Raw genomic sequence first — 72,089 nt, forward strand, 5'->3', positions numbered from 1 at the left:
AATTTTCTGAAATATGAGGAAAAGTCCATGCTAAACAGAAGAGAGAAACAGGAAAAAGGGTAAATCACATCCTTTTGGTGGCCAAGAGTTTAGTCCGGGCATATTGAGAGGGATGGAAACTGGGACACTTCCTTTGTGTGGCTGATACATGAAGGATTGCAGCAGCCACTTCTTAAATGAAAACATCTTTGGTTTTGTTCATGAGCTGCAGTAGATACAACCAGAGTTTCCTGCTATGCAGAAATCTTTTTTACTGTCTGGCTCTAGTCAGTAAATCCTAGCTTCTGACTAATAAGCTGTAACGATGCCAGGCAGGTCATTTTACTTCCCTCCTTTATAATAGGCACAGAACTTATGCATCAAAATCTCAGGGGTATCTTACAACTTAATTACATAAGATGTATAAGGAACAGAACTAAGAAAACTGAATGCTTGTCCCATGAGAAATTCCAACATTTCAGTAGTTGACTGCTTTTTACTAGGGCTCTAAAACACTGTTTAGAAAATGTGAAATGTTAAAATTTCAATATTTTAGGTAAAAAATGGTGCATTCTTGAGGCAATATAGTTTGTTCTGTGTATTAAATTTGTCCAGTCTTAAGCTGCCTTCCCCCTGCAGTACACTGCTTTGCATAAATTATTCATTGGGCTTCTTGATGTCCATAATCTCCATCAGACCAGCTCACTGCCTAGATAATCCCCCTTACATTCTCCTTCCACCCAGCTTCTGGATAACATGGCATCAACACTGTGCTGCACCACAGGAGCCATGGGCAGGAAGCGCAGCTCCTGGCAGAGTATGGTCACAGCTCCACTGAATCAGCATGTCACAGCAAAGAAAATTAAATGTTGTATGACAGTTCTTTTCACAGAAGTATTTCAGTTCAGGTCAAATTCCATGCAATTGAGACACAACAGGTCCAACAGGCAGATGTATTGCTGCTGTTATCCTTTCAAAACACTTACCTGTGAAAACTCCATTTCTCTCCCTTAATTAATTGCAGTGATGAAAACTCACAACTGTCTGAATCTGTTAATGACACGTAAAGATTGTTGTTTTCATTCTGCAGTTCTTGATGACCAGAGTAAAACCAAGTTGCATTCAAATTTATGTTTGCACACAGTGGTAAATTGCTACTGACTCCAGCTCTCAGGCCTCAGGCAGGAAAAGTGCTTTCAAAGAAAGAACAGAATACACGGTGGGAGTTCATATTTACAGCAAAAATTTCACTGTGACTGACTGAAGTCCACTGAAGTTTTCCCAAACACTGAGTAATTCTTTCAGTGTTTCAGCTGCAGATAAGGATCAAGGAAAACATCTCAAAAAACAGGAGTTTCAAGGCTACTTAAAGCTTTTCTATTTTCAACCTCACCCATGTGCCAAGATGGCTCCTCACCTGTTTTTTTCTGCTTTTTTTTCCAATTGGTAGCCACTCAGTTTCTTCCCAAAAAGGAGCATCTGCTACACTAACACTAAAGTGGTTCAAAATGGAAAAATTCTGAGAGGGTCTGTTGGCTTTTTTTTTTTTTTTTTGACTGTACCGTAGCATAAAGTATTACCAGGAAGAAATTATTTCTCTGCTCTTTAGGAGCATGCAAGTACAAAACAAGAAACAGATTATGAATTCTGATATAGGGGTACGCCAATTGTTGAGTTCCTTGATGAAGACTTTTTTTTTTTTCAGAAATGTGAAAAAAACCCTAGCAATTATAAAAAAAAGATCACTGACTGCCTTTCCAAGAGAAGAGAATGGGGAGGAGTAAGGAATTGCTCATGCTTCCTTGTAATTTTCCTGACATATTCCATCAATATAAAAACACCTGGGTCACACATGACACAGTACTGCCATATAAGGGATGTGTTTACTGGATCTTACAAATTTTTTCTGAAGTGACTGGTAAGAATTATTCAAGACTGTAATCCTGATCTATAAGACAAAGCCCAGTGCAGTCAAAACAAAACAGCAACAAAAACCCCTCTGCAATGAAGTTGACAAGCCAACCAAAGCCACTGATTCCGACGTTCCCATACATGGCCCCTTTTGTACATGATGAAGGGGACAACGGGAAGCCACAGAAAGTCCAAGGAGGTACCAGCCGCTGCTCTTGTCTGCAAAGCATCTCATTAAGTGCACCAAATCAACAGCTGGCAGCTCTATTCACGTCTCATGCATTTCCCTTCTGACTGCTATGCAATAGATGCTATTTTTGTATAATAAAGTAACAGGTTGACACCATACAAAAACTTGAGAATGGAGCCTTGGCAGGCTACAGATGATATTTCTCAGACCTTGCTAACATATCTGATGAATTCTGTGTACCCTAATGAAAATCAAGTGTTTCCTACTTTTCTCAATCTTTCAGAGAGTATCTGCATCATGCCACAGAATTCCCAGCAGAAAAGAATTCCAAACTAGTAAAAAAAAATTCAGTTTTTCTCAAAGAAAACAGCAGATATTGGTAAGATCTAAGTAGGCAGTACAACCTTTGACCCTTTTCTATATTTACTAGTTCAGGAATGTGAAAAAAAAAACCTGACAGGGATGTTCAGGTGTAACCATTAACTGGCACTAATCGTACAGCAGAACTCAGATTGTTTTTTTAGAAACTCAATCTCAGTTGTCCATCAGAGTACTTCTAGTATTAAACCTTCTTAATGTATAAGAAAGAAATCCTTGCCATGCTATCATTTCCTGATTGAGACGACCTAAAAGACATCTGTTGCTGATCCATGCCTTGGGTACAGAGCAGTGCAGGTAAAAGCTTCCCTGCTGACATGCCCAACCCGGTTCATAAGGATATTCTTTGAAGGTGAGCAATGAATTTCTTCTTCATGCTCTGTGCAATTGCTTCTTTATCACTGTCAAATAGCCTTAGCCAATTTGTGGTTTTGTGGTAGGGGCACTTTTCTATTAAAAGGAATTAGATGAACCACAGCCTGCACCTCAGGCTGAATAATTGTAAAATAATTGCACTTTCTGTGAACATGGGGATGATTTAAAATGGTATTTTAGAGGTACCAAATTTTACCAGCAGTCTGTAGTGGACTACATATGATGTTTCCTTCCTCAGCCCAAACAAGCTTCATTTGAGCACAGAGCAGCAGCCCTACACATTTACTTGAACCCCTCTGAGGAGCAGCAGAGGTTCTCGTATGCTGTTTGCTGATAGCAGTTTTGCACTGTAAATTTATAACGTAAGAGGAAGGAAATTTGGGCTATTCTGGTAAATGCACTGTACTTCAGGGTTATTGAAAAGCTAGTCTCTACCTCTGGCCTTTCAGAAAGTGCACAGGTTGAACCTATCAAGAAATGCAGATCAGTTGCTACCCTACCAGAATTCTTTTCATTAAGGGAATGATCAGTCATCACCACTTGGTACTCCATGAGCAACAAAAAGAAATCTAATTAACATTTCAAAAAACCTAACCAATGTGAAAAAAGAGGAAAAACGTATTTGTAGAAACTTTCACTCCAACTCCATTTATCCATTCGTTGAAGAAGTGTCAAGTGTCACCACATCACTGTATCTATAGCACGTGTACGGTATCTTTACACATCAACTTTTCTCTTTAACCAGAAAAATAGGAGAGAAAGAAAAAGAGAAATGTAATATTAGTGCTGGATTTATGTGCTGCAGAAGAAATAAGATGAATACACAACTATTGGGCTTGTCAAAGACATATTTGTGTAGCAGCAAACACTATCGCACTTCAGAAAATGGGCTACGTTCTCTTTTCTGTCAGATGCAGTGCAGATACAAGTTCAACATTAAAACAAAACAAAACAAAAAAAAACAGAAATCTAAGATGAAAGAAGAAATGTGAAAAAAAATATCTAAAACTCCAAACACTTTCAGAGAAATTCGTCACTTTCTAAAAAGAACAATCAGCTCCAAGCTCTGGTGTCTATCTTGCAGCACATTCAGACAGAACTAGTCTAGCAATAACATGCTACAAATACTCCCAGAGGTTCATGAGCTCAGTGCTTGGTCTGTCTCAGTTTTATTTTTTCCTTTTTTGAACATGCAAGTTTAAGGTTGCTTCAGTTGTCCTCTGCAAACCCCTTTATTTTCAAAGGTTGTATAGCTGGATTTACTGTGGCTGGTTATTGCAAGGAGAAGGAGAGGGAGGAGGGTATAATCCTACAAGCCTAGGAAAATTGCAAGAATAAATCATGATGGAGACTTTTTCTTTTATTACATTTACTTTTGGAAAAACAGTATAAATAAAAGACTGCAAACAAGAATGAACCAGAAATCAGAAAACACGAATAATCCTTTCTTCTATTCCTCTCTTAGTCCTGCTAAAGCTTTTCCTGTCTTTATTCTAGAGACATAGCAGTCTAAAAATCTATTAATATTCTTCATTTTCCCCAGCTAACTGTCATTATTACAGAAAGTGAGAAATGGCTGTCAAGCTCAAAAGCAAAACCAAGCATGTTCTAAATCCCCTACAGCCACACTTGTTCCATATAAGGACATTACTGCTATTATAGCAGTGAGCAGAGTAAATAATTTAAAAAAAAATTAAAAATGTTAATAATTAACAATCCCAAAGCTCCTTATTTTTTTTTCCACACAGTTTATTCTCTAAACAGAAGCAGGGCTCTTTTATTCCACATAGCACTTACCAATGCCCAAACCACCAGAGACCAAGAAACACAGATCACATAGCATGTACTGTATTAGTGGAAATATACATTTAAACAAGGCAGACATCTATACCCCCAAAGAAGGATCAGCATGGATTCATCAGAATGGAAGGTTGCACCCTGGAAGATATCTATGTGCATCCTTCCAAAGCACTCAGAGGACAAAGCACTCAGAGGACAGCCCATCAAGTCTCAAGAACTTCAGCCTTCCTGGCTCCAGAGACCAACTGGGGGAAAAGAAATATGAACGTCTTCTCCTGGGAAGTAGGCTTAAATACAGTCTGGAATTAATTAATTAGGTCATATTCCAACATTAGGGTCAGACTGTAATGACAAAGCCCAGTAACTTCCAGTCATAATCACAGACTCAGTGCCACGCAGACGTAGCTAGAAATAAAACAGGCTGTTTCACTACTCTCAGCTTTCTGGGAAATGTACTTCTAATCTGCCCAGCAGAAAGTCATTTCAAGCCACTTAGGGTTGACAGTCCTCAGCGTGGCTCAGATTTACATCTGCACAGACTTTAAAATGCTGCAAACACAAAATGGGTGATAGACCTCCAGCGATACTATTGTTTCACCTTCTTGATAGTTTTTCAGAATGGACTGGTAAGCAAAATACAGAACACTTCTGAATACTTAGCCCTTCCTTGCTGCCCATCATGCTGAAGTTAAACCATCCCAAGCCAAGAAACTTGGAAGAAGATCCCTCGTGCTTCATCTTGCCCTGTGCTCTTACTCAAGGCAGGATCTCCTTTGCCTTCGCTGGGAAACGGCTTTCCTAAACGTCATGACTTTGGCTAGACTGTTGAGTCATCCTGCAATAATTGTTTTAATGACAATTAAAAAGCCTTATTTCTGATCAATTAAAAGTACATTAAATTTCTGCCCTAAGGCAATGAACTACTGGCAAAAGAGGAGCAGTTTCAATGAATTCTAGGATTTCCTTCTCTCTCTCTCATTTTTGCCAGCTAACATCAGACAAACAGGGCTTGCAGGGAGAGGTAATATAGTTCATTAAACCAAATGATGCTGCTAGGAGAAGCAGACAAGCTTTCAGACACATAGTTCCTTCAGGTCAAACATCAGGTCAATAATTTTGAAAATATTGCAAAAGCATGCTTATCTTCAGTCATAGCAAATGCACTTTTGAGCTTTACCAATGCTTATTAAACCGTTAACATTTTGGTTGGGGAATGGATGCAAGCTCTGCGCAGCGCTGGAGCAGAAGACTTCTCCATTAGAGTTTACAGATGAAAGAAAGCAAAATCTAAAAAAAACTCCAGGGTCTGTGCAGCAAATGCTCATTCTGTACAGTGCAATGCAAATATTTTCCCTTGCAGGATTTCAGAATACTTTATTTGAAGTCACTGGATTACTCAAAGGATATTTTAATTTTTATTTTTCTTAATGCCTGAAGAAATGGTATATGGAAACATCTTCCTTCCTGCTAATCCTTCACCTTTCCATTACTGTCACAGTAATTCCAGTCCATTTTCAAGACTGTTTGGAAAATCCTACATTGCACCTTACCTCTCTCATCTTTCTGGAGCTGCTTTATTATTCTCTATCATAATGAAACATAGGTGAAGAAATTACAAGTCTTTGGTCTCTTTTTGGCACTTTCATTTGAAAAAGGAGAAAGAGAAGTTCAGGTGTTCACTTCAAGGACAACATGAGGTCTGATCACACTCCCCTTTCTCCTGCCAGGTTTCATCACACTTTGAGAGTATTTTGGAAGGCAGAGAGTGTCTTACTGTGCTTTGTGACATTGGGTGCAGCATTTCAACAGCTGTTCCAGTTTGCTTTAGAGAGAACAAAGATGCTACTAAATTCTGATTTTCTCAACTCCCTGAGGCTCTGTTATGAAGTATTTAGTAAGTGACAACGATCCCATTTGTGACATTCTTATTTCTAAGTTAGTACTGATAATCCCACAGGTTTTTAAAAGGGACCCTGGCATACCAAAGGCTCTGCCTTTTAGATGAAATATAGAAACACAATCCTTTTGTTCTCAGCAATTGCAAGCTCCTACACAAACCAGTTGTTAAGATTGGTGTCCTGGCCAAATTCCAGCCTGTCATTCTGACTTCTCACTCCTCTCCCACCCTTCCTTCTTCTAGCCAAGGGCAGATGTGGCAGAAAAAGAAACAGCACACAAATGCAAACTGTCTCAAAGGTGTGCAGTGCAGCACTGGGCTTGGAAAGCCCCACGGCATTTACGCCATACTGAATGCAGGAAAATAAAAGGTGATTTACACAAGGCATTAAATCCTTATTTGGAAGCTTTATAGGACAAAAAATACCATATATACATACATTGTACAATGAAATATAAATACACAACACTGAACATAAACTGTATATAAATACTGTAGTTCACTATGAAAAAATACCTGTGAATTAAGCACCTGACTTCCAGAGCATCTTAATATACAGCAACTGAACTGCTGCAGGCTGGCTCAACTTTCATACGTGCAAATACTTTTTGTATATATGTTAATGTTCATATAGCAAAGTAATGCATGGCTTATAAGTAGTAAAAAAGACAGAATACCCTATAAAAAGCTATTTTAACAGCAAAATGCAAAGAATTTAAAAATAGCTAGTACACTGATTTAAAGAATTGTTACAAATTATTGTGAGAAACTTAAAAAAAATAATCTGACCAACGATTTGAAACTGTGCAGTTCTAACAGGTTATTTTGGGTTCCAGCTCTTTAATATTAATGAGAGAATCAACATAAACGTAAAAATAGCACAAGCAGTAGCCTACTGACCTGGTAATGCACTGTAGCAAAGAACTAAGTAGAGAATCTTGCCATCAGCATAACTGCCCAAAGGATAGCAGCAATCAACCAAACACCACATCATGGGAATAATCATGAACATCTGAAATTTTCACTGTCTTCCACACTGGGGTATGTTTTAAGCTGTGAAGCTCTGCAATCCTCTTCACGTGTACACAAACAAACAAGTACCAAAACCCCAGACAAACTTGTCTGTCCCAAACCTTTGTACATTTAGGGTGCAGGGAAGGAAGAGGGAGTGGAGTGCAATTCCTACATATTCTGTAGGAACTCCACTGAAACGCCAGGCGAGAAGCATTTATATTCCTGCAGAAACCTCGCAGCATAACCGAGTGAATCACAAATAGGTTTAAAGCCCGTTTTGCTGACTTGCGGAGCCCTCTGAAGACAGGAGGCTGAAACTGTGCGTGTGCAATCAGTAACCTGGAACAGGAGTCGCTGTGTAGCAGTGGCTTCAGATGTGGAAGGTGGCAGCGGTGTGACAGCGTGCAGCAACATACTCATTTAATTAGCATTAGGCTTGGTGCTGCCCTCTGATAAATGTACTGCAGTTGATGAAAGGTCTTTGCTTGCACCCTCCTAACACAGTCACTTCAGTCTAGCACAAACTCGTGGCAGCCAAAAGCAGCCAAAATTGCTCAGCCCCACTGGCTGTCCTTGGCCAGCAAGAGCATTTCTGCTCAGTGTGGGAACCTGGATTAGGCAACTGAACTAGTTGAAAACAACTCTCCCGTTTCCTCTGTTGGGCCAGTTTCCAGAGGTATCTGAAGCCAGCTCAACCTACAACATACTCTACATGATGGAAGCCAGCTTAGTATCAGGACAAGGGAAGTGGCAGGGGTGAGAAGGCAAGGACACCACTAGCCCTTGGGGAAGGTGCTCAGGATCTTGCCAAAGAGCTGAGTTAAAGACCTCAACCTAAGAAGAGCTTTGCTGACATCACGAGGTAAGTCACTTTGCATGTCCTTTTGCTTTTCTGCAAGCTTGTTACAGTTTGCCATGTCTTCTCTCAACGAAGGTTTGCTGACTAGTCAAAAGAACCCACTGTTGGCTCACCCACAGGCACATTTATCACAGCAGTACAACTAGCTTGTATTGCTTTGCCACAGAGACCTCAGTCTTAATTCAAGGAACTGATGAATGTCTTCTTTACTAGAATTCTATTCCTTCTTAAGTACATGAACTTGTACAACAGAATTGTACCTTATTTTTATTACTCCACACCTCAAAGTCATTAAATTCACCTCATATAATGCTCTAATCTTAGTCTGTATAGACTATACCATCTAAAATTCTGTAAATGGCAAATTTCATTAGTAGACATAATTTTTCACAAAGTTGCACAGTTTAAACACTAAATATGATCAGGCTTCAGTAGGAGCTGTTGGATACTCTAGATGCAATCTCCCCCATTGTTTTAAATCTGAAACTTGAGACTAAACCAAATCTAATGTACTAAAGCACAAGTAATCTACTCAAATAATCTATAAACTGTACTTTATACACAGAACCAAACTGTAAGGAAGGAAAAAGCAAATGTGAATTTGCTTCATGCTCCATTTCCCCCCCCCCCCCCCCCCACCCCAGTAAATAAGTGTAGGCTCCCAACAAGCTGATAGGCCTTTTCTTATATTTAGAGTGCTCACCTAGAGGGCATAGATATTGTCCACTGATTGTTCACACTTGGTGCTGGCTTGAACTGATCACCTCTTTAATTAACCACATCAAGCTAGCTCCCTAAAGGTTATGATGTTTTGCCCCTCACTTGTAGGGTTCCTCTTCACTGAGGAGTTAATCCATTAAGTCTATAGTGAGAAGAAACCAACAGTGGAAATGATGACAGATATCTCTGTGCTCCATTTGAAAGAACTGTTGCAAAAAACTTCACAACAAAAAAGATTTCAATAAAATAATATTTTTTTTCTTTGATGCCTAGGGAGAAGAAAACAGAACATATTTATTTTCACTATATTTAAAATGTCTTTTGTAATAGAAAAATGAAAATTACAAGGCAATGGCACACTACCACAGAGGACATAGCGTATTCACCAGTAGTAATATTGTAGTCTTCTGATCTGCCGTATCCATGGTTTCATCTTTGAAAATGTGAACATAAATATCATGCGGATGGGAAAAAGTCAGAAACAAATAAAGGTTTACTTGGATTGTAGGTGGATGGGCTATATCCTTATAGAAACAGTGTAGATTTATTACCCAAAAATACCTTCTGAAAAATCTCACCTATATATTAAGAATGCAGAGGCCACTGTGGAGATCTGCAAAGTTTTGTTAGATCAGTACTTGTGGCATCACCATTATCTCCTTTAATGAGTCCTGTAAAGGATGAAGTGTCAAACAATTAACACATTTCCCCCCAGTCTTGCACTTTGGATAACACATACTCCCCACAAGTGGGAAAGAATTTATTTGGCTTACTTTCAATTTGTGCAACAAGGGCACAAATCCAGCCTCAAGAGCAGTGAGTCTGATATATCATTACTGTTTTCTGCAGGTACACACATTCAAAAGACAGGAAGGCTTTGGCCTGAGCTCACAAAATTACTAATGATGAAACAAAAATTACTGTTGGCAAATAGGCAATTTGCACAATGAGTAAAATAATTTAGCACTTTTAAAAAGTCAAGTGATAGGAAAATATTCTTCCTCCTTGCCTTTGTCTGAAGAAGAACAAAAATGAGAAATCTTAATAGTACTAGATGAATTTATGCATTCTCTAGTGTTTAACTTCAGATGCAGTCATCATCGTTTTTGGCAAGTGGTACAGGACAAGCAATATATGGGTGATTTAAGGGCTGGAATGGATAGATATAAGCAGAGACCTCTAAAAATTCAATGCAACTGATCTGAAGCGACGTTCTCATTCTGTGTGTACAACTCCTCTGGGCAACTCAGAAAGTAATTCAGCTCCTTCTAATAAAGTTTTCTTTTGTGAAACACAACTTGAAGCAAGGCACAACATCCCAGTTTCTCTCATTGAAAAAGAAAGCTTGGCCTGCCAGCAAATGCAAACTCAAATGCAATGTGCCAGATCTGAACAGCTGTATGTATCCCACTTCTCCCGAGGCTCCATCACATGCCACATGCCAGTCACCATAATTAGTGAGAGTTAGAAGGAAAACTCACAGTACAGTTAGGAAATGTACAGCATTATACATAAATAAAAGATTAGTACTCCCCAGTGCTCTTGTCTCTTCTCTTTCCTCCCCACAGACCAATAACTGTTGAATTCTGATGAAGCAAAGTGTGGTTCAACCTCAGGCATTTTGTGAGGCAGAGAGCAATTAATCGGCATTAAAGCAATACATAACAACACACTTTTTTTCTGGTGGGGAAATGGCCAACTAAATAGTTAACTTCAGTGCTATGAACACATTTTAACCAGAAATTTACATGCTTACTTCATTTATCATTCGCCACTGTAAAGAAACTTCTACCGGATTCATCTAAGCATTTAAAGATGGTTTTAACTCTAACCTGCCTAAACAGTCTATGGAAGCTGAAAAAACAGACCTAATATTAAATGCATGCTTAAATGTTTGCTGAAATGAGCTTGGATTAGATTCCAATTGAGTGATAAATTGCAGTGGGAGAAAAGACAGTAGATGTTTTCACCCATGACTCTCCAGTCAACAGCATGAAACAAAGAATATCACATTGCACCTCCTGTAAGAGCTAATGAACCCTAATTCAGTTGCTCATTTGTTTTTTGTTTGTTCGTTTGTTTCCTGGAAGCATAGACAGATGCAGGGAAGGAGAGAGATAAAGGGGAAATACTGATCCAAAATGGTATCCTTACAAGATGTTTTTGTTTCAGTTTTGTAAAACATGTGCCTTCTGATGTAGATGGCAGGTTTGGGCATACATAGCAAGAAAATATCAAAGAAATTCAACAATTTTCTGGCTTGATTATCGAAAAAGCAGTGTTGAAAGAACCTATGAGGTGAGGCACAGTGAGATGGACAACGTGCTTACATCTTTCAAGTTTACAACTGTCAAATTTGCTAAACTACGCTATTTTTAGTGAAATTACAATTTGGAACTGGCACATTGATTCCACACAGTTGGAGCCTGCTTCAGTGCCAGTGAATTTACTTTGATTTATTGCTCTTTTATTCAGGTCAGGAACCATAACCTCGAGTGCAGTCAACTCATTGGTCTCTGTGCTTGAGACAAGAGGAGAATATGGCCTTTAGAATTAAAACAGTTTATGCTATGAGGGAGAAGACGACCTGAAAAAAAAATTCTGTAATTAGCCATAACTAAATTTGGCTGCATCCTAATGGAACAGACAACAAGGTAGAAAAAGAGAGTTGTTTATTATTAAGGAAAATGAAATCTGGAAATTGAGAACGAGCTTGAGTAAGAAACAAAAGAAAACAGCATGCAAGAGAATCATTTCTTAGATAAATGCGGACTAGAAGAATTTTAAAGAGGTGACACTAGAAACACCATAAGTATCTTGAAATAGAACCAAAGAACAATAAGCATCTGACAAGGTTTAATTTCTCTCATCCAACCTCGTATGTGAAGAACAAGCAACATCATCCGTACTCAAACGAAGAAAAGAAAACGCAAATAAAGTTGAGGGAGGTACTAAGAAGTCAACTGGGGAAGATAAATGGTCCTTGAAATGCCCTTTCTTAAAATTAGAGAAAGGAAGATCGCAGTTACACAAGAGAAATTAGAAACATAAGCATCCATTGCTTCCTAAAAAACCAACAGATTTCATTCGAATCTTCTGAAGACCTGTGTAATAGGAGGCATTTACTACACTGTGCTGAGCACAAGAATTGTCTCCATTAGTGCTACAATGAAAATGAAATGACAATGAAAGGAAATTTGGCCTTTTTCACAACCTGACAAACCACTAACAATCCCTCTCAGCCTGATGGTGGCTAAGTTTGAAAAGCCTAATGTTATGACAGATGTCAAGGAGAAGCATATAAAAAAAAGGCTATCTTAAAACAAAATCCATGAAAATACGTGACTTGTAAACCTGGCTCTATTCCTTTAAAGTGAAAACAATTAAGCACCATTTTAAGCAAAGTAGCCAGGGGGAATGACAGAAATCAAACATTTTTATTTCCAGATTAAGTAACATTAAGAGAAGAAAAACACAAAACACAAAGAATAAAAAGGATTGGTTCTGCATTGCTAAACCATAAGGGACAAAAAACAGTGTTGGCATAACATTTTTCATTAACTACAGTAAAAGCAAAATGTACATATCAGTGTTACACATCCTCTTCTTGCCTAAGGCTCTGATTAAGTTCCCCAAACTTTCTTTGCTCTACAGCTTTTAATGCACCACCACATATTTTTCTGCTATCATTGAACATGTCAGAGAAATATCTCTGCAGCACACTAAATCTAGGTTAAGAATCATGGAAACAACAATTTTTTTTCTTACTTGAGATATAAAAGCGGCCATGGTAAGGGATTTTTTTCTAGTTAACTACATTCGTATCTGAGAAATAACAGCCTTGGTTTTGTTACAGCCACAAGTACACAGGTCACCCAAAGTAATTGGTTGGTAATGGCCACTGGAGAATTTATTTTGCATAAGAAACAATCCTGATATGAATTGGTGCAAGTGGCATGGCCTCTTCACATACAAATTCCTTTCAATTTCTGATATATGCTATATGTGCTTAAGAGAATACAGCAGAGGAATATGCAGTCTCTGGGAATTTACTGAACCACAATAAGAAAGAATAGTTCCTTAATTTTTCACCTCACTGCATCTCTGAACCGTAGAACACTTCCTTGACAGAATTCCCTTTCCTTTACAAAAGGCCATAACATTTACAGTCCACAATAACTGCTGGATTGTGACATCAGTCTTTCTGAAGGCAAGAAAACAGTACTCTTGACAGAAGCATCCAGACTGGTGAGGACTGAACAGATACTGGTACACCTATTTGGATAACAACATATACGCATACATTCAGGTACTCATAACTTCTCCCTCCTCTTGTTTCTTGAAAAGGATTTTTTTCCTCCATGCTGTTTAGGAGCCACAGAAGGGAAAGGAAAGCCATATAACGACATACAGAATAGTGCACATAGAAATAATATAGAGTATATAGAAATACAGGTGCAGTAAGAGAATAAAAACTGCTAACAAACTTCCCTTTGCAAGCATGATTTTCACTGTGCAACACACAAATAGAATGGTGCTTACTTCATTCTCTCCATCCTCATGAGCTTTTGGGAAGTGGGATAATATTTCAGTATCAATAAAACAAGATCAGCCATTAAACTGATACAGAAATCATCTTTGGGCACTAGAAAGCCAAATTTCTCTTGCAACATGGTGGAAGAAATCTTCATCAGTTTCAAAATGATGTTTTGAGTATCTGACTTGCACAGATACTCCCTTCACAAAGACACATGCTTCCTAACAGAGGAGCAAACTGCATCTAAATTGTTCTCCTCCTCCCCCACAGGACATTACAGAGCAGCTGCAAAATCTGGGTTTACCAAATTCACATACAAATAGCTACCTGGGAGGAAAGATGGCACACGGATCTCCTCCTCAGCTCTGTACTCCCAGAGGTTGCCTGCAGTACTGGGACCGCTGCTGATAGGTGGGCATCTGATGAATGACACATGCTTAGAGGGGAAATTCATGGAAAGATAGCAATGATCTGAATTTTTCACCAAATTAAAAGTAAGGGGAAAAAAAAGACACATCAACTACCAAATGCTGAAATCTAACTGAATTGCTGTGCTGAATTGCTGAATTGCTTTAAGTGGTATTTCTTCAAACAGCTTGGAAAGCCAGTAAGGCACATGAGAAAATTTATTATTGTTTTAGACTTTTGCAGACAACCTTGTTCTGAAGGGATTGCATTTATATAGGTGTGAAGATTGATATAAGAATACTGAGCCATGCACTTTGCTTTCTATTTCAAACCTTGACTGACTTTTTCAGGCACCTTTTATACCTCATTTATGCACCGAGGTTTGCGTGAAGCAAATGTACAATTTGTGTGCATTGTCAGACTGAAAACCATTGAGATAATGCCTTGGGAGAGAGGCCCACAAATAAGCGGTCTTGTCACTCCTACCAGCAATAAGCTTTATGTTCAAGTGAGGTTCCTACACAGCACCCCTCCCTGCAGAAGTAGAGGACCAAACACAATTGTGCTTGCAGTGATCAAAAAGGAGTACAGGTGTTTTCAGCATTATGCAAGCAACCCAGTTAGCACTTGAATGAATGAACCCAAGCAATTCATATGTGGTACAAGGAGCTCCATCATCTGACAACTGCATTGATATTCAGGTTAGAACTCCAGAACTAAATATTTGCATTGTATCTGTGATATCAGATCCCCATCAAGCCTCCTGGAAGCTGAAAATTATTATGTTGTTGTATCTACTCCTATCTCTGCATTGCCAAAATCTGCCTAGAAACAATGCGGAGACCCAATGTAACAAAAAAATTCTGCAGTTCCAAAGTCAAAATAGTAATAACAGCTTTTTTCAGCAGGTAAACATCAGGGATTTTTCAATAAATGGAGTACTAAGGAGCTTCAGACTGCCTGAAAAGAGTAAGTCAAACCAAAATACCAACATTTTTGTTGTACCATGTATCACAATTACTGTTAATATACTGCATTTGATTTAGTTCCAGTTTCACATTTCCACTGACAGTCTCCATAAAGTCAGTGAAAATTTAGTTACTGGACTTCTCATGCCAATCTCCTGAGTGTGGAAAAACTTTTAGGCTATGTGTAGAAAAAGATCATTTAATATTGCCAGTAAAACATCTCATGCAGAGGCTAGTAAATAAAACAGTTTCTCTTATCTAATTCTAATGTAGTACATAATGTGTGAAATCATTCCTTGGCAGAAAAGATGAAGGAATTAGGGGGTTGTTTTCTGTCTTCCTTACTCTGTCTCCTTCCTTCAGCAGTTTCTCAATTCTGTATTTGCCAAGAAGCACAGAAATGACTCAACTGTTTCACCTGATAAAACCAGATTTTTAGCTATTTAAATCCAAAGAAATTCAAAACCAGTTGTTTCCTATAACATCACTTAAAGAATGATCTAGCTTGAACAGCTATACTTCACAAAAACATTTTCAGTCATCTTCTATCAGTGAGAATGGACCATTATTTGCACTGTGAAGAATATTGTGACAACCCTTTAGCAGCTGGAAGTAGCTGAGAAGGGTTAGGAACTCCATGGTGAGCTTCATCATAAGGCATTATGTGACACCATTGTGTGAGGGTGGAAACAGCAAATGTAACCTTCAGGAAATGTCCTCATTTGTAATATCTGGAAACTGGATGTAATTCTCATCACTTGTGTTTCAGAGAGATGAATTTGCTGTGGAACAGGCAAAGAGCAAACCTACTGGGATGGTGAAAATGGGGAGTCTGTCTGAGCCTGATTTGTTTAGCTTTCCAAAATGAAAGCTGCAAGTTCTTATGATTGCTATCCATAAATGCACCTGGAAAAAATATATTCAGTCTGAAAAATAACACTGAATTGGGAATAAGAGTATATGAAGTGGCCATGATTAAGTTGCAGCTGAAAAGTCGCAGGATGGAGTACTGCCTGTGGTGCATCAGGATTCTGAAACTCTCTCCCATTACCAATTGGACAAAATGTTTGACTCATTTGAGGAGAGAGCTTTATTAAATCATCTAGTCACTTGTACAATATAGAAGTCTGGATTCATTAACCTTGAAGTGGCAACTTCTATCTGGCCTAACACACATCTGTTTGTGCAGCACGTACCAGACCAAGCATTTCATGTTCTCAGTTTGAGAATGATTTTTACTTACAAGCCACACATTTTTCTTTTTAATTGAATTAAGGCACTACGGGGACACAAGGGCTTAATATTACAGGGAACTATGAATGGTGAATTATACTTCAGGCTGCCAATACAAAACCTCTGGAAGAAAACTGCTTTTCAACTTGAAGCCTTGCAGAACGTCCCAAGTTTTTCCCCCTTCAATTTCCTTAAGTCTCCTTTCCATCTCGATTCCCTTTTAACTAGCTCTAACGTACCAGTCACAGACAGTCCACGTGTCTACAACTCACTGGTAGACATTATATTCTCAATATTTTATTGCAGCTATTAAAAGCCATCACAGGATTGGTTTGTTTCTAAGTTTCCATCATTTCCTATTTTAATTATGGATTGTTTAGCTGAACAAAGCCATATTAAATGAAAAGCACGGTGCAGGAGTAGAGGAAGAACTTTACAATCACAGTTGACAGCTTAGCTATTTATGCTGTAAATGCATCATAAATAATTTCTGAGGACTTCATACATTTTTGTACATGGTCTGTAGCAGGCTCATAAATAGATTGATAAACGTATATTAACCAGTGATATCCAAACCTCAAAGTAAAGCACTGGCACAGCCTTCTCTCAAAAGCATCATGCTTGTTATAACCTCCATAGACTTGCTCTTTGTAAGCAGACATAATGAATATAGGAAACATTTTCAAAATGAGATCAGATCAACTTCTCTTACTAAGGATCTCAAACACCTGAAAAGAATCAAATTTCCAGAGACCCTCAGCTCAGCCAAAAGTACACAACATGCCAGCCTTCATAATAAACCTAAAAGCAGTGTACAGCACAGCACGTGTGTCAGCAACATAACTGCATTCTCTCCCTACATTAAAAAGAAAATTGCAAAAACTAATAAATTCTGTTTTCCAAAATGATATTTTGCTGAACAAATCTTAACTAGCCCCATGTAAATACATTCGCTGTTTTAGTTTCTATATTCTAAAACATCTTGTTCATTAAATTTCTCATGCCCCATGACCTCCTGATCTGCCTTGTGTCTCCAATAGGACATGCTTAACTTCTCTACAGACATGATATTGCACTACGAATAAAGGAATAATAAAAACTTAGAATTTACAAATTTAGAATTTTTTCCAGAAATAAAGTTAGTGACATAATGCAACAATGCACAAGGATTAAAAGAGACCAGACATTTATAGAAGAAAAAAACTGTCTTGAATTAGCTCTGTCCCTTTACCCACCTTGCCTTTCCTCTTGCACCCTCCTCTTCCTCACCTTCCTGCTCCCCAAGCCAGCCTGGAGCAAGGACATGCAAACCAGCACAGCAGATGACATAGATTCCTTAAGGCTTGATCAGTGTGAGTAAAAAAAGTCACAACTTTGTTTGTTTGTTTGTTTTTTAATTGCTCTTGAGGATGGCCCAGCCTAAAGAGGTACCTGGACAGCTGCGCCATAGCCTAACAACAGCAAGCACTGAACACGAAAGGTAAAAGTAAAAGCACTTATTACAAAAATTCTCCAAGTATTCAGTACTTTCCAGGCCCAGATTTCATTCAGCTGCTCAGAAATGATCATTTAAGTGTGCTGCTGAATCCTCACTGCCCCCCTCTGTACACACGCTGCCTAACTGAACTGCTTAGCAACACACTGAATGCTGCCAGATTGGGCTGGGAGCTGGAGCACAGTTCTCCAGCAGAGAAGTGACAAGTCTGGGGTTTCTCTGCTGTGTCCCCTCTGCAAAAAGATGGAGACAAGTCCCTCTAGAACTCCATGATATTCACCTCACAGCTTATGGCTGAAGCAGGGGAGAGTGGCAACAGATTCAGCAATACAGTCGTCCTCAGCTAAAACATTTCTAAGGATGCAAATTTCTTAGGGCAAATTAGTAAACCATCCATCCAGATGTCTTCAGCGCTATCCAAAATAAACTTTAAAAGGTGAAATATGCAAAATAAATGACCAAATAACATCATTACCATATGCAATATCTAATTTTTCTTCTGGCCCCTGAGGAGTTAAGAAACTATAAAACATACGGCTCCTAATTCTGTCTGGCAAAATCCATGCAAGAGAAAGACAAGCAAAATTTATACACACTTAAAGTTTTCTAAATTCTTCAACAAACACTCACCAACTGGCACCTTGCTAGTGAAACTGTAGGAAAAAAGCCAAACAAACATAAAAATAAGGAGAGCTGTGAAAAAGACGTGTCCTGTTTTTCACTTCTTTAGAGGTTACAGAAGGATAGAAGGTGCCAAGAAGTGAAGGAACACTGGAAAAGACAGGAAGGAATCCAGAGATGATAATGATGATGTAGTCTGATGTGCTGCAGGACCTGAGTGCTGTTAAATGGGAAAAAAAAATCTGTATTAAAAAAAGTCTTGGGAGACTAAATGAGTACAGCTTCATACAGAATGCAATTCAAAGATAACCACAACATGAAGGAATGAAAAATGTAAGCGTATCACATGTATTAAAAGACACAATGATAGCAGGGTACCTTGGTATGGTAAGGCTGGGAAAAAAATAGGGAAAGAGCGGGAATGACACTGCAAAATCTTCTGTTATCAAATCATTTTAGTGAAATACAGTAAAAGAATATTAAGCTCCATTAAAGATCTCCACAACTGAACTTGGATTAAACCAAAGGTCTCAGTGTTAGAGAAATTCTGTCAAAAAAGTTCTCAACTTCCTGAAGCAGAGGAAAAAATGGCAGGAGGCAGATGCCACGTGGCAGCAATTACTGCATTTCAGGGATTCAGAATAAACAAAAGCAGGAATCTCCCACTTCAGTCATCCTCCCAGTACAATCTCATCACAGAACATCTCCATGAGATATTCTTTTTGACAGATGTATTATTAAGATAATGCTATAGGAGACTTGCAATAACATCTAATTATGTAGAAACACAGAGGAAAAGATTTGGATCAAATGTCCAGCCACAGAAGTATTACAAGCCTGCAGTACCCTACAGCTGTGAAAAATTAAACTAGGAGAGGTATTCGAACAGTACTAGTGAGGCCTCATCTGGATAATGTATGCAGTTCCACCCAAGGAAAATAAATTCTATCTACATTCATAGTATGCATGAGGGAATTACTGTTTATTTTAAAAGGAGATTCTTAGTTTGTATAACCTCACAAAATGAAAGTTGAGAAGGTTTTTATCTATTTTCCACTCTTTCTTGCCATAGATCTAACCAGCAGCAAGGAAGAACTTCAGCTAAGGGTTGATGTTGGCACTAGAACAAATTATTCAAATTGGCCATAAACACACTTGGGTGAGAAATTACAGTATTTCTAAATACCTAGTAAGCAAAGAAAAAAAAAATGAATAGAAACAACAGCCTCAAAAAACAAAACTGGTTTGGATAATCAATATACAAAAATGATAATGTAAAAGTGGCTGCATGAAAAGGATTTGATCAACTAAGAGATTTTTCTGTTTGCCTACGTTCTTGTTTTCCAGTTCCATTAGTCAGCTCAGGTCCATACTTCAGTGGATGAGTCCATCTGCCATGTGCCCACAGTGCTGGGAAGCCAAGGAAGTGCACAGCTACCCTGACACTGAGCCTTGCTTATTGGCACTGTCAGTAGGATTCACTGCAAGTTATTGAGTCATGTGAAGTAAGGAGTGAAAAACCCCCACAAAACCAGGCTTGCCAGATGTGCTTTTTTCACATATTTTGACAATTATAGTTGGGCTTAATCATTTATGATAATACTTCATAATGCTCTAGCAAATGCTCTGGAGTATACTCTGTAAAAAATAATGAAGTCTTAAGTAACATGGCAACTCACTCAGCTTTTAAATTTTTGCTCAGAAGCAGAAGGAAACAGCTTGTATTTTCTGCAGATTATGGAGAACTACCACAGGAAAATTAGGAACATTTCCATTATTGCTTCTCTATCTCTTTCTTAAGCATTAACTATGTAACATTACCATTGTTATGCAGCAACAAGACACCCACAAACGATATCTTCACAGCATTAAAAGAAGAAATGCTATCAAATAGTAATATGGGGTTACACAAAAGAAACCATAGGAAAAGAAAGGATTAATAATTTGTGCCTAAATAAAAGTCAGCACTCTATTTCTCATTGAAAGCCAGCTGTCAAGTCCTGCATAACTTAACCATCTACTCCCTTGCTTATTGTGGCTTTGCTCAGCAATTCATCTGGCTGCAAGCTATCATAAAAAAAGCTTCCTTCACTTAAAAAAAAAAAAACAAAACACCAAACCACGTCATTCCAATAGAAATTTTCCATCTGACTCCTTTATCACAACTTCTGGACAGGGTTGGATAAGCACCAAGCACAGCCACGTGATCTGGCATAGCTCGTTTATGAAACGTACAATGTTGATATGTAAGCAGTTAAACATCTTGTGTCAGTAACACTGACACTATCTCAGCTTTGAAAAATGTCATCAATTGAACAGTGCCTGCACTTAATTTCAAGGAAATTAAGGAAGTCTGTGGCATTCAAATAAATTTGCTATTTCCATACTTTCTTGTTTTGCTGATTGGCAGCAGTTGCCACTGTAACATAAGGTGGAAAATAGGAACAACTTGCACAGATCTATCATATGTTTCACATTCTGTAAGTGTTTAGGTGGGAAGGAGTTATTGTTCCAAAGCTCAAAAAGAGGTAACAGAGTATTCACTGCAGATGCAAGTCTGAGGCACTCACCATTTCATAAAAGCAGAATCCTTCCAAATGTTGTGCCAATGGAGACAGTAAACTGACAAGAAATGTAGATCAATGTTCTTTAAACATTTCAGCTTTTCTGATAAGCAAACATTTCAGTCTGTGTAATATTGTCAAACTACAGCTGCAGAGAATTTTGAAGAGGCTCCTATGCATGCTTTAAATATTCCTATTCCTTTCTACCAGAAAATGTTCTCAAGAGAGCATAACGCCAACACAATTCTGTTCATATTGCAGTCAGCTCCCTGTATCAACTCTGGGAGAGAGAATGGGCAAAAGCTCAATCAAAACTTGGAATTCGATGCCATTGCCTGACTGAGGTACTTCACATGTTGCACCAGAGGAAATAGGAAGATAATTTGCCTCTGGATTTGAGCATTAAAAACATAACTGACGTTGCAGAGAGAAAGGATTTGGCAAAGCCGGCAGAAGGCTACAGGCATTGCACTGCCTTTAAATTAGCATTTAATCTTTCCTGTACACGATGCAGCATTTTCCTGAGAAAAAGCGATCTTTGCAAGATTGCAGACTCTGAGATCTGTCAAATAATCAAAAAGCTGATTTCTTGGCACAGAAATAAGACTTTTTGAATGACACATATAGAAATGACAGGAAGGAAGGGAGAACTTCTTGGTTCACAGGAAGAAATTTTTATGAGCTCATGCCAGGAGGCAAAAATAATCTTTAATATTTAAGAGATTTTATAGATATGTGGAAGGATCTATATAAAATTTAGATTGTGTCATTAAAACTGAGCCTAAAATGTGCAAGGAAATAAACAGAGTAATGCACCTAAGGCAACAAATAGCCTCTGGAGCCTTAGGCCTGTGTCATGATTGAGGAACAGCACTTGGTATACATAGATCTGTATAAAGATCTGTATTGATCTGTACAAAGACTAACACACAAAAATTTGAAAGGCAGGGAGGAACTGTTATCTTTGTGAATGATTTGTATTTAATAGTTTTTTTTTCCCTTTATGAATCAGTAAAGCTTTCAAACTGCTGTCCTTCCATTGCTCACCATTGGGAAAAACAGAAAATATTCTGTAGAAATACATGATAATTCAATATCCACTTAAATTATTTTCTTTACAACTTTATTCCTTCTTTTTATATTTTAAGAGCCCGTACCAAGAGGTAAAAATAGTATGTAACCATCTAAGTCCAGTAAGAAAACAAATTAAGCTGACAGTTTTGAATGCACTAGCAATGACTGTTTACTTTCCAATATATACTATTTAATAAATTGGTTATGATGACAGGAGTCATAACCTATGCTTGTGAAACACCAGGTAGAGATGTTTTCCAGATGGCAGAAACCACCTATATCTAGGTGATAAAACACAGAAGACGTGTAACAATAATACTGCTAAACTTGCCAGAAGCAAGAAAACAAGCTGGCTTGCAGATCATTTTACAATGCCTTATCAATATCTTGGCAATGGCTTTCCCAGTGAAAAAATTTACCCTGATAATTCCTTCTTACTATTTACAGTAGCCAAGATCCACCACTAAAAGCAAAAACAGGAATAGCAACAGCATCTAGAAAACTCAACTCTCACAGCATATATTAAAGAGATTGAGATTTTCAGGTTTCATGAGGACTTCAAGGGAATTTGTGTTACAGTATTTGAGCTCATTACAACAGCTCAAAATCGAAGATCAGAAATGCCAAAAGAAAACAAAAGATGTGTCTAGCATTTTCCTCAAAATCAGCTTGTGCCTATGATTTTACATCAACATAGAAAATGATAGTAACAACAGAGTCAAACACCTTTGCATCAAGATGGTTCTAAAAAATGACATTAAAGATTATGTCTGTGCAGCTTTAGGAACAGTAAAGCCTCCATATTAATAAAAAGGTTCAGCTATGCACCCTCCCAGCCTTATGGAAAAACAAATTCAATTAAATTGCTTTAAAGAAACCTGATGTCTGTAAATTTTAATGATATTTTAATGTCCCTATTTTAATGACTTTTCACCTGACCATCTCATCCCTTTTTATACACTGCACAACTTTTTTGAACTTCTCATGTTGCCTCCTCTCTGACTGTTGGTTTCAAAGGAAACCTGAGTTTCCCCCCCATTATTCAGCTGATTTATGCCAGAGGAGCATCAAGAATGAATGGGTACTCTTACAAATTCCCAGTTTCAATTTTACAGTGAAAAGTATATGTCCCTGTAGATGAGCTGTAACAAACCTAATTCCAGAAATCAACCTCCTGGCACTTCATGCACATGCCTGTTTAATGTTACTCACACCTGAAAAGTAATATTTCAGAGATACGTGCAGTGAACATCAGTGTACAACTAAATCGACACCAAAGCCTATTAATAAAAGGAGCATTTAGTAAGTTGATAACTATTGCCTGTTCACTTTGTTGTGTATGTAACCAGAGTTTCTTGGAAGTCTTAATACTCAAGTAAACCTCCAGGTTGCCATGGAAAGCAGCAGAAGACAGTGTGGATACCAAGGTGTAAAGTGATATAGGGTTATCCAATAGTTCAACATAAGAAAAAAGAGGCCTCTGTGGACTTATCTGGTATTGATTCACCTTTTCATACATCACCTCTCTTACTTTCTGGACAAAAAAAAAAAAAAAAAAATCATGCAATTTACAGCATAGAAAAGGTGGGGGTTTTTTGTTTGTTTTTGTGCAAGACAATGTTTACTTATCTCTATAGGATTAAGCAGGCACTTATTTGCAGAGAACAGAGAATAACCTGGATTAAGTTTCTTGCTTCTTCTAGGGAGAAATAACTTGTTTGCACAATTTTTTTGAAGCAACTGAGCCATCCAGAAAGATTACATGAATTTGGAAAGAAGAGAAAAATGGTAGTAAAGGAAAATACTCAGAAAACAAAGATAAGATCAAGAAAAATAATGTACTGAAATGAACATATGGCAAGTACTTATTGGCATATACCTGTTAAACTTCCCCTGGAGAAACATACCACGTAACCAGAAGGTAAAACAAGATGTGACAGAACAATAAGAGATATTGAAAGTAGAACACAATAAAAACAGTTATAAACGCTTAGCAAGCTAGTGACAACTGCTTTCATGAAATGTAGCTCCTAGATCAGCAATAGGAAACATTCCAATCAATGTGAAATCTATAAACTACTTATCCATGATATTACAATTCCTTAATTTTATCCTAGGATGCTCATTATTAAATGTTTGAGCGTCTTCCACCTACCAAAAAAAAAAAAAAAACAAAAAAAAACAACCAAACAAATCCAAAACAAAAAGCCAACAACAAAATAACTCCTCTAACTGGGAACAGAAGGTCTTTACACATCTTGAGCTGGTAAAGTAAGAAACGAAGACATATGTCCTTCAGATATTGTGGTGACAGCACTGAGATGGAACAAATGTTTTCAGAAGGCCAGTGCAGGATGGACAAGCTGTAAACTTGTTATGGTTATGCAGAGAACCACTCAAGGTAACACAGAATGAAGAAGTCAAGTCCTTTAGAAAGCATTTATGTCACTGGAAGAACCAGAGGTTCTGTGTGCTGTGCAGGTGGCATCAAAAACTTGCTAAAAAGAGATAGATGCAGCCCATTGCTTGTTCAGTACACATCTTGTATACTATAAGGTCTTTTTCATAAAAACAAGATCAAAATGTTCAGAAAAATATTACTTATGAGAATATCCTAACGGGACACACATTGAGATCTTTTAGGATGAAATGGCTGCTGAAGATGTGTCCTGTTCTCCAGGAAAGCACCTCACATTCACAGTCAGATGCCTGCAAACCTATAGCAACGCGTTCTTCTCACTGATTCACAAAAGGGTGAACTATACGAATAATAAAATATCATCTTGCATTTCTTCCAGGATGAAAAGATGAAAATGACCATTAAGCCTATATATAAGAAGTCATAAAATTGTTCTTCTCTTGTCTGTAATGGTCAGAAAGATTACAGTTGTATTTGAATCAAGACAGCACTTTAGTAATGTGACATACTCAAAGGTAATAAAAACTGACCCTGTCCCTTCCAGCAGATGGACAAATCTGTGCTACCAGAACACCTGTGTTCTTCCAATAGATAAGCAAACTAGACATAGCGGCAGATAGCACTGCAATAGCATGAGCAGCACTCTCTAACTTCCTCACTGCTGAGCATACTTGAGAAATTATTAATTAGACAGAAAGTTTAAATAGGCACCTTCCACTGGTTTCTTTATGAAACCATGTTATTCATCTCACTTAAGTGGAACTCCAAAAAATGACTGTGTGGAGTTCAGAATAATACCTTCTTTTTTTCAGAAGAATTTTTTTCATTCCACTGTTTTCTTTTTTTAATTGCCTAGATCCACCATTTTCTTCACTGAACACCCCTTGGGAAGTGAAGACCACTTAGCTATTTATTCACAGGAGCAAAGTGGCTTTGAAAAAAATTGTGTTTTCATTTTCAGACATCTGACAAATGAGACTGACTCATTAGTAATTAAAAAGTACAGTTCTTTACAGCACAGCTCATCCTACTGGCATACTGAAAGGCAGAGGGAAGGAAACAGAATAGCTCTGGAGAACGAGTTTGTCAAATGTGTGTATGTTCTCACATGAGAAAGGTGAAGTTCTCACATAGTTTATTTTTCCCAATTCTCTGTCCTGCCATCTTCATCTGTAATGATTGATTAAATATCTTAAAGCACTCTCATGGGACTAGCAGTTCACGTTTCATGACAGAAGAATAATTCTGGATCTGCTACCACTTCTGGAAAGCCATAGCACCTAGGAGTTTGTCATCTAAACATTACCCTTGTGACTATAAAAAGAGATGTAGGTGCAGGTTACATTGTCAGTATAAGTTTTTGGATAGAAAACAAGCACTTTCTTATTTTAACATAGTACTCGCATTCTAAATTTAATTTAAAAAACTATCTCAAAACTACACTTCAACAAGAAAAATACTGTTACAAGATACCCTACCCTATTCATTTACACTAACATCTTCTGCTACTGCCTCTGAAATAATACTCTTCATTTCCATTATTTCCTGTCAAGAAGAAATACAGTCACATTTGTTTAGAGATGTTGCAGAATTGCATAACCTTAGTACAACACTGTCAGCAGTTAGTAATACTTTTAAAGCCCCAGATGTTTTAGGTCTATTTCTTTTTAATAATCACTTCTTTCACATCTGCAAAACAAGGTTAGTGAGGTTTTAACTCTAGCAACGCCTACAAATTTGAAATAGATTTCTATTAAACAAAACAAATCATTTATCTTTTTATTTGCATTTGACAATTCTGCATCTAATTGGATTTGGATTCAAAATAGTTGACTTCACCTCTAGCCCTTCTCATACTCAGTCTTGTTTTCCTACAACTGTACGTCTTACAGTGTTGTTTAATTTCCAGTGCTGGATTTCTAATATTCCACTAATATTATTCGTCAAACTTCCTAATTTAATGTAACACTTGTGTATTTACTGACTGTAGCAAGAATTAAAATATATCAGTTTTCCGAAGGAAGAACAATTAGAAAAGCTTCATTCTTAACCAGAAACAAAGGTGTTCTACAGTCAAAATAATTCTTTTCTCAAACCACTATTTAAAATTTATCAAAAGAAAGTATTTTGAAATAAATAAATCTTCAACCTTTGGAATATTACACTCAGAAATCCTTGCTTAAACAACAACTTAAGTTAGCTAAGCTAAGCATTTACAGTAACCAAATTCCAGTTTATTAGCCTTGCAAAGATTCAGGATTCTGTATTCATAGTTACATTTCTTTCACTTTCTGAAATTCTGTCAGCTGTTCTCAGCTAATAAATACCACCTCCAAATATTTAAATAAATAACATGTAGATTACTTTAACCTGATATTTTCAGAGCTGGACAGGTGCCCAAATGACAGAGAGGCACCCAGCCAGCCCAGCAGTATCTATGCCTTTTATCTCTCACTCTTACACATTGCTCATCCCTCTTAGAGCTACCCTGGGACCTTGCTGACCACAATAGCTTTGGGTTCTCTCACCCAGAGACTTATTTAATCACTCATCCATCAATGCATCTGATTAAGAGCAATGGTCTTTTAATAATCTTCTACTACACAAATTCATACCCTTGCGTTACAGGCCAGAGCAACAAGAGGTATTTCATCAACTTCAAAAGTATAAGTCAGGTTGAGGTTCATTAAAAATATATATTCTGCTGTGCTTTGTGTTTGAAACTGCTGTCTCTAAAATGTGTCAACAAATGAAAGCCAACAAAAATTGTACAGCTGATCTGGTTGTGATTGATTCCCATGTTTAGGACTGACTTCACTGGACATAAATGCCTAACAATATATTTTGTAATATTTTCTGATATTCCTTATTAAAAAAAAACAGATCATAAAAAGTCTTTAAGAAATACTATAACTGATGTTGTAAATAATAGCATAAGATATATTGAGTCAGTGTGAGTTGGCACTCTGTGTTTTTATTGGAGGATTCATCCATCATCAAAAGCTTTCCTTTCCATATCCCACTCAAAACTCTTAAGAACTGCTTAGGCCTCACACAGTTATTACCTTTTATAGCTTATAAAACCCTAGTCTGCTTAGGCAGGACTAATTACCCTCATTTCATTAAAATTGTAAGCAGACCTGGCTATACTCAAACTTGGTGAGCACCCTGATGGCTATTCAGCTGCAGGTCACCACACTGAAACCTAATTACCTAAAAAATGTAGATATGCCACTCTGTGAGATACATGTTCGAACTTAAATGCTTTTTGTGAGATCAGGTCTTGAAAATGGTTAATAATATTCATGTCATTACAGTGTCCAAGTTCAACCACAAGCAATATAAGTTCCAGCAATAATTTAGAAAGGACCTATCGAACAGAAATGAGTAATTTAAAAAGGATAAGGAAACATTTATATTTAATCACAAGCAGCAACTAGAAGGAGACCTACATCGTAATATTAACTCTGGCTGGGATTACTGAAAATTTTGCCAGTAACACACAAATAGAACACACTTTGAATATGGTGTTAAATTTGTTATTAACCACTCAAATCTAAACTGAACAATACTCTGTTTTTTAAATGATTAATGAGTATGAGGTCTAATCCAAAAGTAATATCTTTTTTATTATGTTGGCCCACGACATCAGAGGCAGATGTTGGTGGTATGGCAGTAAAGGATGAATCTTCCCACCAATACTTCCTTAAATTTTGTTGCTGTGAGACAGATGGCAGCAAAGGGGCAGTCTGACAAAATGGCGTCTGACATGGAAGCGCAGATGAATCAAAGGTGTGGGACTGAATTCCTCCATGCAGAAAAAATGGCACCCATTGACACTTGTCGAACATTCATGGAAACCAAGGAGTGGATGTCAGCACAGTTAGGTGGGGAGTGATGTGTATCATCAGTGGCTGAAGTGTCCTGAAACTGACTTAATTTCTTAAGGAGATAGGCAGAATGGGGTCAGTTGGTTCCACTTATTTGTGTACTTAAAGAGTGTGTATTGAGAACACTATCAAAATGCAACTGATCAGTTTGCAATAAACTGCTGCGTTGTTGGCCTTGGAGACTTAAAAATTTCTCTTTAAAAAAATCTCACCAGAGAAATGGTGATGGCGCTGCACGCTGAACAGCAATCACATTCACCAAAGAACAATCGCCTGAAAATTCTGTGTAAGCACAGAATCACTAAAAAGTGCTTTATTAGAAACAACACTGGTTTGGCTGCTCTGAGTCAGGGTTACGACCTGTGTGTCAGGACAAGTCGAGAGGAATTTACGTTGTAAAATCACTTCCTTCAACACGGTCTGGAGCATCTTAGAAGAAAATCATTTCCTGATTCAGAAAAACCCCTACATAAATCTGGATAATGTATCCATCCCTCTGTTGCCATATTTGCCCAGGAAAGCAAAACCTTGTCAGTAACATGGGAGCTGTCTCACACAGGTGCAAAATGGAGACGTGATTATGAAATAACAGTGAGGCCATGTCAGCTATTGCAATCTTTATGAAAATAAAATGAGCAGGGAAGACACTGTGCAAAAAGTGACGGAACTCTGTAGAAGAGTCAGAGAATAAAATCAGAATTCAAATGCAATTTCCTCAACCTACCCTGAAATTATTTAAAATGTCTCACTGAATTCCAACAAAGGAAATTAAAAACTTCTAAATGCCTTGTCCAGGTTCCAAAGGAGTCAGGAAAACAATTCCAAATGAATTGTTAATAGGAGAAAGACGTTTTACACTGTAATAATGGCATAAATAAAATAATTGAAGTCACAAATGGCAACAGGATCTTCCTGGGGAAAAGTTTGTACCTTTGGAGTACACTTCCCTTCAAAACAACACAAGCCTAGATGTGGCACCTTCAAACACAATGCATGATTTCAGGGCAAATCGCAAAGTTACTCATTATTTTCTAGTTTTTTGTCACCTGTATACAAAAACATTTCTTCACTTTGACCTCAAATTTCTTGTGCTTACTGCATATTCTTCTGGATGATGTTTTGAGTACTTTGAGTAATTGTGTGCTGACAGTTTTCATAATCACTAATTGCACTAGATGACTCCTGTGATCAGAAACAAAGCATTTGGGAGGGATTAAGTGAATGAAACCATCCTCAGAATCAATAATCATGCTGAAGTCCTCTAACGTACAGATACATTTTTCTTCTGCACAGAATAATTTATTCAATATTCTTTACTTTCATTGCTAATGCAAAAGCTTTGTTAAATATAAAAAAGTTGCAATTTTTGTCCTTTCTGTAATAGAACATTGTTTCAGATTTCTTAATGTTTCAATTAGTATAGATTGCAAGGTTGTTGATTTGCTAAAGAGTGCTCTCCAGGCCACAGAAACGTTTATAAAATGACTGGGACAGCAAATGAAATTCACAGAAAAAATCATTTAAAACTGAAATGTTATTAGGTTTTAATGTATAAGTTGGAAACATCAGAAGAATCCCATAGAGACATTTCCAGCAGAACAAAAAAAAAAAATACAACCCGAATCAGCCTGAGCCTTCCTTGATTATAATATCCCAATTCCAAGCTAATATTCTCATGTATTATTGCTGCACACACTACACAGTTCTGCTTTAAAAATCCTGACTCCTACTACTCTTAATTCAGTTCCTAGACTCAGCTACCTGGGCATTCATGGCTGCAGACACCCGTCAAAATTTTTAATTTTCATTTTGGTATTCTCCAGCTTCTAATACAGGGGTTCAAGGTTAATCTTGTCATTGCTGTTCCACTAACAGAACAATGCAAATGAAAGAATTATTAGAAATACAGGTATTTTATCACAAATTCGATGTTCTTTCAGATTTAACTGGCTACACATTGACAGACAGATGCTCCTGAACATGACCTAGAGTCACTAATGACAACAAAGGAATATGGACTTTTTTTTCCCTCATGCTTAACATGGACTCCTATAATCTTTGTAGACAATGTTGTGTACAGAGCGATAATTACTACTTTGCTTCAGACAAGTTGCTTTGTTTAACAGTAGTCACAAGCAGTGAAGAGAAATCTGATGAAGAGGTGAGAACTTCCAGAGAACCTGTAGCAAAGGAGTATGAACCAAATTTTTTGATAAATCACGAGTATCCATCTTAAAGGAAAAAGAAATACAAACTAATTACTTAAATTGCACACGCTAACAGACTGAACAGTGGGGAAATCCAAGTAGAACAGAAGAACAGCACCGAGACCAAATTCCGTGAACAGTACAGCACAACTGCTGTCAAAGCCAACATCCTGGGGAGCAGTAATCTCCAGTAACTCCAACAACACAACTTCCTTCTCTTGAAAGAAGAAAATATCCACTGCCACTTGATCTGTACAACCTAACAAGAGCTAAGAAGTGAATGTTGGCGCAAAATGCTAGAAGTTTTATTAAATTACAAACAGAATTATTCCTTAAGAAATAAACGTGACCTCAATTTGCCTTTCAAAGGAGTGTTCTAGTCCCTGTACCTATGTGATGACTTATATTCTCTTACACTTTTATCAAATGTAGTAGTCAACGGTCTTGCTAACAAATCATAATGAATCATTATTTAACAAAATCTTATTTCTAAGCTGCCAGTGTCATTACCTCACTCAACAGTAGCTATAAAAGAAACTTTGCAGCACAGCAAAATAGAGGTAGATCTACTGAACGGCAAAGTTAGTACTGAGGGCCCAATGGCCACAATAATTACATTGGTGGAAACAGAGCTACTTGGTACTAGGAGCAGTCTGTGCTGGGACAGCACCAGAACACTACTGGCACCAGTACGTGCTCTCCTGGAAAGCATTTACTCAGCTGGCAAGTTCAAAGATTGCTCCATGAGGCATAAGAAAACGTAATTACCTGGAGGCAACCAGGACAATTACTTCACATACACGCTCCTGATCCAAATCAAAATGCTAATCCAAACTCACTCATTGTAACATGCAGAACTAGAGACATCCACAGATTTCGGTAATGGTCTAGAATGAAAAAATGACAGCTAATAACTTCCTGCTTTCTAATCATTAGCGAGTTTCATGTCCTTAAGATCTACATACTTAATTCTTCAAGTGTCACTAAACATAATAAATACAAAAATATATATTTATTATGAAAAAAATAAGATTTAAATATATATACACAATGAGTTGCTTCTCCTACATATAAAAAATACATGACAAGTTTCCACATGTATTCAACACCTAATAGGTTCTATTTGGGCACTATATCTACTGCAAATAAATAAGTGAGCAATTTCCAAAGAGTTTCTCTTATATGGAGCTCTTCTAGAGATCTGGCCATGACTGCAATTAGCATGTTCTTCTGACATGTTTAGCATCAGCCATCCAACCTAACAATTTCTTCTGTAGATGTCTAGGAATTACACCACATATAGAAGGAGATAATGAAAACAAAAATTAACTCAAAACCTTTCAGAGGATTAAGTTGAGACAGGCAAGAATTTATAAGTAAATCACAAGAAATGATTAAATGATGGAGCTTGACTTTAAATGCTGTGAAATCACTCCAGTACTGGAGGAACTTCATTACTTTTTCTGCTTGCATATAATGGATTTTTTGGAGTATAATTTTCTCTCCTGAAAAGCTTTGAGATATTAAAATATGTTTGATTAACTAGTCAAGAAGCAAAGTAAACAACAGTAATTTTTGTGTACTAGTATCCAAATAACTCAGGAGAATATCTGTGAGCACAGTGAAAACTAAACAGAGCCAGAAATGCCTTGTAAATATTACAGTAGTTGCTTCTGCCAAAATACTGTCAGCCAGCACAGATTACAGTGCCATAATTACAGTAGATGACCTAAAATGATTATAAATTAACAGTCTGTAGTACAGAGTTAAACATTATATATTTTTACTAGGTAGCCGCACAAAGTACAAACAAAGGACTCTGAAATATTGTAAAAGAGAAATCACCAGGAAACCTTTTTCTGTTTTGACTCAAACTCAATATTTTTCCATGAAGGTGCTCACATTTTTCTAGATTCTTTTCTCAGTCAAGTAATAAGTTAAAATTGTTTCAAAAAAAAAAAAAAAAACCTAAATCTCTTAATTTTTGCCCAGAAGTTCCACAAAATAGGAAGGCAGTACATACACATGTACTCAACTATCTGTGATTTAGTCCTTTGCTACCAAAAGGTACTCATGCTGACATAATAGGAGTTCTTAATAAATGAGGAAATATGGAATCTGGTTTCTATGTTGCCTATTCAAAAAACACCTCGATTTCTGTATTGTAATTGCTCACCTTCAGATCCTTCTCATCTGGAGTTCTGGGAAAAACATAGAGGGTCTCATTTTCCTTGAGATGAAATTTTCTAGGACATGTTTTAGGGAGGAAACCTGAGATTTAGATGATTTACTCTGCCCACACTGCTCAGTAATTTTGAAAGCAGCACGATTATTACTGTCATTTAACTTCTCTGAACCAAATCAGAAACTTTACATCTGCAAAATGTCAAGTAGAAAGGGGGAAAGAGAAACAATCCACACTAAATCAGTGGTGGTTTCTGTGTGATAGTTCAGTGATGGCAGGTGAGATACTGGAAACAATCCTATGCAATGATCACCAAAAACATGAGAAGCTGACATGATACTAAGTGCTATGGGTGAAGAAAAATGTTACTGCTTTCTTTTAATGAGATTTTTCTTAATATTTGATTTATTTTCTGATAACTTATAAAGCACATTGACACCTTTTCGTTTCCACATCATCACAAGTTCTCTGAAGGCTTACATTTAAATCTCTCTGCTATAATCACAGTGGTTTCAAATTAGCATCTTAATGAATTCTCTATGGACTTGTGTCCTTACGCATTTTCCATTTTCTAATCTCATATCATAATGGTGCCATAACTGGGTCCCTTCTGATTCCAGCTGAAATCATTATGGAACAGTTAACAGCAAAGATACACTAGATTAAACAGAAGAGAAATTCAGTAGCATTGTAAAAGAGCAGATTATGATTTCTAACTTTTTTTTAGCATTCTCAAAGAAGTCAGTCCCTGTGCACAAAAGATACCTGCAGTCTGAAAAATTCTTAATATGAATTCAAAAATTTCTAGCTGAGCATTTTTTGTTTGGTACAAAACTACACTAACTGTTAACAAAACTACCCTTTAAAAGTCAAATAAGTGAAAAACTGCAACTTAGAGCCCAACCTGGTGATACATACTATCGTATCAAGAAGTTTAGATAAGAATGACAAAAGAAAACAACAAAACATTAAATGATATTTTTGTAGCTGATGTCTAATAAGAGACACAGAAGTATTTGGTATCTACATCAGACTTGCTGAACACTATTACTTATTTATTTCCTTGAAAGGTGACTGTAAGTAGAACTCTGAAAAAGCTCACCCTTCTTTAGAGGGTCAACTCTACGCTGGCCTTAGTTCAAACCTAAAGAAACACATTTGCTTCTCCAAATTATATAGAATATTTGGAATGAATGGAAAAAAACTGATTCACTTAAAATATATTAAATGAGGAAAAGACACTTAGTTGTACATTTTTTTCTGAGGATCATGATTACTAAATCATTGATGTCAGTAACATGCTAGACCATAAAATGTTGTGCTAAATAAAATGCAGGTAAAGCTCTGTAATGGTAAGAAACAGCTCTCTAAAACTCCATCTTACTGCAAAATATTTTTTAGCATGGATAACTATTTAAAGATACCGGAGTGAACTGTATTCTAAGGACAAACCAGCTAGAAAGGTCTGCCCAAAATAACATACCAACTGAACACTAAATGTACGAATGGAATTGTAGATCGTGTAACTTCCAATAAGGAGTGCACAACTGTCAACTGCAAATTGCTGAAGATAAGATTCATTCTGTCTCTGGGGAGAAAATAGACTGAAACTTCTTTCAGTCTTTAGTTCTGATTCCTATTTGAAATATTTGTTCATTTTTACTTCCCAGTAGAGATATGTCACAGAGAGAACTGGAGAGAAGATGTACATTTTCCCAATAACATAGCAAAATATGAGAGGAATTCCAGGAGAACTGATGAAATCATTTTCACAGAAAGTAGGAAGACCAGTAAGTTGCAGTTCCATAAACTCTAAGGAGAACATTATACCTCTCCATCTGAATTGACAGTGCATTAATTGCTTAAGTCTACTGTCTTTTAACAATCTGAAAGAAAAAAAAAGACAAAACTTTGATGCTACTTTTAATAGGAAGAGAACAGAGGATAATTAAAAGCAAATGGCAAACTTGATCATGGCAGAATATTACTCAAGGAAACAGTCACTAAAATGTAGGTTAATACATTTCTCAAATACCACATGAATTATAGTATAGTATATGGATAGAACTAGTGACAGGTTGCCATTAGGTAGAAAAGTATTTTTACAATCAAGACTCATTGCAAATGTATTTTGCAAATACTTTTTAAACACCTATTGACACTGAGGGCTTAGCTAGCAAGCTAAGAATTGACAGAAAAGGAAGAGATATACTGCTTAAATCTGGAGAATGCAGTCCTAAAGCAGCTAGTACTGGAAGGATGAAAGGATGAAATAAGTTCAGGCAGATAATAATGTTCTGCCCTCATTTTGTAAGTACCATGCAAAACACTCAGACCACTCTGCAAGATCACTCTTCACATAATCAGGAAGCAAACTGCTCTTAAAGGTCAGAAGAACAATCATGTTCGCAGTAATGATGCAAAATCAAAACTGTTCCCTGCACTCTCTTGAAACATCTTTAGACATCTTCAAAAAAAGGGATATTGAACTTCCTCAAGCCTTCTGATCTTACTGCTTTCACATAGCTGTTGTAGAATGAATTTGAGAGAAAGAATGAATTTTGAGATCTACGTTGCCTTGAAAAACAGTCAGTAAAAATTACGGCATCTATATACTGATCATTTCTAGTACTTCTCTTTGCTAAAAATACAACAATATCTTTCCAGTTTCTTCAGTATGAAATACAACAGACCAAGCTTTCCAAGCTGTTGCATTTTGAAAATAAAATAAAATAAAGGTAGACATTTCAAAGATTTCTGGCTGAACACACAATTGATCTACAGTGATTTCTGCCCAGTTTGCCATGAGACATCACTTAAGATTCTCTATGGCAAAAATACTTCACAAATAACAGCAGCATTGTTACACAAGGAACCTTGAAGTAGTATGACTTCTAAGTGCAACAAAACCTTTTGATACATTCACTTTCTCCTCCAAAAGCATCTAACAGAAACACTTTGATACAGATGTCATCAAGTTATACATTTAAAGCAACCTTCATAAATGGGTTAATAGCTTTAGTTTTGTAAAAAGAAAAAGCTAAAACACATGAATGTGAATTTATATTTGTGATTTATTTATTTTTATCAAGTTGGAGCCTGAATATATTTGCACAGTCTCACAGTAACAATTTTAATCTTAGCCTTACTATGACAAGAAGAACAAAACATAAAAGGAAACAAGTCATAACGACAGAGGAGGATACGTCAGGACCCTACTTGGAAACCTAATTGACAACTCAATTAACACTGGCAGTAAACTGACTGAAATAGTTTTGCTGTTGGTTTCATACCATGGAATACATTAACCGATGGGAGAAAACCTAAAACTGCCTTCAGCATTGAAAACCCCATTTTTTATAAGTAATCTATTAAAGATATTAAATAATAATGATTTAAAAATTAACAAAAAACCGCTGGCCTTACCAGCAGTGCCCCCCTTTAAGGCAGAGATTACTACTGCTTTCTTATATCGCTTGGTGAAAACATTCCTTCTAAAAGTATGTGACAATTATTTGTTACAGAACTTCTACTTCAGTTCTACTTTAGCACGTGGCTTACTTAGTCCCGACATCACAAGTACTCACGTAGAAAACATACCATGTAAAAACAAACAAAAACAGTGCAAGGATGTAAACGTATAAGCACCAGCTTACAGAAAAAGCAGCACTGCAGTACTCATGCAGATTTTTACCAGTGCACTGGAGCTGAACGCACTTTTTCTGGGGCTGTCATCTTACCCGTGGGCTTTGCTCTCACAAGCAACACAGGGAAGAAAGCCAGCAATGTTTCTGTTTACTAACATATCTAAACAGGAAGAAACTGCACAGCTTTGACATTCCTTCATGATATACTATCTGGGATGCAAACTCAGTTAATTTTTCACTAAGTTCAGTAGAGATTCTTCAGAATTGGAAGGATTGCTGGGATCAGATGTTCTATAATCTTCTTTGTCTACCAACAACTAAATGGGCTGTAAAGACATTTCAAAATAACATACAGGGTAGCTCTGAGAAGAGCCTGCTTCAGTGTTATCAGGAAGTTGTAAAACATTTTGCAAATATTTCATATAAATTTAAACATTTATATATAGCTCCCACTACTGCCTTCTAAGTATTCATCTTAAATTCTCTCATGTAAAAAATTGTGAAACTGGGAATATATTTTAAGAAAATATAGTAGCATGTACCTAAGCAGGCAAAGAGAAAAACACACCACCAAACCATTTGTGAATACAGAGTTACTGAATGGAGCTTTACGTCCTGAAACATGAAGACCTATTAGCTTTTTACACCTCTAAAATATGGAAATATTTAAAGTGCTGTGAAGATGTACATGTGAATAAGAAATAACCTCCCTTCTTTGATACGCATCCCTCCACACATGAGCTCACAAACACTTCCCTCATATATATCCAGGAATCATGATTTAAGAAAATAATAACAATAAAAATTGGCTCGCTCCCCTCTAAACAGTTTTTCAAGAAAAGGAAATATATAAAGCAGTCCACATGCAGACCACAGCAGTTCTACAGAATGGCAAACATTATTATGCACTGATACGCAGAAGATCTTACTGACAATTCCCAGAGTGCTCCTCTTTTCATAAACAGATTGTTGATGGCTGATGCATAATCCATCTGAGCAATGCAATAAAAGGAAAAATATAATAAAATGTACACAGGGCAGTCAAATAACTATATGCCAAAAACTGCAAGATAGTAGACAGTACAATATATTTTTTTTACTACATTCTGTTCTCATAGTCGGTGGTATTAACGATGAAGAAAGTAAGTTCATATACTTTGCCATTAGCTTTGTATCCACAGACACTTGCTAAGCATCACTGTAAACAGTATTTCACTTAATACAGTATTAAAACTACAAAAACAATACTAATATGATACTGTGACCCTAAATTTTCACATTCAAACTTGCTGAGATGCAAAAATGCTGAAAAAATACTTCCTTGCATTATAAACCTTTGGAACCCTCCTGACTATACAGTCCAAGCCCAAACACACCAAATCCGATGGAACAATAATGCAAGAGCAAATCATAACATGGGATAATGCCTTTTGGCCCCAACAATTATTTGTAGAGAAATTCTTCATATAAATATTTTATTTTATTACCTATGCAAACAGCTTCTAGCATACTGGTTGTCTTAATGTCAGCAGAGGCCTCTAGGTGCTTTTGTAATACAAAGCACAGATATAATGAGAGATGGAAAACTATACATTATGAATAATTCGCGGCAAGTTTCAGGATTTGTTTTGAAACCAACTGTTCGCAGACAAAGACTCACAATTCCAAACAGTTTCACAAACAGCTAAATAACATCCACGAATAAATCACTAGGCATAATCGTGGTGTTCGCCAGCAGCCAGAGTTCTCCCCAAGCACCCTGTGGTCAATGAAGCTGGCTACACTAGTTGAAAAGCTGGAGCAGTGGGATGAAGCCCAGGCAAACCCCAGCAGCTTTTTAAGGCCTTTTTCCCACCTCATTCTCTTTCACAGCAGGCAAGCCTCCATTTGGGCACCAAGAAGAGGCCCAATTCTGACAAGGGCTCCAGGTGGGTATCATGGCTTTACATTTTCTCTACAAAGACTGAAAACATTCCTGGGGATGCTGAGAGTGAGGGTCTGGCAAGGCAAAGCAGAGAGAGAGCAGAACTGCAGTCAGTGAGCTGGCCAAAGAGAGCTGAGCAGCTGGCACTGCCACACAGGCAGCCTGGCGAGAGCACAGCGAGCAAGAACCACTGATGCTGAACCCAGTTAGGAAGTGGTTGGCACAAACAGCTAACACTGAACAGATCCAGTAGGAGCAGCTGGTAACATGCACAGCAGGGACACCTGCTTCTGGCCACCAAAGCTACAAAGATCAGCAATGTAGAGAACAGTCTCTAGCAAGATTTCATTTTCTTGCAGAGGAGCAGTGACTACAGGGGTATTGCTTAGAGCTCAGGAAACTCAGCAATAACCCATGCAGTTGTACAGCTTTTGGCTGACTCAACAACAACCTTTCCTAACAGCTCTCATGCTTTACCAGATGTTCAGACGGAAAGGGCATGGAAACTGAGATGACGGACTGTTGGAAAACAGGGACATCTGCCTCAAGATCCTCAACTCTTCACACTTCCCAAAGGCATCTTCAACAATAGTATTAGGTGCAACAGAAATCTATGCTGCCAGGAAGGCTTTAGGCTGGCCTGGCTCTCATTGTTCTGCTGCACCAGGAGATGTAACAGCCTGGAACCCTGATCTGTGACACTGACATATATTTAACTGCTATGCTCAGAGCTGATGCTAGTTTGTCTCCTTTAATCGTGAATGACAAATTGTAGGTGGGATCTGGTAAAAGAGCACAGGAGTTAGCTCAACTCAGTTCTCAATATCAGGAAGAGCATATAATTGGGATGACAGCCAACTTGGAAAGTGGTGGGACAGAAGACAGGTGGGGAAACCAATTCTGCCTGCTGCTGGTGCCATAGATCTCTCAAGATGACCTGCATGTTTACTTTCTCCTTCCCTTTTTTCACCTTTGTTTCCTTAAAAAAAAAGAAATAATAATAATAACGAAATCTTTTTTTGTTCTCTTCCACCGTGTCTTTATAATGTAAGCACAACCCTTTAACGTGACAGTCCTTTAAACCTCTCACATCAAAGCCAATGCAAGAGTTAAAAGAGCTAAGAGTTCATTCACCTTTAACTTCACAAATTAAGAGATCTTGTTGCAACAGATAACAATGTTTGATCTCAAACTTACTTGTGCTCTATATTTCCTTTATTATAAAGGACTTGTACTGAAAATAAGGTAATATTCAAATATCTTGACACCTTTTGCTCCTCAAATACAAATTCTAGATCTTGTTTGTGACACACCAACTAGTATTGTGCAGCCACAACAGCATGAGTGGGAGGTGATTAGGATGTCACTGAGACAATTTTACCGTTGAGGTGAAGGATAAACAAAGATAATCATAGAATACAGATAGGAAGTTCTTCTGTAATGTTATCATTTTACAGAATTTTCATTTTATATTTATTTTTTATTTTTAAAAAAGTTTGAGAACATTATGATCCACAGGCTTACCGATATGCAAAACTTCCCTCTTTAATATTTCTTGTCCTACCATAGTAAACGAGCTATGTCGAAAAATACACAACATACTGTCATTACTGATAAAACATCTGAATTGAATCAGAAGATGTGCAACTGGAAAAGAGAGAACATGTATTTACAGTCTTGAAACTTGCTATGCCATCACTATGATAATGCTGCCCATATCCTCTTTATAAAGTAAAAAATGCATCTCTTCTTTTTTGAGAAGGTATGGGAATTCAATTGTAACAAGGTTGGTACACAAATAAATAAAATACAAAATGTGTTAAATATGTAGCATAGAGCATATTCAGTTTCAGCCTTTAAAGTTCTGCATATAATACACCAGATAAATTTGTATCCCATCTCTAAAATCAGACACACGCACCACAATTTATTCTAATCAAGATACATAAAGGTTACAGCCATCTGTTTCCCAGACTGTTATCCTAAGTTACAAGAAAACTGAAGTTTTGAATTTTCACTGAAGAGGATGTTTTACTGATATTTGGACAACAATAACAAAAAACCCTCAAAAACAAAGGTCAAGTCAATAATTAAGAACAGTTTTAACATTACTTTGTGCTGGGTGGACACTGTAAGTGAAAACATGACTAATACAGTTATAAAGTTTAGTACCTGAATATGCTTGTTTCACCTGTATTTTTGTAAAGGCCATAATCTTTGCCATACTACGTAAATGCCACAGCTGCATTCTTGAACTTCCTGAGGAATACAGGAAATCAAAGGAAAGAAAAAAGCAGAAGTGAAAAGATTAAAATACCAGCTCTTCTCTGAAAGAAGTACAAATTGATGAAAATAAAAACCCAAGGGTCATTCAGCACCAGCTTTCTTGATAAAAACTTGTAATTAAGATAGAAAATGTCACAAGAATGCCTAACTACATTTTTCTCTTTGAAATGTGTTTCCATTATATATATTTTTAAGAATAATGACTGTACAATCAATAGGTGTACAATTGTGCAATCAGTAGTTGTACAGTTGTACAATCAATAGGCGTACAATCAAGAGGTTAGGCTTAGTAAGATTATCACAGCAGAAAGATAATCAAAATAAATGAAAATGCTCACCAGTGTCATAGGCTCGCAGTAAACTCCACCAGGAGCCATCTCCAGAGAGATATCCTTCCTCAGTGGCAGTCAGCACATAAATGGGAGCTAGGAGAGGTTCAGCCAAGCTCCACCCCTTCTGGTAGCATGGATGAATTGCCTTCACCTGTGCTCCCCTGGCTGACTCATTGCTTGCCTCAGGTGGTCAATCAGAGGTTCAGGCCGTGATCAACAGTTCCCATACAGTGACATAACTAGATCATAAGCTATATGGAATGCACTTGGATCTTGTACATAGTTTGGGTTCCTGACTGCTAGCATAGTTAACTGGTAGCCTCAGTGGTTAAAATATTCTTGACTCAGACATACATGCAAATGCATATCTTTTATTTATTTATTACCAACAGATTTAGTTTCTAATTATTTGCTTTATGTCAGTTGATAACTTAGAATATACACAGGACATGTTTCCCAGCTAATCCCTCAGAACCCTAAAGACCTTTTCCATGTAACAGCTGGCTTTTTAAAAAAATGCATGACCATAACTGGAGTTAAAACCCTCCAAAATACCTTGAAAACAGACTTCGTAATACTGTGTACTAGAAAATACTATTATTAAAGACAATAATTTACAGCCTAAATAATGTTATTTCTGATCAAGGAACAACAAAGAACACCAGCCTTAAGAAGAAGTATCAGAATGTAGATGCCAGTGTTCTAGAAGCTAGGTAGGTTTCCAGGTTTAAAAGCTCTAAGTAATCACACTTCTAAGGAATTATTTTGGTAAATATATTATTTTGGTCACCTGCTAAAACTGGTGAACAGTGATGACAACAACTATGACATATGAATAGGATGCTTTCTACAACCTTCTGTAAATAAAACTCAGCCGTTTTACTTCTTTGTAAATAGTCATTTTTGGTAGCTCTAGTCAGCTTCTAGCTGGCAAATATTGATCTGAGGAAGCCAAGCTGGAAAAGGTTTCATCAGCTTCATAACTGAATTTCTTTTCGTGATCAGAAACACACACATTTATTCCAAATCAGTATGGAATAATGAAGTCTGTCTTTACTCCAGGCTTCTTTGTTCTGTTTCCCTTCAATATCCTACGCTTAAACCTATAAGCTGCTCTGAGGATAGTCTCTCAATCTTTCCTGATAAAACTTTCATAGAATCCTCAGAGTGAGAAGGGACGTTTAAAAGCCATCTATTCCAACTCCTTGCAATGAACAGGGACACACATAGCTAGATCAGGTTTCTCAGAGCCTGGTCCAGCCTGGCCTTGAAAGTCTCCATGGAAAGTCTCCTCTGCCACATCTCTGGGCAATGTGGACCTCACCACCCTTCACTTGATCACATCCCACTGGTAAACCTCTGAGAAGAAAATGAGACTCATGTTGAAGGTAGGTGTGGTTACTGCTTGTGTGCCAACAATGCTGCTGTTTTCTCTTCTTGGCAGGTGAAAAAAAAAAAATTGTGAAAAAACCTCTGCGCAGCCAGTTTCAAAAGGCAGTATTTTGTGCCTTAATTTACACCGTAGAATCTAAATTTGGGGCTTGAAGTACCTTCAGCAACTTCTAATGCAGATTCATTCCTAAATTTCAGGAGACAGAAAATGATGTTTTATCACAGATAGTTGCTAGTTTCCCATCCTCCCGTTTTAAAGTCTGTCAATTTGACTGTTTTTTTATTAATTTATTCTGTAGCTATGGTGACAGTTCATCTCTGTCAATCAGCAGCAAAAGTCTAAGGCATACCTCTCTGAAAACAATTCCAGAAATGTAATTTCTGTAGATACAACAATTATGAGACTGGATTAATGTTAACAAAATCAATATACATTCTCGCAGTGAGATGATACTCATCTCCATAAGACATTTATTTTTGCCATTGCACAAGTGCACAAACGCAAGAAAATGAAATGCACTGAACGTCAGGATCACACTATCCAAACCTGGGGACAGAAAACTGATGCTGTGAAAACAGGACAAAACAGATGAAATGTTAAATGATTTTTTCTCCTCTAATATTTCATGTTAGTAAGTACATAATAGTGGAATGCCTGCAACATTTCCAAAAGAGTGGGATAGGATTACAAAACTAGATTAGTGTAAATTCTAGTTAAAAATCTTTTCATGTCATGTACTAAAAGTCTCCATTTGTAAAGCAGTTTCAGAGCAAGCCTGAACTGATGGTTCTACAATTATCTCCAGAGAAAAGTCTGCAGTGGCATCCCCACTAAACTTCAGCCTGAAAGTTACATCCTCATGGTGTGGACTCAAAACTCCCTCTTCTTCCTGACACCTTACATCAATAGAATACTACCTATTCTTCATACTCCATTATTTTAGATCGGGACAAGGTACATACATTTAAGTCTGCCAGAAGCTTTCAGTGCTTTAGGAAATCCCCCCCCACTTCTCTCTGGTATTTACCATTAATACAATTCAAAGTACTTTTGTTACTTTACTGATTTATTTATTTGTAGCTGTGGTTCTGTGTGCGCATTTCAGCAGTCTGGAGTTTTGCTCTTTGCTCATGATCTTAAGTTCAACAAGTTTTTCTTTGTTTTACCATGCTTATCTATACTTATGCTATCATCAGCTATCCATTCATTTCATTAATTTAATTAATTTAATTGAATTACAGAATCACTGCTGCTAACAGTTTTTTAAATATTTCAGATTTCTCTGTTAAATGGTTCACTATATGTTACACAGATACTTAAATTTGCTAGAACATTTTAATATTCCCTCAACAAAAGCTCCTTCACATGTTAACTTTTATTTCTTTACTTATTCTGAAAGTGTATGTTCAGATAATACTGGGATCATTAGTTCCTACACTTTTATTTTTTTTTTTAAATTAGACTGGTCTCTTTCACAGGATTAGCTCCCAAATAGTCTCTGACTACATGAATTGCTTCACAAATTGTCTCACAGAGCTATACAGTGTTATCACCAAAAAATATATGTTTAATAATGCAGTTATCACAATCAAAATCTCAAGAATTAAAATCCTCCATGATCAAAGTTCTGTCTCTCTTGCAGACTTTTTTTCTTTTAAATCAGCAATACACGTTGTTATCTGCTTTTCCTAACTGCCCTCAAGGTTTACAATAACTAGATTATTTTATTGTTCTTATCTATTAAAGCTTTACAGTGTACCAGACAAAATACTTAACTAGTTCTCTGTTGGCAGCCCAATACCATCTCACATTGATTGAACCAAAAGATTCCTTTGCCTTTTCTTGTTCACTGTAGTCTAGATTTCCTGCTGCTCACTGCTAAAAATATTTAGTGATTTTACTTCCCAAGGAAGCTCTGAATTCTTTTCATTAGACTACACTGGGTATGGTCTAGGGAAATACTTCTTTCTATTTGTTTGTTGTTTTTATCCTTTGTCTTCCAATTCCCATTAACTTTGACAAGTATTATTTGGGGCCTACAGTTGGACTGTCTCTTCGTTCACCTCCTCTTTCTTTTCATATCTAGCCTAAAAGTGTTTGCTGTCTATTTTAAATAAATAGTTAATGCACGTTCTCCTCACAGGTCTCCTAAGCATCTTTGAACAGCAGTTCTACCAGTGTCACTGTTCCACATGCATGCAAAATCACTCAGAAATCTGACTGTAAACCTGTATTAGCAGCAGTTCCTATCACAGCAGGAACATCTTCACGCTGTGTTACCAGAGAAAGAACTAAGAATAAAGACAGATACGAAGATAATATGTCTGAGAAGGTGATAAAGCACTGCCAGGCAACTCTATTGGTAACTGCATATATCTGAGTCAGATGGAGGGAAATAAGAGGGCCACAACTGTTATAGGATACATTCAACATTTTTCCCCCCCTACATAACAAATAAAGGAATTATCGTGCCATGAACTGACACAACATGTATAGCAGTATTTCCTACTGATACTTTAGTTGAGAACAATTTTCCTTATCACCAATAACTTTAAGAAACCAGCAAAAGATCAACTCACTTTATGTATAATTCTGAATACTTTGGGTCATTATAAACAATATACTGTTGCAATATACTTCAATGGTAGGGACAAAAAACCTACATCCAAAGTGCAACATTTTCCAAAAAAGATATCAGATGGCTGATGAGATTTAGGGTTGTTCTGAAAAAAATGCTGTGCTGGAAAGTCCAAGACGAAAAGGTGATAATGAATTTGTAAAGCACACAAAATCACCTACACAACATTGAAAGAAGCCAAGAAAGGACAGATAACAGAGCAATTCTCAACTGACAGTTTGAAGAATCAACCTTTGTTTTTGTCTTACTTACTATGAAATTAATGAGGTTTTCATATTATAGTAGTGCAAAGACCTACCATCTGCATAAATTCCTGAACTCACTGAATTTTCCTTTGTCTGGCACCTTCTGTACTGCCCAGCAGTACTCCCACTTTTTTTGTAGGTTTGACAGTATAAGCGTATTTTCTTTTCCAAGGCAGGCAGCCCTCAGCTGTAGCTGACTCCACACAAATCAACACGTGCTTTAAAGTTGTCCTTACAGTGCCTCAGTTGTGTACTGACGCTTCATCTATTCACCACAATTTATAACAAAATAAAAAGGTGTGGGGAGGAACAACAGGAGCCACAAACTCGAGCCCCTTGCAGTATACACGTTCCATAACAACCAAAACAGATGACTTTACAGGGGTACCACTACAATACTATTTAACCACACCCTCGGAATTCAGCTTCTGAAATCAACTTCTGCAAATATAGAAATATTTAAGCGTAGGAGACATGGAAATAATATTCCAGTCAAAATGCTGCAACTACACAGAGAAGCTGTAACAACAGATTGTTTTGTAGAAATTTACTTCTGTTTGAAGTTCATTGATTTTCATTCCAGCCATTTATTTTGCTAAGCAGTAGTTTTGAGCATCTATTGATCATCATGTTCTGATGTGGCAGGCTTCTGAGAAAAAAAGTTAAACTAACTAGAACTAATGAGCAATTAAACTTGCTCACACACAGGTAAAGTTGTGGTTTAATGGTGGCAAGCACAGAACATGAAGAAAAATTTGTCCAGTTTCTTGGACTGACTTATTTTCAAATAATACTTTAAAAATTCAGATTCATTATCTAGACAATAATACGTTAAACAGAGAAACAGATTTTAATACATTTTGTACACAGTGCATGCATAATATGCAAATATAGAAGAGAAGAATTTAAGCAATGGAGACCCATTTTGATCTACTTTTCTCCTGCTCTTTCATGTAAATATAACATCCTCCTCTTTTAGACAAAAAGAGTAATGCTCTGTCTTAACTTCTGCATACATTTTTTATCTTCACTATTAAATTGTTGAAGCTCATTTCCCATTTCTTATACTATGCTCCCTAGTCCTTAACTATTTTGTGCATTTGTCAAATGGTCTTTGGATCCTACAATTTCTTTCCTTTCCTTTCCAGTGTAAAGGTGATTCACTCCTGAAGGAAGGACTCAGTTAAGATTTCCAGCAAAAATTATGTTTCAGGAAGGGACAAGAGGGGCAAATGTGATATCCAACAGTTGATGAGTAACAACGTTACACTAAAGTCTCTGGAATCACAAAACATCCCAATCCTTGCTGAGGAAAGAGAGTATTTTAAAAAGAGTACTTTAATTTTTATTATGATGCAGTTATTGCATTACAACTTCAGATGAATTCCAGAAATAAATGAAACAACAATATTTTTCTTGAGGAAAGTTCAAAAATACTAAGGAAAATCTGCTAGGTTCAAAAAAAGTCACTTCCTGAGAATAATTCTTCCAAGCCTACATCAGGGTGCGTGGAAGAACAAGAGATTAAGAAGTATAGAATATGAAGAACATGAAATGAAAAAGAAAAAAATTTCTTGCTTTTTGGAAGCTGAGGAAAAGCCTGAACACATAAGCAAAGGAACAATGGGTTTTATAGGTTTTTTTTGTTTTTTTTTTTTTGTTTTGTTTTTTTGTTTTCTCATTATTTCTTTTTTAAAGTAACATACCCAAAAATCTAATGAAAGGAAATAGAATCTCACAGACCAAGGCAGCACTACTTGAGAACTAGATCCAAGATGAAATCCTCAGGCTACATGGACTCCCATATGATCAGGGTAAGAAAGAGCTAGTTAATTTTCTTGAAAATTGGATTGCAAAAGCTTAACAGCTTGCAACTGAAGATGACCCACTTTGCATTGAAAAGACATAACGAATCCCCTTTAAGAAAGTTTAAAAAAAAAAAAAAAAGAAAGAAGAATATGTCTTGAGTAGGAGGCAAAATCACACTTAGCCTCTCAGGTCAGAGATGCAAGCGAAGGATCCACCTCACAGCAGCATAAAAGGGCAGCAAATATTTCTAATATGTTCTAAGTCTTGCATTTTTTTCTTGTCTAAGGTGCCATAACTGCGTCAAAGACTGAGGTTAGCACTGCCAAAGAAGAGAAGTGGACATTTCTTTTATATTAAGAGGAAGAAAGATAGATCTCACATTTCTTTGTGAAATACTTTTTTTTAATTTGCCAAATACTGGGAAAAGCAGGATTGGCATACCTGCACAGCTTTCCCCATTATTGCAAATATATGCCTTTCACATGTTCAGAGATCTACAGCTTTATAACACCTCTGCAGCCAAACAGAAAAGAAAAATCTAATATATCAAAGTATTAATAAGTCTTAATAATTGACTTCCAATATTTTTTGAATGAAAATTCCATGCACAGCACCCCAGGAATCACATACAAAAAATTTCCAATCAGCTCTGTGTTTTTATCACAGAATATGGAACCAAGCAATAAGCAGCAAACATTTCATTTTCTAACTGGTAATGACCACAAAGGTACTAATTTCTACAGAGTCTGCACTTGTTCAGCACCCTTGAAGATAAGATATGAATAGTAAATCACCCATATGAAAACTGAAATTAGAGAATCTCTTTGACCTTTATATTTGTATTTCTTCCATTAGGGGATATAAATAAATTCATATCTTTCATAATGGGAATTGTAAAACTTATGCAAATATTGATTCTGTGCTTTGATAAGAGAATTTATTTTCAAATAGCAGGAGGAACAATGATCAAACATTACTGAAAAATTCCTTAGGAAATGCAATCAAATGTAAAAAGTGCAGTATTTCTCTTTGCAGAAAAGCATTTACATTGCAATACCTTTTATATCCATAAATCAGTTTCTGTGTTGGCTAGTCAGTTTTTAAATTGATTTCTTTTTAATATTCAGGTCTTCCACCATCAATAGCAACACTTCAGAGTTAAGCCATTCAACAGCTTGCTTCCTATTTTTTTGCTTTATTTTTCCCTCAAATTTCATGACTGTAGTCTTAAATTACATAAATCAAATGAACTTTAGAGAGAAAAACAAACAAACAAACAAAAAAACAACAACAGAATCTACGAACTTTAAACTGTTTTGTCAAAAAAGTTCTTCTAGGTCAAACATCTTGTAGAATCATCTTAAGTGGAATGATAAATTAAAATTACTCAAAAAAGAAATATTATTATCTGACTTTCTACTGCCATTACAAAAGACCAAAAGGTATAACTGTATCTTTTTAAAGATAATTGTAGAGATTTTACACTTCAAGGGACTTCTCACATTAGTTTTCTTACCTTTTCCCCACTTATATAAAGGGAGATAGATAATAAAATATTCCATTTCCATTACATCTCATAATTTAACAGTTACCTCAAAATGTAAATCAGAAGAATTCAAAATATTGTTTGCTTTAATGCTTCCTAGGAACATTTTATTTTCTATTTTTACATATATCTCATTTATATGCTCTAGTTCTTATTTGTAGATTTTTTTTGTAGACTGTAGATTGTCATTCTTATTTGTAGATCATTTTTCTCCCTTGTACCAAGGTGTTCCATTCCTTCCTTCATAGTTATTGTCTATTTAAATCACTATTTATCCTTTTTATTCCATTCTTAGATACATAATTGACCTACACCTGAAAAGTAAATACTCAGATTTCTTTGAAAGTCTTGTTCAAATAAAAATCGTAGTTTGCTATTAGTTTCTTAACTTAAATGAAACATGCTTTTCTCACTGAGGTTCAGTGAATGTCATGAAGGAAAAAGGAAAGTAGTTCAGATCTGCACACATAATTAGAAATCTACTTAAATGAAGTTTGAAGAGATTTGCAGTGATTATTTTTCTCTTTTCTTTTAAACAAGTTTAAGGATTTTTGAAATGGTTAGTTGGTCTGCATTCAAAAATTCCAAGTGGGATGCACTAAGGAACATAACTTTTATGATAATTATTTCATTTTTTTAGTTTACCAAGTCAAGTGTGCTTTAAACTAGTCTCTTGTGAATGTACATAATGAAAAAATTCTATTTCAGCAGATACTTTTTTCAGGTGATTTGCTTGCAGCAAAATAAAATGCTCAACTAACAAAAAATAAGAAACAATGTGTAATTCTTTTATTTTCAAGAAAAAAATTCTACCCTCAAGGTTAGAAACTATTGGTTTCTCTAGCAGTAACTGGAAAAACATGGTGATATTACTCTTCTTCCTCTTGAAACAACACTACATCAGGAATTTTGTCAATTACTCAATTGTATAATTAGCAGCATCAGCATTCTAGTCTTCTATCTAATTATTTTATTCCTATTCCCAAACTGTAATTCCCACTTGCACAACATGCTGGAACCCTGACACCATCTACAGTGTGTTAGAGGTAAAGAATTCAATGTCTTAAAACTGAGTAAAATACTCATTCATTTCTCAACTGCCCCAATTCTGGACAGCACAACATTCCTTGCATATCAGCATAGCTGTGAATGCTGCAAGCTGTGCTACTTGGATACAAAAAATAGGCAGCCTGAAAACCTGTGAATATTAGTAATTACCTAAAATTGAATTTTTGAATAACACAAAGATCTTTTATATATATATATATATATATATATTTTTACAAATTTCCTCTTAACTTTAAAAGGTGATTATTGTGATGAAGGAACACTAGCCATCTATAGTCATCCATTGATCTATCCTGGAAAGAACAAAGTGAGACAAATTGGGAACACTGGAAGTGCTACAGTGATACATTTAAAAAAAAAAAAAAATTGTTATAGAGTTTAAAATGTTTTATCCTCATGGAAATGAAAACACAAGAATAACATGAATGTACAAAACCTTCTAACCAAGGAACACAAGGCAAAACTTGAATATAAAATGGCAGAGTAAGATGATTAATAAAATTGTTATATATGTCCTTCAAGACTTACCTTGTCTTGCTAGACTTTAATTGTGGAGATACGTCAATGTCCTTTTATACCTGGACTGGGAGAGAGAGGAGAGCAGCGCTTAGCACACATAAACCATTACAACTACTAACAACTGTCAGCTGCAGCTTAATTTCAATTTAACAGTTTAACAATTCAATTCTCTAACAGTAATAAAACTGAAATTTAACTCCATGAGGAAAATTAGCTTTTTTACCTATCCGGTAGAGATGAAAACAATGTTAAACTCATGTTTGTATCTTAAAGCTTCAATTGTAACAAAATTTTTGGATTTAATATGTTTTCAGAATTTCTAAGCTGACAAGATCTTTCCCAAACAGAAAAGTTGTCAATATGCAACAAAAGAGACAAGCCAGAGAAGTCAATTTAAGGTATTAAGATGCAATTATAAGTACAGTGAATAATTATCTTACTAGTAAACATGCTTAAGCCTATCAGCACCATCAATATATCACAATTTCCAGATCACCTAGAAAGCTTTCTCCTTTGTCTGCAAACCATTCCATTAATGCATCAACAATAAACACAAATGCTTCTCTAATTTCTATTTACGCAAAATTAAAATGCTTCTGAAAACATACATCTATTGCTTCAGAGGATAATTCAGATAAGAACGGATAAAAAAAGAATGCCATGTGAAGCAGAAATTAATAATTACAGACATAGCCCACTTTATTTTGACCAATCAGCTTTAAATAGTTTAGTATAGTAAGACAAAAGGCAATTAGTACTTCCTTAATAGACTAATCATTTTGCATTTAATTGTCATATCAATAATACTGGCATATTCCTACAGCAAAGTCAATAGTTATTACATCAACTAATTAAAATCCCAGTTAAAAGGTAACTCACTGAGTATACTTTCAGAAAATGCAAATTCTTAGAACTAAACCCAGCTCTTAATGGTGGTTCTACCCTGACTCATGCAGAAACATGCGTCTCCCTCATACTAGTAGAAGTGATTTTTTGACTGGCATAAAGAGAGGAACAGCAAACCAGATGGGTCTCCTCTGAAGTTACACTCTATTCCCACTGGACAATATAAAATGCTGACAGATAATAAAAGAACCCCATACTTGCTATGCACTTCAGATTAAAAATTAAACATCATCCAAGTAAGCCAAGCATTTGAACCAATTTTCTTTGCTTGGCGTTACAAAATACAATACACTGGTAAGAAAAAGAACAAAAAAAAGCTTTAATAAGAATAAATTCTTAGAGAGTACATGTCTATTAATGACCCCAGGAAAAAAAAATCCCTACTTCCACTGAGGAGACTTGGAACACAACAGTGATGCTATGCATTCTTGAGCTCTTCATGAATTTGAAAAAGGTTTTGTAGGAATATTGCCCTTAAGATAACCTAGGGAGTCATATGTAAATATTACATGTATTACATGCTGAACAGAGTAGTCAGAGCAGAGATAAAGAAAGATCAAATACTGTATAACATGCATTGTATTGTATGTTAGACTGTTTTAGAACAATTCTATCAAACAGGTTGTGTTATGCATAGAAAAGGAGTTAGAGACTAGGGAGTTTGATAACTGAGTGTTAGTCAACATACTGGATTTTTTTTTCCTGTTTTTCTTGCAAATAAATGAACAAAAATAGAAATAAGATCTAGAATATCTGAAAACTCCAGACTTTATTCAGAATTTATGTTAAGACTGAGATAAAAGAAGGGTCAAAAGATAAAGAAATCTTAGTTCTACAGGGAGCCATAATGAACTAGTCAAATGATATATAAATGAATCTTTAGAAAGAAGTGAAAGAAGAAAGAATAAGAAACACTGTAATTAGAGGCTATGAGGTAATTTTGGAGATGGATAATCAATGAGGCTTTTGTATATCCAGTAGTTTCTGGAGATTAAGCGAAATTTCTAAGTGTCCGAGCTAAACAAAACTGTATTTCAGGGTCAAGAATATTCCTGTTCACAGTAGAATAATTTATATTCATTTCTGATTTGCTAGCCAAAAAAAAAAACAAACAAAAACAAAAACAAAAAACCAACATAATAACTTTTCAGATTCATTTATAAATAAATTACATTAAAAATTTGTATTGTAAACTCACATATGCTATGCACACAGATTTGCTGACTTTTTATTCATGCCACATACACCTGAGTTTGCAGTTCTAAGATGATCAACTTTTAAACACAGTTGTATAATGACCTAAGAGTTAAAAGTGAAGAATGACCTTGATGAGTAATATAATACAGCTTCCAAATACAGTCAGTACATAGCACATAATAGGAAAAATATCATTAGTACACATCTGCAATGTATGTTCTACAGGAAACATTTTTATATGCAGTTTAACACAAGTGTTTAACATTAAAAACAATTCCATTGCTTTTGTAGAGTACAATAAAACCAGCCAGGTATAAGTAAAGCAAAATAATTGAGAAACTGAGATGGAGAGTGAGACAGAAGCACAGACATTTTGTAAATGTCAGATGCTTAATGCCCCACAACATTTCTGAGAATTACATCATCTCTAAAGCCTGCAGCATAGGAAGTTCCACACAAACATGCACAGGAACTTCTTTACAGTGAGGTGACGGAGCACTGGAACAGGCTGCCCAGGGAGGTGGTGGAGTCTCCTTCTCTGGAGATGTTCAAGACCTGCCTGGATGCTGACCTGTGCGACCTGCTGTAGGGAACCTGCTTTGGCAGGGGGGTTGGACTTGATGATCTCTGGAGGTCCCTTCCAGCCCCTACAATTCTGTGATTCTGTGATTCTGTGAAGAAAGAGATATATAAACAAATACTAACTTTTGCTAAGAGGATTGCCTCAAACAGAATCTCCATATTCCTGATCCTCAATCTTCAGGAATATCAAATCTCTAACAATATTCAGTAGTATTTTTTTCTAAAGGACACAGTGATATTACAGTCTTTACATGTACACATGTGCATTCACACACATACTAAGCTGGTTGGTTCATGATAGCAATAAATGGAGAGAGAAACAAGATTTCTGCTCACCAGGAAAAATTGAAGTGTTTTGCGTGAATGTTTCTCTCTAAAACCCACCAGTTTTCTTCCTGCAATATCATACTATATTTATGATTAGAACTAAAAAGTCAGCCTAAAAAATTTACATTATTGGAGCCCTCAAACAGACTGCTTATTGAGGGTGTGAAGTTATTATCATTAGAGATCTTTCAGGATAATTTCAGCCAGCATCTACCTGTGATTTGATTCCATCTTGCAATGTAAGATTATACAGCCTCCTGAGATTCCTTCCAATGCAATCTTTCTGCAGTTCCACTTTTCTTCTTCATACTATGAATGCATAAGAGAAATCAGAGGAAGTGCAATGGGATTTTTATTAATAGCAAATACTAGTTATGAAAATAGGATGTAGGAGGTTTATCACCTTTGTGATTTGACTACTAAACCACAATACCCTAAAGCATGCATCCTATTCCCTCGTGGCCTGTTAATATATCCAACCCTTCGCACCACCCCCTGCAAAAAAAAATGAAACCACCAAAAAAAAAAAAACCCAACAAAACAAAAAAAAACCCTGCAAGAACCAGAACTTTATTCTACTTCCAAGACATGCATTTTGTTGTATGAATCAACTAATGCACAATTTATATTGGAATTAAACCCTTTCCACCTCTCTTGAAACTACTTTGGAAAATTCATATCAAATCTGTCTGGTATAGTTAGTTTTTATGACAGAACTATTAAAGAGAAATAAACAGTGTCACTGGTGATAGGAATGTCAAGCTGCTTTGAATTAGCTAAATAGTAACTGATGTCCTCAAGGATTGCAGTGCACTATGACCCTGCACTGACAATCTGTTTAGCTTCTGATGCTTCACCATATGGGGTCAGAGCTGTGTTTCCTCATATAATGCTAAATGACCTAGAAAAGCCTGTAGCATTTACATTGCAAACACTTACTAACACTACCAAGACTTAGGCTCAGATAAAGAACTTTAACATATCTATCTTCATAGAGCATCGCTGTTACTAAATATGACTATTCTTATTCCTTGGTTGTAGAACCACCAACTAAGAGATAAATGCCTGCCTGTGTGGGTTTCATGTATACATTCCCCTTCTTTTAACTGCAGCAGCATTTCTGATATCACCTTGAGATTTGCAGTATGGCATTTTTCACTAATCATGGCATTTCATGGAAATTACCATTGCTTGGTAGGCCAGCAATGGATCCGGGGGAAAACAAAGATAAGGTGGTACAATAAATAACCACTGTTCAAGTTTATGAAAAGTCTCCTAAGCAACAAGCACCATAAAATGCTTATTAAAAGTAAATAAAAATACTTTCTTGTGATTAGATGCATACTAGCTAAATGAACAGTAAGGTACTCATTCTAAGTTAATAAACTGTTTTATTTTTAAACTCTACTTGGCATCCCATATTGACAAGCCACTGTACAATGACTTTAGGAAAAGATTATGTATCATCCTTTATCAAGTGTGACATATAAGACAAAAAGGCACCTCTGTCCCAGTTTTGCAGCTCGTAATGGACCCTCAAATTCCCTACAACTTGAGGCCTGTTCAGCATCTTTCATAATCAGGCCCTTTGAATAGAAAATAAGTGAAAGGCAAATATTCATCCATGCTGGCAGATTATTTGCTATGATATTAAATATTAAATATTTATATCCCTGAAGACAGAAAAAGCATGCTAAGTTAGGCAAAAAGTGAAAAAATCTTCCATCAAGTATTCCGTATGAGTAGATGCAAGAAACTGGAATGGCACAGAACCAAAAATGATCTCTATAAAGAGGTTCACATGCATTCTTTAAATTCTAAAAACTCATGGTTTCAACAGGAGTTCTGGTCTAAAAATATCCAGGCTTCAGAAACTTATATAAACAATGAAGAGAAGGAGCTTTGAAAGTTGAAATGTTTTATCAAGATTTTACTTCCTTTACTCAGAAGATAAATTAGTTTGTTTTCATAACCAACACTCATAAAAGTATATGTTAAACCAAGATAAACAACGCAAGCAGACTTTACATTCCTTACAAACAAATGAACATATTTATTTTCTACAAAACAATACAAAACTTGACATAAAAAATTCCTTTGTATGTATGTATGATTTCATCAGAAAATCTAGCATTAACAAGAGATACAGATAACAATGAAGCAGAGGAGATAAATGGGAAGGGAAAGACAATGCAGGGGAAGAGAAAACAGATCAATAGGTTAATCATCTTCAGTAGTTATTTCACAGCAAGACACACCAGAACATCTTAAGCTAGCAGAAATGTCTCAAAGGATACAAGAGGGTATATACCAAACATCCAAGAAAGTAATTTTGATGTGTTTACAAAACTGTCAGTTGGAGCAACGTCAAACAGTAAAGTGGACATGATTTGATTTCATAGACAATTATGGGTGAATGTTGAGTGTTGTGTTCAAGAGCAGAGACCCAACCTCCATTACTGTTAATGGGAGTACTGACTGTGGCAGCGTACTAGAATTGTAATTGTTTGGCCTCCAAGTGGTAAGTGCTGCTTGAATAAGGACATACTGAGGATTTCTAATAGATGGAGGCACTAGAAATGCTAGACCATGTGAACAAGATACTTCAGCAGGCAAAGAAATTCTCACTTGCTATTACATTATTTTCTACTTGAGGACTATGCTTCTTGCTAAGAAACAATTGTCTGCTCCTCTTTGTTCTCAGTTATTTTCCCTGCGCCTCCTACATCAAAAATGTAATGTGATGAATTTATTTCTCAGTTTATAAACTTGCTCTACCACACAATGACTGAATCTCAACATCAAATCATTACTTGTCATCCATGAAATTCCTTTCCTAGCATTTTTTGCTTAAGGAAATCTTGATTAAAAAACAGAAATTCAATGTAATGGGGGAAAAAAAAGACTTAGGAAGCTTAAAAACATTTTGCAAAGCAGATAGCACTTTCATATCCCACACAAATAGACAATTACCTCATCTTCAGTATGGCAGACTTGCGTTCATACCACTGTTCTTTCTCAATCACATAAAGAAGAAATGCCATCCTGACCTATTTGCGTCACACTACTTCCTCATGATAATATTGCATATTATTGTCTTCATCCAACGCACAAGAAGTAGCAGCTCAGGATATTCTTATATATTTCTCTATTTAGCAGCTCTTAATGAATTAATTTTTATTGTAAGAACTAGTCCAACTCTCTCTCAACCTACGTAAAATCTTTGCACCTACAGCACACTGTGACAGAGAGTTCCAAAGCTTTTACTAAAAAATCCCACCTCACTGTCCAACTCAGCTCAACTCTCCAGCTCATTATTTTCAGTGTAGGGCCTAATATTTCAAACTGAGTATCTGACATATCAGGAGAGTGCCTTAGGTCCCAAAGCAAAAGAGCTCTTATTCTGTTTAGGAGTCATTGTACTTAATGTAATTTGCCAACACTTTCTTGAAGGCAGGAACATGAGAAACTAGCTATGGTCCAACGATTAAGGCACCTCTCCAGGTTCTGAAAGAACCAAATAACTGGCATTTTTCCAATAGAAAATGTATTTCATTGAACAATTTGCACTCAGCTATTTTAAGGAGCATGCTTGTTTTTTAGCTGCTGGGACAAATCAGTGACCTTGCCCTCATCTTGAACGAAATTCCACCTTCAATATCCATCCTCATTAAGGACAGTATATATTGCCCCAGCCAACAGCAAATAAAAGGCAAACCACAGAGGCTTGAAGTTACAAAATATTTCCTGTGTTTGAAAGCATGAAACTGAACCAACACACTGCTGGATACTACCTGCAAGAAAGCCAACAAAGTTTACTGTATCATCAATAAATGCAACCAAGACAGTGAAAGTAACAATATACTCCTTAGTTGTTTGGTTCCTTTGAAGCAACGGGACAGGCCTACTAGGTAATGTCTGCAGTTCTTCTAAGGTTGAAATCAATTATTTGCTCAGCAGCTGATCCCTCTTTAAGAAAAGAATTACCTAATGCAGTCCAGAGTTTACTGCTTAGGGACAATGAAAACAGTGATACAAAATTCTTGTGCAGACTTGAGCTCTAAAGGCCATGTTAACAATAGAATAAGGGAAACCTACAGACTTCAAGACCACTTGAAACAACAAAAAAAAAAATAATGAAAAAGGCATTGAAAATACCATCACAGAATTCTTTGGCAGCTGCCTTTCTTGAGCAGCACAGTGTGCAGCTTTTATAATCAATTATCTCTGATACAGGTGCTAATAACACACTTGGATTTAAGTTTGCAATGCATTTGTCCACTTACTTTAGAACTCGATATAAAAATTATGTCACCCTCCAGGTGTGTAGTCAATTTCTAAATCTAAATTTTACAGTATGACTGAATACAACAAATATTACAACTGTTTACGCTTGTGATGCATGGATTAATTCTGTCCTCTCCCAGAATGCAAGGCCAAATTTTGTTTCAATAGCATACTAGATTAGTAGACATCTTAAAAGATTTTTTTCTAATAACATGGGAGGGGAGAAAAGCATTAAGTTAAAAATGAAAATAATTTAAAAATTGCACTTCTGTGGTTAACAAAACAACACAGACTTGCAAAATCAAAACAAAACAAAACAACAACAAAATAATAATCCAAAAAACTGCTTCATTTCATTGTCATTGTGGAGTTTCACTGCTATAATACCCAGGCTCCTCTTTTCACACTCCCCATATATACACCTAAAACTTATGCCAGAAAAATGAACCATTACTTCTTGACTTCTGGTTTCACCCCAAATTGCCTTTATTTGGCCCTGTTTGCTGACTTTAAGACTAGCAAGTATTTCATCTACCCATAAAGCCATAGCAAAACACTTAGCAAAGCCAACAATTCACTGAAAATATGTAGATGACCATGAACATAACTGGTCTAAAGTCACCTTTGCATACGTACTTTTCATCAGTCTGAAATATTGAGTAAGAGTACCCGCTTAACTCTCACCCAGCGTAGGCCTCCGAGATCTAGTTAACAAGGAAAATTTATATCCATGACACTCAGAGCCGCAGTAACTCAGAGTACTGTCAAGTTCTCCTGCCCAAGCTAATCAGTGGATCTCAGAAACAAAGGAGTTTTAAAAGTGGATCCCTTCTGAGAATGTGTGCTCCATGTACATGCACTGTATTGGAGATCTACCTGCTGCCTCCTGCTTTTCCTCTGCTTGTGTGCCGCATGTACTGCAAATGTTTCCCTGTGCTTAGTTTTCAAGTGGCTTCTTATAGAAAAGTAGGTATTCTCTTCAGTATATTTTCTTTCTCTTCTGTATAAATAACAGATTGCTCTGCAGCTGCCCTTTAAATTTAGAGAAGAAAAATCCCACACTACAGATGTCTGAAGATGAGGGGGAAGGGTTACTCCTTCTTCAGTGAGCTCACTAGAAAGTCAGATAGCTCAAGTCTTCCTTTTGCCCCTATTCAGAGGCTACAGACCTTGGATTTGCCTCTTATTTTATGATTTTCAATCTATATTTACAGACCTTTGTAAAAATGAAAGATCATATTAAAAGCTATTGAGATATTTTGCAATTTTGAATATTGTATTTATAAGTTTTGCAGTGATAATACTATGCCAATGTCTAGAAGGTTTGGGAATTACTGGAGTCTAGCTTCCCTCAATATTGTTAGTTGGGAAAATGATAGAGTAATCAAAAATGAGAGTGGTTTCAGTGCAGACAAACAAATTACAGTGGCTATACTTAGTTTCATTATTCATTTTTCTGCTAAAGAAACAAACAAACATAAACAAAACTCCTAAGAGAAGCTAAAGTGCCATCTAAGCTAGTAAAATTGAAAGAAAGAATGCTTGCATTCCAGACATGAACATGGAAAGAGAAACATCTGGAGACTGGGTGAAATAAAACTGTAAGAGGACATCTCCTGAGACTCTTGAAGTCACATGTTATCTAAAATCCTTCAAAAATAACTTCAAACCGCTATTTCAAAATTTTAATGAAAAACAAAAATTCTTAGAATTATCTAAAATGACTGCTTACACAGGAAACATCCATCACTGTAAGTCTGACAAAAAAAATATATTAAAGTGTAGTTCAGCCACTTCTACAGTGACATAAAATAAACTGGAAATTACTTCATAAATATCCATACTGCAAGTTAGACTGGTTAAAGATGTGTGTACACACACAGTACTTTAAATGAAAGCACACTCAAGGAAAAGTTTAAGTTTTTTCACACATAATAAAAGAATGAGACAAATCTCAACATATAATTAGTAAGGGGAATGATGGGGAAGAATCTTCTTTTATTACTGAGAAAACAAACATCTTTTCGGTGTTAGAAAACAAGTATGCATAAAATGAAAGAAGTTGTGACTGCGCAACTGAATGAGCCATGCTGTCAATCAGAGAAACAAACAAACAGGCTTACACTTCTACAGCACAGTTGGGTACTGACTTTTTCATCTGGTGAACTCATTTTCTTATTCAGTTTCTGAAAAGTTAATTGAGGAACACATTTAATCATGTTTCCTTCCTCAAACAACTCTCCTCTAATAATTCAATAATAAATCGTAATAACAGTATATGGATAAAATTAAAAAATATTATTATTATTATTTTTTAAATCAGGGTAAAACTAGATGTGGATTACAAATACTCTTAATTTTACTTTTCCAAATTGCAACACACTATGTGTGTCTTGCCCAGACTTCTTTTACTCTAAAATACCTCATAAATATTATTTAATCTAATAAAACAGCAGGCTAACACAGAAAGATTCAATTATTCCATGTTTTTCAACTATTTCATTGCCAGTCTAATTTCTGTTTAGTTGCACCAAAAATACTAAACAGCTTGCCAGAAACTGCTGCAAATCTCACAGGAAGGAGATGCTCCAGGAAGACAATTTCAAGTCCCTCAAAGGAGGGAGTAAGGGGATTCATTTTTACAATTTTCCACTTGTCCTAAAAACAGTCTTCTATTTTTCAGAGACTTTTTCATAATGCCTTTTGTTCTGTAGAAGTCAATGGCTTAGTCGATTTCCAATTTCAACTCCTTTAACAACCATTGACTTTTTTGAAAAACAAAAGCTTATTTAAAACTCTGGCTATGATTTCTCAAACTAGTACAACTGTGGTCAGCATCCAACACCAGAAAAATAGCGTTTCTGCTTCCTTATCCTCTAACCGTGCGGTGATCACAAGTCTGCAGACCCTGCTGTCTTCTTTTGCCTCTGTTCTCAGAGAAATGCTGGGTCAGGGAGTTAAAAAATGTAAGAATTTTCTTTTTTATTACTCACTGTATACCTCTGGGATTTAAGGGACATTAGGTACAAGCCATACTTTCACTACAGAGAAAGAGAGAAGGCAAACATCAGAAATAGATGAAGTGATAGAATAAAAGCCAGTAAAGTGCTTTGATGACAAAGGTTATGAAAGCATGAAGGAACACTCATACTTCTCATCAGTAGGGAGGAATGGACTTTGTAGTACTATGTAATGGTCAAATAAAACTCAAGAACTGACCAAGAGTTTCAGTTTGTATATGAATTATAGCAGTGACAGAATACAAAACGCTATCATACGTTATCCTGGGCAATTCTTAAATTCATTAAAAAAAAACCAAACCTGATAAAGTAAAACTTTTAAAACATGCAATTTCTGTGCACCAACTTCAGACAAGCAGCTATTCAATCGTGACTGAATACCCTAAACATTTGTGTTCCACGTAGGCTCTGCTGTGCGTTTTACAGATTCGTTAGCCAGAACAAATCCAGCACTGAAATGCAGATTGAAGTGCTGGATTAGTAGAATCAGAAAAAAAAAACAAAAAAAGAAAAAAAAAAGGAATATTTTAAATATATCAAAAAATAGACACTGTATAAGTTAATAAAATATTTACAGTTAAGAAGACATTCTTTATCCTTTATTTTTCTAAATACAAACTCAAGAAATGAAGAGTTTGTAGTACACTATAAATAAATTAAAATCAGGTAAATCGCTTTATATTTAACAAAACATTTGTCAGGAAAACCCTGTTTAGAGTTAAAACCAAAATTATTTGGGTTTCGCTATCTCCAGAATACACTAAGACACTGTGTTAACTCCCATATATTCCTTCTGGGACTGCACATTCTCTATGTTCACATCATACACATTTTGCAGAGCATCCTTCCCAGACACAACTTTATTCCCCTCTATCTATTACTTCCTTGTATAATGCTGCCTGCCTGAGACCCTATGGACTGGATAAAGCCATAAGAATAAGTCATAATGTTGTTGGCAAGAGTTTTCCCATTATTCTGTGAACCACTCCTTACATGGTGAGGCTTGCAGAATCTGCTAATGAAATTTCTGCCCTGCTTAGTGAACATGATAGCAGTGGTTCAAAAACACTACATAGAAGACAGTAGATGAAATAATTTGCTTATTTGGCAGCAGCATAGCAATGAAGACATTAGAATTCATGTACATATGTATAAATACAAATAGCGGAGGAAAAGAACCTTTAAATTATCTACAAGGTTCAATCTCTGATCCTGTTTTCCAGAGCCTGATTTATAAATCTAATATTTAAATTTCGAATAACTGCCCTTCTATATAAAGTACACAGATCACAGAAAGCAAAAAAGAGAAAAATCGAAAAAAAAAAATGGAGGGAGGGCTAGAGGGAAAAAAAAGGGGTGGGAAATAGGGGGAAAAAAAAAAGGAGGTGGAAAGGGGAAAAAAAAGAGGGAAAGAAAGAGAAAAAAGGGGGAGAGAGGAGAAAAAAAGGGGGAGAGAGGGGAAAAAAAGAAAGAAAATACGAAAAAGGAGAAACAGGACAATGGGAAAAAGGAAAAACCTCAGAACTAAAACACGCTTTTAAAGCCTTTAAGTCTCCCATATTTTTTGTTTTCTTTAAGAATATCAACTGCTTACAGCAGATATTCTTTCCTAGATAGGTCATGCTTATAGAAATAATGGGCTCTGTGTATAAAAATCATTTTATCCTTGACTAAAATTACACAAAAATGAAATCCTGATTAAGTCAAGTTCTTTCAAATAATCCAATGAAATAATTTTGATGATTTTTTAAATAAATTTTATAAGTAACATTTACTTCTGAAATGCAGCGTCTTATGACATTTCTTTGATCTATACTGAATTTTTATCTATTTTTATTGTGCTATAGAATGTGCTTGTTCATATATCGACATCTTTTGAAGTGCTGAAGCCTTCATATATTTTTTGCTGTGCATCATACTTAGAAAATGAATAAAAAACATATGGAGAATAATTATAAACTATGCATAGCAGATCACAGGTAATGCAGTTCATTAATAATAGAGAACAGAATTCTGATTGAAAACAAGTTTTCATACAACTCTGCATACATTTAAAACTTAACACTGCACACAACAGGAGTCTGCGTTCTCAGAGATATGCAGTCCATATGTAAATTCTTTTGCAAATGCACTCATTCCCTAACATACGTGACTTTGAGGTTTTATATACATAAAAGATGCATTCCTCTCCCTCCTAGCACAGGAAAAGTAACAGACACTGTATACACCAGCATTTTCAATTACAGAGGCAGGGGAAAAACAAATATGAGCTATATATCTTGGAAAGTAGGAACGAGAGACAAGCAAGGCTTTATTTTTTCAGGTAGAGTGCAGGTCTATGTTCTCACACTGTGTGACATGCAATTGCTCTGCACAGTGTATGTGCAGCCCCACTCTGCAGAGATGATAATTCTTCCCAAACCTCAACAGCACTGTGAAGGCGACAACTCCGGATCTAAGGCAGAAAAGTGAGCTCATCCCAAAAAGAAAGCATTTGTCCCAAAGAGCTCTGGTGGGTGGGGGGGGGGGGAGTTAAGATCTCTGCCAATGGCTGCTGAACTGAATTACCAAAGAAAGGAGCCATTGATGGTTGCAGTCAACTCAGAAATTGAACTCTTGCATTGGATTGCCTTGAAAGAATGACACTGATGGCAGTTCTCAAGCAAGAGGCCATTATTAGGGCTGTACAAGTACCTGGAACATGGGTGAGAGAATAGGTTATAAAGGAGAAGCACAGAGGCAGAAAGCAGCCCTTTGAGACAACAGTAAGATTTAAAGAAAAAAGGAAACAGCTCCAACAGCACCACACAGCAAGAAAACTCAGAAGCTGGGCAGAGCTGAAATAGTGGTGGATGCATTTCTCCTGAAATATTGAACATTGAATCATATTGAATATTGAATATTGAATCATGTCCGTCACAAAATGTTAATGCATCTTAATAACAGAGACTGCAGCGAAGATTTCTTCATACTTTACTGTAGTATATTTTATAATAAACAAAAAGGAATACAGGTAAGTTCAAAAGGGTTTATAATCACTTTTATGACCTGATCTTATTTTTGAACGTACAACCAAAATCTGTTGCTTCTTCTTCACCTAGTCTCGGTTAAATGATTAGTTACCATGGAAACAAATATAATTCTGGTATAAACACCAATCTGTGACTTTGACATTAATGTGAAACATTTCCTCTTTCTGTAGATACACGGAGACAGCAGTGACTATGAAATCCACTCCAAGTAACACACAGCTTCACAGTACTTCTAATGACAAAGAACATTAACTTTGGATAATATCACAAGGCTGTGCAAATACTTTGTTTAAAAGTAGAAATTAAGATTATTTTTCTTATTTTAATAGAAATTGGTTTAGATCACATTGAGAAATTGAGCAAGTATCACATCCTCTTCAATTTACAGCTATTTAAACAAACCAATCACAGTCAAATCTAGAAAGGAAGAACTGGGTAACACTTGAATCTCCACTGACATCTGATTACATGGATTTTCATTTCAGCTACTTCTCAAAACCTGCCTGGCTGGTGAAAAAAAAATAGTCTATAATTCCACCTCAGGAGACTTTGTTTTAACCAAGTAATCAGTTCTTTCATCAAATCCTCTCATTTGAAGATATAAATGGTCCTCAGAAATAGGGGTACAGAGCACTCATATCAACATTTACCCTCGCAGGTAATCCTATGTAAATAAATGCATAGTACCAGAAGTATGAGAGCTAGTCCCATGAGTAAGGATATGAAGACCTATCCCTTAATTAGAACATAGTTCCCTGTCATTTAAAAACTGTTTCATATGCAGATACAGTAAGAGACGTCTAAATGAAATCATTTATTCCTGCAATTATTTCAACATGAAAAGGAATGTCAAAGTATGAAATTATGACTGAAAACTGACATGACTGTAAGGTTGTAAATACTACCTTGTATTTTTAGAATTGCAACTGCATAAATACAGTACTTTATTTATTTATTTATTTATTATAAGCAGAGATAGCAGAGTAGAGGAAGAATTATGTTTTGGGTGAATTTTGCAAAAGATCTACTTTAAAATATTTAAACCCTCATTACTGGGATAGTTTTCTCAGGCTCATCATTTAATCTTTCAAATACTTTGTTTTGCATTACCTTGAATCATCAATTCATTTAAGAGGTTTTTATTTTTTCCCCAATACCTTGCGTAAACAGACAAACTGGTAAAAAGAGAAAAGAAAGAAAAGGAAATCAATGAGAAAAAAGTGAAAGTTCTCAGCATATTTTCTTCAGAAGCTAAGAAAGTGAATTTCTCTAAAGCAAGTAGAGACAGAAGAAATTCTATAAATAACCTATAATGATGGAAGAAGAAGATAAATGTGTGCATGGATTGCAGATTCTAAATCAATTCTTAAAAGACTTTTTTTATATAATGCTTTTAGCAAAGCTTAGTCACTCAAAAACACACTTTCATTTTAACATGATTAAAATGTAGAGAAGAATTAAATATATTTATTTTCAGAAATTTTCAATTATGAATACAACAAGTTTCCCATTAATATGTTCCTTTAAGTTCTGTATTTGTTAATATACCATCATGTAAATCCCAACATATTAGACACACTCAGTTGCTGATACCCATAAGCTCATTAATAACGGGTATCGTGGAGCACATGTGCTTCACTAAGCCCTCTTTTTCCCCTTTTATTATTATTGTCAAAAATTAAAGATCTGCTTTCCCATCCACTCTAGGCATTAAGCATGCATTATTAAATTCATAAAAATATTTATACCTATTTATGCCGTGCTTCACTGAACCTCATTATGAGGACCCCAGCCTTCTATAAGAATAAGCGGACACCCACTTCCACTTATATCTGCCATTTCCTTTCTGAAATGCAGTATCATAAACTAGGCTAATGAACTATTAAGGCAGCTCAAGCACTCACGCTGCTGCATTAGAAAGAAGATGTCTGCAAGTTGCATAAGAATATGCCAGCTTGCCATTAAAAATGGCAGAGATGAGCACTAATACACAGAGAATCAGTGGCTGAACTTCACCTTAATCAGATGGAAGAAATCCTCCAACACTAACTGTCACACAAAGAATAGTTGGGAAATGAAAATTATTTTCTTCCTATGATTTTGAGTAACTTTCTGAAACATGGACTTATGTAAATTGAAATAAAAATTGGGGTGGGAAGGGAGGGAGAAGAGTTTGAACACAGTAAAAACTTTTACTCATCTATCCAGATAAATTGATAATGAATCTTTCATATGAAGACTATTTTTGCAGCATTATACATTTCTTCTAACTCCTTCAGTAATCAAGCAACAATTAAGAAAGAAGATTAAAAGCCTTTTAAAACAGTCAGCTCCTTTAAAAGTTGTTTTCCATGATCACTAAACACAACTTTCAGCTTCCTCTGAAAGCATTAATGGAATTGGGGGTTTAGAATAAGAGCCTTAAAAAAGGATCCCTTTCCAGTCTTTTTTGTTTTGTTTTGTTGTTTTGTTTTTTGCTGTGTAAGCCAGTACATGGTAGGAATATGGCAGGACTACATGCACGGAACTTGGCTGCAACATTGCAAGCACTGAAATAATAGCTGCTGAAGAAGTTTTCGTTCATTAACACAGCTAGCAGTGTTCGGCTGAAACCCATTTTGCTTTTTAATATGATCCTCAAGCTGAAACTGACTATCACATTTCAGCAGGGTGATTATTTCAGCTGCTCTCTCAAACATTTGGTTACATTCACAGTGACTGCATTCAAATCATGGCATCTGACCGGGGCAAACTTGTTAATGGGATAATAATATCACAAGTGACTACCTATCCATGCCCTGATGTCTATCCCAGACCTTCAACCTAACAGAGTAAAGGTTTTGAGAGACTGCAAAAAATATCTTTATTCACCAGAAACTGCCTCCAGATGTTGTCAGGAGTACATTTTAGACTTTTTCCCCTGCTTTTCTAAGAAAAGACAGCTCAGGTGATCACACTGAAAAGTGCAAATTGACAGCCTAAGCACCTATGACTCCATTGTATATCAGTCACACTTATTAACTTTTGAGCTGATTGGCCAATTAGAACCAATATGATAAAAGAACAGTAGTTTCAAAGACAATTAAGACAATTAAGTTTTTGATCGGGGGGTGGGGGACAGGGGAACGGAACAGGGACAGGGGATTGGGAAAGTGATAAAAACTTATCATCAGATTTTAGTGCCTCTCACCAAAAAAAAAAAAAAAAAAAGCTTCCATGTCAGCTCAATCAATCTCTCTTCAACCAATCAACAATGAATTATCAAGAATTAGTTATGGTATGTTATGGGGGGAGGAACTGTATGAGCCTGTTAACAATTCAAGAAGGGTCAGAAAATATGGACAGTGGTGCTGAAGTGTAAGAGACTAACATAAAATCTGCAGGAAGTCCAAGTCCATTAGCTCTCCTTAGGCGTGAATCAATTTTGCAATCATGTCCCCACCAAGCACTCAAGAGATGTTTGACAGCTATTTTCTTTTCACAGAGAAAATCCTCTATGGAACTATGTTAAAAGCAGCATTTTCAAAACTAAATCATGGGGTAAGAATATGCTAGTCAAAGTTAGATGTATGTATCTCTTTGTTTCAGAATTCCATCACTAATCACTTAACATCGTGCCGTGCTAATCATCAGACATAACAGATAAATCCCCCAAAATTTTGCCCCTCATACACTAATGTAATAAATAAAGAATATATGCAGTGACCTATGAAGTATAGAAATTCATACAGAGAGACCATAGGTACAAAGCAAAGGAGAGGTACAGTGGAGACAGGAGCAGTAGTTGGAAAATGCTGGTATTTTAGAGGCTGAAAAAGCACTTCATATACGAGGCAGTTGCTGATCATTACTTTTGACCCCACTTCTCTGTCTTTCATTGGTGAATTTGTGTCAATCTGTGGAAGACAATGATGACAGTGAAAAATTATACAGGAATACAGAGCAAAAATGTGCATGCTAAAATGGATTGGCATCTTGATCAAGTGGCTGAATTATTTTGGAACAAAGATTCATTCCAAAAAAATAGATTTTGCCTTGACCCACTGAGGATACCATTCAGAGGACAATACAGATGAGCAGTGATAGTGAAGTTTTATAAAAAACTGGAGGCTGGAGTACTAAGCAGATACTGCTATGAAGCCCAGAATATGGAAGCTGAGGCAGATAGAGCAATACAAAACATGATGGTGCTGATGCTACTAGGGAGAACAGGCAGACAATATCTCTACATTTGCATACCCTTAGCTCACCAATAGTCGCAGGATGTAAGAAGGATACGCAACAGCTTTTCCAATACTGCTTCCCCCCAGCAAAAAAAAAACAGGAGATGGAAAAGTGTGAATAGATCTCCTGGCATATGTTGGGCCTCTGTACTGATAAGCTTCTAAATATCTATCTGGAAGCTCCCGCAGTCACATGGTTAGTAGCCTTACTAATATGTTTTAGCTTTTATTAGCCCTGAAGTGGTCAGGCAGTTGGACTCTTCGTAGGTCCTTTTCAACTGAAGTATTCCCTCATATTTCCCTCACCACTCGCTCTCTGAATATTGTCGGAGACTTGTGTAATCTTGTGTTTACACTGTAGTGATAATATACCCCTGAACAATTTCATTTCTGTGTTGGAAATGTTTGTAAGGATCTCAGAGCAGTAAAATTCCTTGGCAGGAATTTAGGTCAAGTTCAATTCTTCTAAAAGCACTTCATACTTGTGTGTGAAATATTTATACATGTATGAGGCATTTATTTTGACACAAAGAGAACCAGACACAGGCAAATATCTATGATCTGCCATCTTAAGTGGAGGAATAATAATTCCATTTCCTTTTGGACAATAGAATGTTTGACAGCTCAAGTTTAGAATCCACAACACTTTGACACTAAGCCAAACTGTCACTCTGACATTTCTGTGTCTGAGAAATCTTGAATCTCACAGGTAGACTGTGAAATCTGAGAAGCGGGGAGTGAAAGTGTGAGGCTCGTAACTGTGACATAGACAAACTCTGTAGAGTTTGTTTGACCTCTGCTCTCCTTTAACTTGGGGCAACATAAAGCTGGAAAAATAGGAAATAATACAATATACTGAACTTCATTCCAGACAGAAGAAACATATGTTCTACAAAATAGAAAGAAAAAAAATTATTTACACATGGTAGAATAGAGGAGCCAGACGTTATTTGAAGTGAAATATACCCTTTAAATCAAGACAAGTAATGCAAAAGTTACATTTATGTTGTCATTTTTATAAGCTGTTGTGTGGGCAAGAAAAAACATGTTAAAAGCCTGAATTTTCTCATACTAATTTTCCTTCGTACTGTCAGGAAAGCAGAATGTATAGGGGATTTTTTAGGGTTGAAAGAAGAGTTGAGACCTACTGACCTCTGTAACTGAAAAAAGTGAGTCATGGCAACACATTTAATGCTATTTTTACACAATCAGATATATCTTATTAAGATGACATTCACGCTCTCAATATTCCATTTCTCAAAAAAAAAAAAAAACAAAAACAAAAAAAAAAACAACAAAATAATAATAATAATCCCAACTAGCTTAATGTACACAGTAGGAAAACACAAGCCTTGAGTACTCCATCTTGGAGCCCAAACTTCCTCAAACAAAAAAGAAGCACAAAAGCACATCTTATTGTGATTAACAATTCCTTATGCAAAACCTTCCAGAAACAAAACAGTTTTCAGTAAAATGCATAAGAGCTCAAAATATTGACGGGTGTGACTGTAGGAAACCTATCTGACCCTGCAGAGCAGGGAGGTTTGGCAGTGATCTCAAGAGATCTCCTCTGACTTCACTCATTCTGTGAAACTTGTGTTGAAGCAGGCATCAGCCATCCACCTCTCATATTCTGGGACCTTTACCAGTCTGATAATATATAACATGATGAATAAAAATTTTCCTTGAAATTCTCATGTTCCCAGTATTTCCAGAATTGCATTTCCTTAAGAAACATCTCCACTCTAAGTTGCACTCAATTGTTCCAAGTACTTAAATTGTTGAATAATATATGATTCTCAATCTTCTGAAATCCATGTTTGATCTCTGAGTTTTACAACAAACCAGTTGAAAAATTTACTAACAATTTTCTAATAGGACTTCAGAAAGCATATATAATCTTCCCGAAGTAAAATCTACTACTTACTACTAAAGATACTGTGTGAAAAGTGTCTGTACCTGAGCTGATTTTCCACAATATATTGACCCAATTTTGGATTTGAAAACCACTTTATGCAGTCCTAGAATACATGTTATTCAGGAGAGAGCTATCAGGCATAGATAAGTTGAATAAATAGTGTAAATAGGAGCAAAAGAACTACCTGCTTTAACAGTTTAAATAATAGCACAATTGGTGAGGAATAGAAAATGCATATTTTCCCTAAGAATGCCTAGAAGGGATCAGAAAATACCCAAAACTGAAATTCTCCACTAATCAGTAGGACAAGTCCATTTCAGGATACTCATGCAGCTATTTCTTTGTCTTTCACCTTAACCTAAAGACTATGTCTAAATAGAAAAGAAAACACATAGAATAGTTCCAGATTCATTAAATTCTTGGCTAGAATGGACAGAAATACCTGTGGATGATTGTTATTGGAGGAAGAATTTAAACTGGTTGGTGAGCTCACATGAACAGACATGCACCTGTATAGATTCCTTCAGTTAGACTTTATAGAATGACCAAAGCTGCTATTTTAGCAGCAGCAACCAAGAAACTTATCTTGCAAACAATTACCTACCTCTTAATACAAATTATCTTGGACTGTTCAACACATCTACACTCAAATATACAAAATAAAATGCATAACTATACTTGCAAGATCAGTATCTGAATGACAAAAAAAAAAAATCAGTATTTTATTTAACTTCTAGGAATGAAAGGCAAAACAAAGATCAGCAGGTCTGTTAATATTTCACAGAGCTAAGAAGTACTGTGTGAAGAGACACTGCTATGATGCCAAGCTGTAGAGCTAATTTGGATTATTAGGAGTTGATAAATAGTGATGTTCTGTGTTCACGAAGCGTATGACTGGAACTGCCATGCACCTTGTCATACTGCAGAGACTACAACAGCTGATAATACTGGAAAAATGGGTACTGAAACTGCTCTCAGACACACAGTACACACACAAAAAAATCCACAATAATGAAATAAAATCAACAGATTATTGTAGAGCTATACATATAAAATAATCATATGTATTGATATATTTAAAAGTTTAAGATTTCTGTATTTTTTTCACTGAAGAAAAAGATAAAATAGAAACTGTTCACATATTGTGCCTTTCATTTTTCTTAGAAACACTACAACAATTTATTTCTAGCTCTCATGGAAACAAGCCCTACCTTGAAATGACATTTGGCTCTGAACAGAAATGCATGCAATGAACAAAACCCACAAATGATTACCAGTTTGTTTGTAACTATTTCAGTTTGGCTATGAAAAAATAACCACCTCAGTACCCTGAAACGTGACACCATAGACAGAACACACACACATTAGCTCACAAAATATACAGCCTGTGTCTTAGTCTCTTCCAACATAATTAAGAATTTTATCTATTAAAACACAGCAATCTGATTCCATGTCATTTTTAGATCAAACTAGGTAACAGGAGGGTAGCAAGTAGTTTTTACTCTGAGTTTCAAGTCAGAGTTACCTAGCTTTTCAAATGGTTTATTCTACTATGGGCTGGTAATGTAAAATTTTCAGTAGGACTCTCAGATAGAAATACATTACTGAAAAATAACTGCTATCTCACCTTTACATTGAAGAGCCAGTCTGTAGCTGGATGCTTAGAAAAGATCAAGGTCATATAAACAGTGACTTAATCTCTGCAAATTGCCTAAACTTTCAGGTGGAAGATAAATTCAAATAAAATGTAAGACTTCTATAGGCAAGTAACAATAACTGTGTATCATGCACACAGGCCAGCTGAAATCTAGGTGGTACGTTTACCTGGACTAAAAAGCATTTAGCTGATTAGAAGCATACTGGATTCTCCTCCACGTGACCTGCCTTATGAGTTTCCATCACTGCTGAACAAGAGTTTCTAAATTAGGAAGTAATCTTAATGCTGACTTTCAAGCTCTTATTAGAGTGCTAGATTTATACCCACACAAAATCTTTCTTTATTAATATATGGTTTAGTATATGTTTCTATGAAAAGCTTTTAAAGAACCCAATGAATCTTTTACAGCAGAGTACACAACTTCAATCAGCTCATATTAAAAGTTGATTGTTATAAGAACAAAATGAATTAATATGGTAAAGTTCTGTGTACTGCATTAACTTAAAGAATATTTGGCAGATGTGTATTTATGGTAAAATTACACAGAGTTATAAATTTGTTGCACAATAAAACGTCTACACATTCAACACACCACAATTCTCTTGCATTTATATAATGATTTGTAGTTTCTAGAAGTTGTTAGGCATTCTAAAAGCCGAAGTATGAATGAGATTACGATCTATCCTAAAATTTACTGCATTCAGTAAAGTAGTAGAGCACTCAAGCTTTGAAATCATGTACTGCAAAGGCTGTTTATTCTGCACATAAAGTCTTTCAGGATATTGTACAGATGAAGATATAAAGGCTGC

Source organism: Lagopus leucura, unplaced genomic scaffold (assembly GCF_019238085.1).
Source record: "Lagopus leucura isolate 7727_CA_CO unplaced genomic scaffold, USGS_WTPT01 Super-Scaffold_100016, whole genome shotgun sequence".
NCBI classification, from domain to species: domain Eukaryota; kingdom Metazoa; phylum Chordata; class Aves; order Galliformes; family Phasianidae; genus Lagopus; species Lagopus leucura.